The sequence below is a fragment of the Tachyglossus aculeatus genome, chromosome 16, assembly GCF_015852505.1.
Source record: "Tachyglossus aculeatus isolate mTacAcu1 chromosome 16, mTacAcu1.pri, whole genome shotgun sequence".
Classification (NCBI taxonomy): domain Eukaryota; kingdom Metazoa; phylum Chordata; class Mammalia; order Monotremata; family Tachyglossidae; genus Tachyglossus; species Tachyglossus aculeatus.
Window position 1 is genome coordinate 45901407 of NC_052081.1, and position 71549 is coordinate 45972955.

At 46.8% G+C, this 71549-nt stretch overlaps 3 protein-coding genes across 3 annotated transcripts; all 3 read left to right on the top strand.

Annotated features, from left to right (window-relative positions):
- Positions 1 to 2884: 2884 nt before the first annotated feature.
- On the top strand, positions 2885 to 21365 carry LOC119938160 (elongation factor 1-alpha-like). Its single transcript, XM_038757865.1, has 7 exons — positions 2885 to 3028; positions 5253 to 5432; positions 8585 to 8881; positions 12868 to 13018; positions 15653 to 15909; positions 20883 to 21117; positions 21227 to 21365. The coding sequence occupies exons 1-7, from the start codon at positions 2885 to 2887 to the stop codon at positions 21346 to 21348; spliced, it is 1386 nt and encodes a 461-aa protein (XP_038613793.1). The 3' UTR covers positions 21349 to 21365.
- A 195-nt stretch (positions 21366 to 21560) lies between these two features.
- On the top strand, positions 21561 to 37592 carry LOC119938278 (cyclic GMP-AMP synthase-like). Its single transcript, XM_038758054.1, has 8 exons — positions 21561 to 21628; positions 21939 to 22197; positions 22410 to 22645; positions 24245 to 24473; positions 29244 to 29495; positions 32357 to 32453; positions 34529 to 35051; positions 37475 to 37592. Exons 2-7 carry the CDS (start codon positions 21954 to 21956, stop codon positions 34980 to 34982), a joined length of 1512 nt encoding a protein of 503 aa, XP_038613982.1. The 5' UTR covers positions 21561 to 21628; positions 21939 to 21953; the 3' UTR covers positions 34983 to 35051; positions 37475 to 37592.
- A 2441-nt stretch (positions 37593 to 40033) lies between these two features.
- RPL11 (ribosomal protein L11) lies at positions 40034 to 51200 on the top strand. The gene is made up of 6 exons (XM_038758055.1): positions 40034 to 40071; positions 42572 to 42722; positions 46921 to 47027; positions 47566 to 47697; positions 48854 to 48964; positions 51129 to 51200. Exons 1-6 carry the CDS (start codon positions 40066 to 40068, stop codon positions 51156 to 51158), a joined length of 537 nt encoding a protein of 178 aa, XP_038613983.1. The 5' UTR covers positions 40034 to 40065; the 3' UTR covers positions 51159 to 51200.
- The last annotated feature ends 20349 nt before the right edge of the window (positions 51201 to 71549 follow it).

Here is a 71549-nt window from a genome sequence, read left to right on the forward strand (position 1 = left end):
TAAAATGACAAATGTATACATAAGGGCTGTGGAGGGGGAAGAGGGGGTTGATTAATGCTATTGATGACTGAGAAGCCATGAGGCTTAGTGGAAAGCATGGGCTCGGGAGTCGGAGAACATGGGTTCTAATCCTGCCACTTGTCTGCTGTGTGACCTTGGGCAAGTCACTTCAGCGTGACTCAGTGGAAAGAGCCCGGGCTTTGGAGTCAGAGGTCATGGGTTCAAATCCCGGCTCCGCCAGTTGTCAGCTGTGTGACTTTAGTCACTTAACTTCTCTGTGCCTCAGTTCCCTCATCTGGAAAATGGGGATTAAGATTGTGAGCCCACGTGGGACAACCTGATCACCTTGTATTCCCCCCAGCGCTTAGAACAGTGCTTTGCGCATAGTAAACGCTTAACAAATGCCATCATTATTATTATTATTTTCTTTGCCTCAGTTCCCTCATGTGTAAAATGGGGATTAAGACCGTGAGCCCCCAGTGGGACAACCTGCTGACCTCCTATCTACCCCAGCCGTTGTTGGCTTGGGACTGTCTGTGTCGCCGAATTGGACTTTCCAAGCGTTTAGCACAGTGCTCTGCACACGGTAAGCACTCAAGACGACTGAATGAATGAATAAACAGCGCTTGGCACATAGTAAGCGCTTCACAAATGCCATCATTACTATGAATGACGCCCACCTGGAATTGATTTTCCTGTTTGTTTTCCCCCTCTAGCCTAGAAACTCCTAATGGGCAGGGAACATGTGTGCCCCTGCAACCAGTAAGTGCTCTATAAAATATCACTAATTGATTGATTGATTGATTGATTGATTGATTGATTGCACGTTTTTCCCCAGGAGCTGGGGGGGGCGTGGATTGGACCCCCGAGGCTGGTAATTTGCTGTGGAAATGTCAACTGGGTGGAGTCAATAAAAAGAGGATAAAAAGAGGGAGAGCAGATGGGGCTTGGGCTTGCTGATCGTCCTGTGAGCTTGACCACTGAGGTAGCCCCTGGCTAGAAGAGGGGGGGGGGTCCCATGGCAGGGGTCTCCTGTTCTTTGGGGGGGGGGTGGGTGGAGGGAGGAAGTGCTCTTATATGGGGGTCTTACTCCTGGAAAGGAAGCTGTTTTTGTTTAAAAAGCTCCTTGTTTTGCAGGCAGTCAACTGTATTTATTAATCAATCAATCAATTGTATTTATTGAGCGCTTACTGTGTGCAGAGCACTGTACTAAACGCTTGGGAAGTACAAGTTGGCAACATATAGAGACAGTCCCTACCCAACAGTGGGCTCACAGTCTAAAACGGGGAGTCTAAAAGAGGGGGGGAGTCTAAAAGGGGGGGGTAAGTGTTACGTATTTACTGTGTGTAGAGCACTGTACTAAGTGCTTGGGAGAGTAATGATAATAATAATAATGATGGCATTTATTAAGCGCCTACTATGTGCAAAGCATTGTTCTAAGCGCTGGGGAGGTTACAAGGTGATCAGGTTGTCCCACGGCGGGGCTCAGAGTCTTAATCCCCATTTTCCAGATGAGGTAAGTGAGGCCCAGAGAAGTGACTTGAAAGTCACACAGTGGCGGAGGTGAGGCCCAGTGAAGTGACTTGCCCAAAGTCACACAGTGGCGGAGGCGGGATTGGAACCCATGACCTCCGACACCCAAGCCCGGGCTCTTTCTACTGAGCCGCGCTGCTTCTCTATAGGACAGACGCATTCCCTGCCCACAGTGAGGTTACAGTCTAGAGGGGGAGGCAGATGTTAATATAATTGCAGCCCCCCTGCCCACCCCCGCTTTAGCCTTGGCCATTTTATTCCCTTCCCTCCACTGGGATCTCTTTAATTCTTTTTATATGGTGTTTGTTAAATGTTTATTATGTGCCAGGCACTGTACTAGACGCTGGGGTAGTTACAAGTTCGTCAGGTTGGATGCAGTCCGTGTCCCACTTGGGGCTCACGATCTCAAGGCCCATTTTAGAGCTGAGGGAATTGAGGCCCAGTGAAGTGACTGGCCCAAGGTCACACAGTGGGCAAGTGGAGGAGCGAGGATTAGAACCCAGGCTTTGTGGGTTTCCAGGACTGTGCTCTACCCACTAGCCCACACTGCTTCTCTGCTTTCCACCCTCTCCCCGCTTCTTCTTTCATTAATTCATTCAATCGTATTTATTGAGCGCTTACCATAAGAGAAGCAGCGTGGCTCAGTGGCAAGAGCCCGAGCTTTGGAGTCAGTGGTCATGGGTTCAAATCTCGGCTCCGCCAATTGTCAGCTGGGTGACTTTGGGCAAGTCACTTCACTTCTCTGGGCCTCAGTGACCTCATCTGTAAAATGGGGATGAAGACTGTGAGCCCCCCGTGGGACAGCCTGATCACCTGATAACCTCCCCAGTGCTTAGAACAGTGCTTTGCGCATAGTAAGTGCCTACTAAATGCCATTATTATTATTGTTAGCTGTGTGACTTTGGGCAAGTCACTTCACTTCTCTGGGCCTCAGTTCCCTCATCTGTAAAATGGGGATGAAGGCTGTGAGCCCCCCCATTGGGACAACCTGATCACCTTGTAACCTCCCCAGTGCTTAGAGCAGTGCTTTGCATGTAGTAAGCGCTTAATAAATGCCATTATTATTATTATTACTGTGTGCAGAACACTGTACGAAGCGCTTGGAAAGTACAATTCGGCGACAGAATTGTTCCCTTCTGGTTCTCCCAGCCGAGTGGTCCCCAAAGTCCCGTGTGCTAAACTGAGCCGGACTTTTCATTCATTCATTCAATCGTGTGTGTTGAGCGCTTACTGTGTGCAGAGCACTATACTAAGCGCTTGGGAAGTCCAAGTTGGCAACATACAGAGACTGTCCCTACCCAACAGTGGGCTCACAGTCTAGAAGATCCTTTCCTCCCCCGCAGCCCGGGCCATGGGGAAGGAGAAAACCCACATCAACATCGTGGTCATCGGCCACGTGGACTCGGGCAAGTCCACCACCACCGGCCACCTCATCTATAAATGCGGAGGCATCGACAAGCGGACGATCGAGAAGTTTGAGAAGGAGGCAGCCGAGGTGAGCGGTTCCTCCCCTCCCACCGCCCCCTCTCACTCTTCTGTCCGGGCCTGGAAGCAGACGGGGGAGAGTCTAGGAAGAGGCCCTCACAGGCAACGTGAGATTGAATAAGCAGTGTGAGAGTTGTGTGTGTGTGTTGTGGTGTTTGTGTGCGTCTCCCTCTAGATGGGCAAAACCTCCTTGAAATACACCTGGGTGCTGGACAGTTGTGGACTGCGCCTGAGAGCAGTGGGGAGTCTGGGAAGAGCCTCCTTGGGCAATAATAATAATAATAATGGTATTTATTAAGCGCTTACTATGTGCCAAGCACTGTTCTAAGCACTGGGGAGGTTACAAGGTGATCAGGTTGCCCCACGGGGGGCTCACAGTCTAAATCCCCATTTTACAGATGCGGGAAGTGAGGCCTAGGGAGTTGAAGTGACTTGCACAGTGCCTGAGAGCAGCAGGGAGTCTGGGAAGAGCCTCCTTGGGCAATAATAATAATAATAATGATAATAATGGTATTTATTAAGCGCTTACTATGTGCCAGGCACTGTTCTAAGCGCTGGGGAGGTTACAAGGTGATCAGGTTGTCCCACGGGAGGCTCACAGTCTAAATCCCCATTTTACAGATGCGGGAAGTGAGGCCCAGAAGTGACTTGCCCAAAGTCACACATTGCCTGAGAGCAGCGGGGAGTCTGGGAAAAGCCTCCTTGGGCAATAATAATAATAATAATGGTATTTATTAAGCGCTTACTATGTGCAAAGCACTGTTCTAAGCGCTGGGGAGGTTACCAGGTGATCAGGTTGTCCCACGGGGGGCTTGCAGTCTAAATCCCCATTTTACAGATGCGGGAAGTGAGGCCCAGAGAGTTAAAGTGACTTGCCCAAAGTCACACAGTGCTTGAGAGCAGAGGGGAGTTTGGGAAGGGCCTCCTTGGACAATAATAATAATAATAATAATGGTATTTATTAAGCGTTTACTATGTGCAAAGCACTGTTCTAAGCGCTGGGGAGGTTACAAGGTGATCAGGTTGTCCCACGGGGGGCTCACAGTCTTCATCCCCATTTTACAGATGCGGGAAGTGAGGCCCAGAGAGTTGAAGTGACTTGCCCAAAATCACACAGTGCCTGAGAGCAGCGGGGAGTCTGGGAAGAGCCTCCTTGGGCAATAATAATAATAATGGTATTGATTAAGCACTTACTATGTGCAAAGCACTGTTCTAAGCGCTGGGTAGGTTACAAGGTGATCAGGTTGTCCCACGGGGGGTTCACAGCTTTCATCCGCATTTTACAGATGCGGGAACGGAGGCCCGGAGAGTTTGTGACTTGCCCAATGTCACACAGCTGACAAGTGTGTGACACTCCCCCTCCTCCCCCTCCCCCCCCACCTTACCTCCTTCCCCTCCCCACATCACCTGTATATATGTTTGTAGGTATTTATTACTCTATTTTATTTGTACATATTCATTCTATTTATTTTATTTTGTTAATATGTTTAGTTGTCTGTCTCCCCCTTCTAGCCTGTGAGCCTGCTGTCGGGTAGGGACCTTCTCTATATGTTGCCAGCTTGGACTTCCCAAGCGCTTAGTACAGTGCTCTGCACACAGTAAGCGCTCAATAAATATGACTGAATGAATGAAGGAAGTAGCGGAGCTGGGATTTGAACTCATGCCTCCCAAGCCCGGGCTCTTTCCACCGAGCCACGCTGCTTCTTAATGTGAGCTTGAGTTCAGTGCCTGGCATAAACGCCATAAAAAAAAGGAGTGAAAAGGATCCCACTGGAGGGGAGGGAATAAAAAGGGTAGTGTGTATTGTGTCGTGGGGTGTTGTTTGTGTGTCCGTCCTATTTAAAGGACGCCCGGGTGCTGGACAAACTGAAGGCCTGGGACGGGGGACGTGGGGGGAGTCTAGGAAGAGGCCTCCACAGGCAATCATCATCATCATCATCAATCGTATTTATTGAGCTCTTACAATGTGCAGAGCACTGTACTAAGCGCTTGGGAAGTACAAATTGGCAACATATAGAGACAGTCCCTACCCAACAGTGGGCTCACAGTCTAAAAGGGGGAGACAGAGAACAAAACCAAACATACTAACAAAATAAAATAAATAGAATAGATATGTACAAGTAAAATAAATAGAGTAATAAATCTGTACAAACATATATACAGGTGCTGTGGGGAAGGGAAGGAGGTAATGTGTGCGGGGGGTGTGAGTGGCCACCCTGTGTCCGTCCACCCAGATGGGCAAAGGGTCCTTCAAGTACGCCTGGGTGCTGGACAAACTGAAAGCGGAGCGCGAGCGGGGCATCACCATTGACATCTCCCTGTGGAAGTTCGAGACGGTCAAATACTACATCACCATCATAGACGCCCCCGGCCACCGGGACTTCATCAAGAATATGATCACCGGCACCTCCCAGGTAGCCCCTCCCCGCCCTTCCCCCGGACGATGGCATCCGCGTGCCCAGATTGTCCAAATCATCCCAACTTGTACTTCCCAATCAATCAATCGTATTTATTGAGCGCTTACTGTGTGCAGAGCACTGGACTAAGCGCTTGGGAAGCACAAGTTGGCAACATATAGAGACAGTCCCTACCCGACAGTGGGCTCACAGTCTAAAATCAATCAATCATATTTATTGAGCGCTTACTGTGTGCAGAGCACTGTACTAAGCGCTTGGGAAGCCCAAGTTGGCAACACACAGAGACGGTCCCTACCCAACAGTGGGCTCACAGTGTAGAAGGGGGAGACAGACAACAAAACATATTAACAAAATAAATAGAATAGATATGTACTGCACACAGTAAGCACTCAATAAATACGATTGAATGAATGAATCTGGGCCGATGTGGAGTGATCTCGGTAATCAATCAATCGTATTTATTGAGCGCTTACTGTGTGCAGAGCACTGGACTAAGCGCTTGGGAAGCACAAGTTGGCAACACATAGAGACGGTCCCTACCCAACAGTGGGCTCACAGTCTAGAAGGGGGAGACAGAGAACAAAACCAAACGTATTAACAAAATAAAATAGAATAGATATGTACTGCGCACAGTAAGCGCTCAATAAATACGATTGAATGAATGAATCTGGGCCGATGTGGAGTGAGCTCGGTAATCAATCAATCGTATTCATTGAGCGCTTACTGTGTGCAGAGCACTGGACTAAGTGCTTGGGAAGTACAAGTTGGCAACATATAGAGACAGTCCCTACCCAACAGTGGGCTTGAGGGTGAGAGAGCGGGTAATAATAATAATAATAATAATAATAATAATAGCATTTATTAAGTGCTTACTATGTGCACTGTTCTAAGTGCTGAGGAGGTTACAAGATGATCAGGTTGTCCCACGGGGGGCTCACAGTCATAATCCCCATTTTACAGGTGAAGTGACTGAGGCCCGGAGAAGTGAAGTGACTTGCCCCAAGTCACACAGCTGACAGTTGGCAGAGCCGGGATTTGAACCCATGACCTCTGACTTCAAAGCCCGGGCTCCTTCCACTGAGCCACGCTGCTTCCCCAGTCTGTCTGCATCTCTCAGAGGGGGGAATTATAAAGCCCAGAACAGTGGAAGTCAAAAGGACCAGGGAGAATAATAATTAATAATAATAATAATAATAATGGTATTTAAGCACTTACTATGTGTCAGGCACTGTACCAAGTGCTGGAATGGATACGAGCAAATCGGATTGGACACAGTCCCTGTCTCACCTAGGGCTCTCAAGCGCTTAGTACAGTGCTCTGCACACAGTAAGCACTCAATAAGCACGATTGAAGGAATGAATTCCCCATTTTACAGACAAGGTAACAGGCCCAGAGAAGTGAAGTGACTTGCCTAAGGTCACCCAGGTCCTCCTCCTCCTTCAATCAATCAATCAGTCGTATTTATCGAGCGCTTACTGTGTGCAGAGCACTGTACTAAGCGCTTGGGAAGTCCAAGTCGGCAACATCTAGAGACAGTCCCTACCCAACAGTGGGCTCACAGTCTAGAAGGGGGAGACAGACAACAAAACATATTAACAAAATAATATAAATAGAATAAATGTTTACAAATAATATTAATAAATCCGTACAAACCTATATATATAGGTGCTTCATTCATCCATCCATTCAATCATATTCATTGAGCGCTTACTGTGTGCAGAGCACTGTACTAAGCGCTTGGGAAGTCCAAGTCGGCAACATCTAGAGACAGTCCCTACCCAACAGCGGGCTCACAGTCTAAAAGGGGGAGACGGAGAACAAAACCAAACATACTAACAAAATAAAATAAATAGAATCAATGTTTACAAATAAAATTAATAAATCCGTACAAACATATATGCATATATATAGGTGCTTCATTCATCCATCCATTTAATCATATTCATTGAGTGCTTACTGTGTGCAGAGCATTGTACTAAGCGCTTGGGAAGTCCAAGTCGGCAACACATAGAGGCAGTCCCTACCCAACAGCGGGCTCACAGTCTGAGGGGGAGACAGACAACAAAACCAAACATACTAACAAAATAAAATAAATAGAATAGATATTGTGGCTCAGTGGAAAGAGCCCGGGCTTTGGAGTTCCCTTCCCCACAGCACCTGTATATATGTTTGTACATATTTATTACTCTATTTATTTATTTATTTTACTTGTACATATCTATTCTATTTATTTTATTTTGTTAGTATGTTTGGTTTTGTTCTCCGTCTCCCCATTTTAGACTGCGAGCCCACTGTTGGGTAGGGACTGTCTCTAGATGTTGCCAACTTGTACTTCCCAAGCGCTTAGTCCAGTGCTCTGCACACAGTAAGCGCTCAATAAATACGACTGATGATGATGATGAGTCAGAGGTCATGGGTTCAAATCCCGCTCTGCCGCTTGTCAGCTGTGTGACTTTGGGCGAGTCACTTCACTCCTCTGTGCCTCAGTCGCCTCATCTGGAAAATGGGGATTAAGTCTGTGAGCCCCACGTGGGACAACTTCATCATCATCATCAATCGTATTTATTGAGCGCTTACTATGTGCAGAGCACTGTACTAAGCGCTTGGGAAGTACAAATTGGCAACATCTAGAGACAGTCCCTACCCAACAGTGGGCTCACAGTCTAAAAGGGGGAGACAGAGAACAAAACCAAACATACTAACAAAATAAAATAAATAGAATAGATATGTACAAATAAAATAGAGTAAAAAATATGTACAAACATATATACATATATACAGGTGCTGTGGGGAAGGGAAGGAGGTAAGATGGAGGGGGGGGAGGGGGAGAGGACAACTTGACGACCTTGTCTCTGCCCCAGCGCTTAGAACATATGATGGTACATATGATGATGATGCCAGTGCTTGGCACATAGTAAGCGCTTAATAGATGCCATTATCATCATCGTCAATCGTCAATCGTATTTATTGAGCACTTACTATGTGCAGAGCACTGTCATCATCATCATATGTACCAGTAAAATAGAGTAATAAATAGAGTAATAATAATCATCATCATATGTACCAGTAAAATAAATAGAGTAATAAATAGATAGAGTAATAAATAGAGTAATATTCCTCCTCTTTCTTCCTCTTCACCCCGGCCCCAGGCGGACTGCGCCGTGCTGATCGTGGCGGGCGGCGTGGGCGAGTTTGAAGCCGGCATCTCGAAGAACGGGCAGACGCGGGAGCACGCCTTGTTGGCCTACACCTTGGGCGTGAAGCAGCTCATCGTGGGCGTCAACAAGATGGACTCCACCGAGCCCCCCTACAGCGCCCAGCGCTTCCAGGAGATCACCAAGGAAGTGAGCGCCTACATCAAGAAGGTCGGCTACAACCCCGCCGCCGTGGCCTTCGTGCCCATCTCCGGCTGGCACGGGGACAACATGCTGGAGGCCAGCGGCAAAGTAAGGGCGAGGGGCCGCGTGCCTTCGGCCACGGTAACGATGCCATTTGTTGAGAATAATAATGATGATGATGGCATTTATTAAGCGCTCACTAGGTGCAAACCGTGGTTCTAAGCGCTGGGGGGTTATAAGGTGATCGGGTTGTCCCATGGGAGCTCTCAGTTTTAATCCCCATTTTACAGATGAGGGAACTGAGGCCTAGAGAAGTGAAGTGACTTGCCCAAAGTCACCCAGCTGACAAGTGGCGGAGCTGGGATTTGAACCCGTGACCTCTGACTCCAAAGCCCGGGCTCTTTCCACTGAGCCACACTGCTTCTCTAATTATGATTAAGAACTTACCAAGTCAGGACGTGCATTTAGCACAGTGCTCTGCACATAGTAAGTGCTCAATACTCCTGATGGATTGATATAATAATAATAATGATGGCATTTATTAAGCACTTACTATGTGCAAAGCACTGTTCTAAGCGCTGGGGGGGTTATAAGGTGATCAGGTTGTCCCATGGGAGCTCTCAGTTTGAATCCCCGTTTTCCAGATGAGGGAACTGAGGCCCAGAGAAGTGAAGTGACTTGCCCAAAGTCACCCAGCTGACAATTGGCAAAGCTGGGATTTGAACCCGTGACCTCTGACTCCAAAGCCCAGGCTCCTTCCACTGAGCCACACTGCTTCTCTAATTATGATTAAGAACTTACCAAGTCGGGATGCGTCTGCTAGTTTTGTGGTGTGGTACTCTCCCAAGCGCTTAGCACAGTGCTCTGCACATAGTAAGTGCTCAATAAATACTCCTGATGGATTGATATAATAATAATAATGATGATGGCATTTATTAAGTGCTTACTATGTGCAAAGCATGCTTCTAAGCGCAGGGGAGGTTACAAGGTGATCAGGTTGTCCCACGGGAGGCTCAGTCTTCAACCCCATTTTACAAATGAAGGAACTGAGGCCAGAGAAGTGAGGTGACTTGCCCAGCTGACGATTGGCGAAGCTGGGATTTGAACCCATGACCTCTGACTCCAAAGCCCGGGCTCTTTCCACTGGGCCACACTGCTTCTCTAATTATGATTAAGAACTTACCAAGTCGGGACGTGTCTGCTAATTTTGTGGTGTGGTACTCTCCCAAGCACTTAGCACAGTGCTCTGCACATAGTACGTGCTCAATACTCCTGATGGATTGATATAATAATAATAATGATGGCATTTATTAAGTGCTTACTATGTGCAAAGCACTGTTCTAAGTGCTGGGGGGTTATAAGGTGATCAGGTTGTCCCATGGGGGCTCACAGTTTTAATCCCCATTTTACCGATGAGGGAACTGAGGCCCAGAGAAGTGAAGTGACTTGCCCAAAGTCACCCAGCTGACAATTGGCAGAGCTGGGATTTGAACCCATGACCTCTGACTCCAAAGCCCGGGCTCTTTCCACTGAGCCACATTGCTTCTCTAATTATGATTAAGAACTTACCCAGTCGGGACGTATCTGCTAATTTTGTGGTGTGGTACTCTCCCAAGCATTTAGCACAGTGCTCTGCACATAGTAAGTGCTCAATACTCCTAATGGATTGATATAATAATAATAATAATAATAATAATAATAATGATGGCATTTATTAAGCGCTTACCATGTGCAAAGCAATGTTCTAAGCGCTGGGGGGGTTATAAGGTGATCAGGTTGTCCCATGGCGGCTCTCAGTTTTAATTCCCCATTTTACAGATGAGGGAACTGAGGCCCAGAGAAGTGAAGTGACATGCCCAAAGTCACCCAGCTGACAAGCGGCGGAGCTGGGATTTGAACCCGTGACCTCTGACTCCAAAGCCCGGGCTCTTTCCACTTTGCCACACTGCTTCTCTGATTGTCATTAAGAACTTACCAGGTCAATCAATCAATCATATTTATTGAGCACCTACTGTGTGCAGAGCACTGTACTAAGCGCTTGGGAAGTCCAAGTTGGCAACATAGAGAGACGGTCCCTACCCAACGGCGGGCGCTCAGTCTAGAAGGGGGAGACAGACGACAAAACATATTAACGAAATAAAATAAATATGTCCAATCTGTATTGATGTCCGTCTCCCCCGACCTTTAGATTGTGATCTCGTTTTGGGCGGTCAATGACACTGTTGTTGGGCTTTCCCAAGCGCTTAGCACAGCGCTTAGTAAATAGGGCTGAATGAATGCTCTGCACGCAGTAAGCACTCAAATTCAATCATGCAATCGTATTTCGTTCAGAATAGAGGCAGTGTGGCTCAGTGGAAAGAGCCCGGGCTTTGGAGTCAGAGGTCATGGGTTCTTCCTCCTCCCCTTCCCCACAGCACCTGTATATATGTTTGTACGGATTTATTTTATTTGTAAACATTTATTCTATTTATTTTATTTTGTTAATATGTTTTGTTCTGTCTCCCCCTTCTAGACTGTGAGCCCGCCGTCGGGTAGGGACCGTCTCTATATGTTGCCAACTTGTACTTCCCAAGCGCTTAGTCCAGTGCTCTGCACACAGTAAGCGCTCAATAAATACGATTGAATGAATGCTCTGCACACAGTAAGCACTCAAATTCAATCATACAATCGTATTTTGTTCAGAATTAAAGGCAGCGTGGCTCAGTGGAAAGAGCCCGGGCTTTGGAGTCGGAGGTCATGGGTTCAAATCCCGGCTCTGCCAACTGTCAGCTGGGTGACTTGGGGCAAGTCACTTCACTTCTCTGTGCCTTAGTTCTCTCATCTGGAAAATGGGGGTGAAGACTGTGAGCCCCCCGTGGGAGAACCTGATCACCTTGTAACCTCCCTAGCGCTTAGAACAATGCTTGGCATTGGTAGTAAGCGCTTAATAAATGCTATTATTATTATTATTATTATATTTCATTCATTCATATTTATTGAGCACTTACTGTGTGCAGAGCACTGTACTAAGCACTTGGGAAGTACAAGTTGGCAACATCTAGAGACGGTCAATCAATCAATCGTATTTATTGAGCGCTTACTGTGTGCAGAGCACTGGACTAAGCGCTTGGGAAGTCCAAGTTGGCAACATATAGAGACGGTCCCTACCCAACAGTGGGCTTACAGTCTAGAAGGGGGAGACAGACAACAAAACAAAACATATTAACAAAATATAACAAATAGAATAAATATGTACAATCAATTGTATTTATTGAGTGCTTACTGTGTGCAGAGCACTGGACTAAGCGCTTGGGAAGTCCAAGTTGACAACATAGAGAGATGGTCCCTACCCAACAGCGGGCTTACAGTCTAGAAGGGGGAGACAGACAATGAAACAAAACATATTAACAAAATATAACAAATAGAATAAATATGTACAAGTAAAATAGAGTAATAAATACGTACAAACACATATACAGTGCTCACTGTATGCAGAGCATGGCTCTAAGCGCTTGGGAGAGGACAACAGAATGATAAACGGACGCATTCCCTGCCCACAAGGAGTTTACACCGTAGAGATCAATATCATCAATTGTATTTATTCAATCAATTGTACTTATTGAGCGCTTACTATGTGCGGAGCACTGTACTAAGCGCTTGGGAAGTACAAATTGGCGACACATAGAGACAGTCCCTACCCAACAGTGGGCTCACAGTCTAAAAGGGGCAGAGGGAAATCAATCAATCAATCAATCAATCCATCGTATTTATTGAGCGCTTACTGTGTGCAGAGCACTGTACTAAGCGCTTGGGAAGTCCAAGTTGGTAACATAGAGAGACAGTCCCTACCCAGCAGTGGGCTCACAGTCTCAAAAATGATCAATAAATGATTGATCTAAAAAAGATCAATAAATATGATTGATCGGGGCAGGCAGAGGGTGGCATATAAGGCAAGGAAGTGATCGCCTCTCTTGGAAGCTCATTGCAGGGGGTCGCCTTCTCTATGTGTTGCCAACTTGTACTTTCCAAGCGCTTAGTACAGTGCTCTGCACCCACTAAGTGCTCAATAAATACGATTGATTGATTGATTGATTGATTTTCCCTCTGGCCCACAGATGCCGTGGTTTAAGGGCTGGAAGATCACCCGGAAAGAAGGGAACGCAGTGGGCACCACCCTCATGGAAGCCCTGGACGCCATCCTCCCGCCCTCCAGGCCCACGGACAAGCCGCTGCGACTCCCGCTGCAGGACGTCTACAAGATCGGGGGTGAGCGAGGCTATGGGGGGCCCTCCCCGTGAGACCGGTGGGAGGTGAGAAGTGCTCACTACGTGCCAAGCACTGTACTGAACCCTGGGGGAGATACAAGATGAGTGGGCCCATAATAATAATAATGGCATTTATTAAGCGCTTACTATGTGCAAAGCACGGTTCTAAGCGCTGGGGAGGTTACAAGATGATCAGGTTGCCCCACGGGGGGCTCACAGCCTTAATCCCCATTTTACAGATGAGGTAACTGAGGCACAGAGAAGTGACTTGCCCAAAGACACACAGCTGACAGTTGGCGGAGCCGGGATTTGAACCCATGACCTCTGACTCCAAAGCCCGGGCTCTTTCCATTGAGCCACGCTGCTTCTGTAATAATAATAATAATAATAATAATAATAATAATAATGGCATTTAAGCACTTACTATGTGCAAAGCGCTGTTCTAAGTGCTGGGGGGGGTGATCAGGTTGTCCCACGCGGGGCTCACAGTCTTAATCCCCATTTTATAGATAAGGGAACTGAGGCTCAGAGAAGTGACATGCCCAAGGTCTCTCAGCAGGCAGGTGGCGGAGCCGGGATTCAAACCCATGACCTCTGACTCCAAAGCCCGAGCTCTTTCCTCTGAGCCACGCTGCTTCACAGTCCAGTGGGGAGACTAGGGATTGAATCCCCATTTTACAGATGGGGAAACTGGGGCCCAGGGAAATTAAGGGACTTGCCCAAGTTAATAATAATAATAATAATAATAATAATAATAATGAGGATGGCATTTGTTAAGCGCTTACTATGTGCAAAGCACTGTTCTAAGCGCTGGGGAGGTTACAAGGTGATCAGGTTGTCCCACGGGGGGCTCACAGTCTTAAACCCCATTTTACAGATGAGGCAACTGAGGCACAGAGACGTGAAGTGACTTACCCAAAGTCACACAGCTGGCAATTGGCAGAGCCGGGACTTGAACCCATGACCTCTGACTCCAAAGCCCGGGCTCTTTTCCACTGAGCCACGCTGCTTCTCTAGTTCACCCAGAAAGGACTACTGGGGTGGCAGTGGCGTAGTAGAGCGAGCACAGCCCTGGGAGTACGGAAGGACCCGGGTTCTAATCGCGGCTCCGCCGCTTGTCTGCTGTGCGACTTGGGTAAGTCACTTCTCTGTGCCTCAGTTTCCTCATCATAAAACAATCAATCAATCGTATTGAGCACTTACTGTGTGCAGAGCACTATACTAAGTGCTTAGGAAATACAAGTTGGCAACATATAGAGACAGTCCCTACCGAACAGTGGGCTCACAGTCTAAAAGGGGGAGACAGAGAACAAAACCAAACATACTAACAAAATAAATAGAATCATCATCATCATCAATCATATTTACTGAGCGCTTACTGTGTGCAGAACACTGTACTAAGCGCTTAGGAAGTCCAAGTTGGCAACATATAGAGACAGTCTCTACCCAACAGTGGGCTCACAGTCTAAAAGGGGGAGACAGAGACCAAAACCAAACATACTAACAAAATAAAATAAATAGAATCGTCATCATCATCATCAATCGTATTTACTGAGCGCTTACTGTGTGCAGAACACTGTACTAAGCGCTTAGGAAGTCCAAGTTGGCAACATATAGAGACAGTCTCTACCCAACAGTGGGCTCACAGTCTAAAAGGGGGAGACAGAGACCAAAACCAAACATACTAACAAAATAAAATAAATAGAATCATCATCATCATCATCAATCGTATTTATTGAGCACTTACTGTGTGCAGAGCACTGTACTAAGCACTTGGGAAGTCCAAGTTGGCAACATCTAGAGACAGTCCCTACCCAACAGTGGGCTCACAGTCTAAAAGGGGGAGACAGAGAATGAAACCAAACATACTAACAAAATAAAATAAATAGAATCATCATCATCATCATCAATTGTATTTGTTGAGCGCTTACTGTGTGCAGAACACTGTGCTAAGCGCTTAGGAAGTCCAAGTTGGCAACATCTAGAGACAGTCCCTACCCAACAGTGGGCTCACAGTCTAAAAGGGGGAGACAGAGACCAAAACCAAACATACTAACAAAATAAAACAAATAGAATCATCATCATCATCAATCGTATTTATTGAGCGCTTACTGTGTGCAGAGCACTGTACTAAGCACTTGGGAAGCACAAGTTGGCAACATATAGAGACAGTCCCTACCCAACAGTGGGCTCACAGTCTAAAAGGGGGGGACAGAGACCAAAACCAAACGTACTAATAAAATAAATAGAATCATCATCATCAATCGTATTTATTGAGCGCTCACTGTGCAGAGCACTGTACTAAGCACTTTGGAAGTCCAAGTTGGCAACATCTAGAGACAGTCCCTACCCAACAGTGGGCTCACAGTCTAAAAGGGGGAGACAGAGACCAAAACCAACCATACTAACAAAATAAAATAAATAGAATAGACATGTACAAGTAAAATCTGTACAAACGTATATACAGGTGCTGTGGGGAAGGGAAGGAGGTAAGATGGGGCCGTAAACAAGAATTAAGACCGTGAGCCCCGTGTGGTCCAGCTCGATTTACTTGAGTCTGCCCTGGCGCTCAGCAAGCCCTGAATGACCAGAACTATTATCTGAACCCCCTTTTTTTTTTTTCCCTGGAAATCAGGCATCGGCACGGTGCCCGTGGGCCGGGTGGAGACGGGCTTCCTGAAGCCGGGCATGGTGGTGACCTTTGCCCCCTGCAATGTGACCACGGAGGTGAAGTCGGTGGAGATGCATCACGAGGCCTTGGCGGAGGCGCTGCCCGGGGACAACGTGGGCTTCAACGTGAAGAACGTGTCGGTGAAGGACATCCGCCGTGGGAACGTGGCCGGGGACAGCAGGAACGACCCCCCCATGGAGGCGGCCAGCTTCACGGCCCAGGTGACCGGGATTCCCTTTGGGGGGCCTTCCATCCGCCCCTCTGCCAGGAGCCTATTGCCCAAAGGATCCATCCATCAATGGCGATAATAATAATAATAATGGTACTTGTTAAGCACTTGCTATGTGCTAAGCACTGGGGTAGATGCGGGGTAACTAGGTTGTCCCACGTGGGGCTCCCAGTCTTCACCTGTATATATGTATATATGGTTGTACATATTTATTACTCTATTTATTTATTTATTTATTTATTTATTTTACTTGTACATTTCTATCCTACTTATTTTATTTTGTTGGTATGTTTGGTTCTGTTCTCTGTCTCCCCCTTTTAGACTGTGAGCCCACTGTTGGGTAGGGACTGTCTCTGTGTGATGCCAATTTGTACTTCCCAAGCGCTTAGTACAGTGCTCTGCACATAGTAAGCGCTCAATAAATACGATTGATTGATTGATTGATTCACCCCCATTTTACAGATGAGGCACAGAGAAGTTACGTTGCCAGCATGCACTTCCCAAGAGCTTAGTACAATCAATCAATCGTATTTATATAATGTAATAGTAATGATGGCATTTGTTAAGTGCTTACTCTGTGCAAAGCACTGTTCTAAGCGCTGGGGATGAGTGAATGAGTGGATGGATGGGTGTGAGTGAGTGAATGAATGAATGAGTGAGCGAATGAATGAGTGAATCATCATCATCATCAATCGTATTTATTGAGCGCTTACTATGTGCAGAGCACTGTGCTAAGCGCTTGGGAAGTACAAATTGGCAACATATACAGTCCCTACCCAACCGTGGGCTCACAGTCTAAAAGGGGGAGACAGAGAACAAAACCAAACATACTAACAAAATAAAATAAATAGAATAGATATGTACAAATAAAATAAATAAATAGAGTAATAAATCTGTATAAACATATATACATATATACAGGTGCTGTGGGGAAGGGAAGGAGGTAAGATGGGGGGGATGGAGAGGGGGACAGTGCTCTGCACACAGGAAGCGCTCAATAAATACGATTGATTGATTGATTGACGGCTCGGGGGCGTGAGGTCGGTGCTGACTTCGAGACTGTGAGCCCACTGTTGGGTAGGGACCGTCTCTGTGTGTTGCCGGCTTGTGCTTCCCAAGCGCTTAGTCCAGTGCTCTGCACACGGTAAGCGCTCAATAAATGCAATTGATTGATTGATTGTGACTTGCCCAAAGTCACACAGCTTTAAAGTGGCAGGGCCGGGATTAGATCCCGTGACCTCCGACTCCCAAGAGCGGGCTCTTTCCATTAAGCCACGCTGCTTCTCTAGGCACTGTACTTTTAGACTGTGAGCCCACTGTTGGGTAGGGACTGTCTCTATATGTTGCCAATTTGTACTTCCCAAACGCTTAGTACAGTGCTCTGCACATAGTAAGTGCTCAATAAATACGTTGATGTACTAAGCCCTAGGGAGAATACTGTAATAACACAGTAAAGTTGGTAGATAAACTCCCTGCCCACAAGGAGCTTACAGCCTAGAGGCAACTGGGTTTGAGGGTGAGCTCCTTGAGGGTAATAATAATAATAATAATAGCATTTATTAAGTGCTTACTATACTAATACCATTATTATTATTATTATCGCCATTGATCGATGGATCCTTTGGGCAGAGCACTGGACTAAGCACTTGGGAAGTGCAAGTTGGCAACATCTAGAGATGGTCCCGACCCAACAGCGGGCTCACAGTCTAGAGGGGGGAGACAGACAATGGAACAAAACATGTGGACAGGTGTCAAGTCATCAGAATAAATAGAAATAAAGCTACATGCACATCATTAACAAAATAAATACAATAGTAAATATGGACAAGTAAAATAGAGTAAATCTGTACAGATATACAGGTGCTGTGGGGAGGGGAAGGAGACAGACAACAAAACCAAACATGTGGACAGGTAAGTCATCAGAATAAATAGAAATAAAGCCAGAAGCACATCATTAACAAAATAGAATAGTAAATATGTACAAGTAAAATAAATAGAGTAATAAATCTGTACAGATATACAGGTGCTGCAGGGAGGGGAAGGAGACAGGCAACAAAACAAAACGTGGACAGGTGTCAAGTCATCGGAATAAATAGAAATAAAGCTAGAAGCACATCATTAACAAAATAGAATAGTAAATATGTACAAGTAAAATAAATAGAGTAATAAATCTGTACAAACAGATATACAGGTGCTGTGGGGAGGGGAAGGAGACAGGCAAAAACAAAATGTGGACAGGTGTCAAGTCATCGGAATAAATAGAAATAAAGCTAGAAGCACATCATTAACGAAATAGAATAGTAAATATGTATAAGTAAAATAAATAGAGTAATAAATCTGTACAAACAGATATACAGGTGCTGTGGGGAGGGGAAGGAGACAGGCAACAAAACAAAACGTGGACAGGTGTCAAGTCATCGGAATAAATAGAAATAAAGCTAGAAGCACATCATTAACAAAATAGAATAGTAAATATGTACAAGTAAAATAGAGTAATAAATCTGTACAAACAGATATACAGGTGCTGTGGGGAGGGGAAGGAGACAGACAACAAAACAAAACGTGGACAGGTGTCAAGTCATCGGAATAAATAGAAATAAAGCTAGAAGCACATCAACAAAATAGAATAGTAAATATGTACAAGTAAAATAAATAGAGTAATAAATCTGTACAAACAGATATACAGGTGCTGTGGGGAGGGGAAGGAGACAGGCAAAAACAAAATGTGGACAGGTGTCAAGTCATCGGAATAAATAGAAATAAAGCTAGAAGCACATCATTAACGAAATAGAATAGTAAATATGTATAAGTAAAATAAATAGAGTAATAAATCTGTACAAACAGATATACAGGTGCTGTGGGGAGGGGAAGGAGACAGGCAACAAAACAAAACGTGGACAGGTGTCAAGTCATCGGAATAAATAGAAATAAAGCTAGAAGCACATCATTAACAAAATAGAATAGTAAATATGTACAAGTAAAATAGAGTAATAAATCTGTACAAACAGATATACAGGTGCTGTGGGGAGGGGAAGGAGACAGACAACAAAACAAAACGTGGACAGGTGTCAAGTCATCGGAATAAATAGAAATAAAGCTAGAAGCACATCAACAAAATAGAATAGTAAATATGTACAAGTAAAATAAATAGAGTAATAAATCTGTACAAGCAGATATACAGGTGCTGTGGGGAGGGGAAGGAGGTCGGGTGAGGGGGAAGGGGAGGAGGAGATTAAGGGTGGGAACCCCAGGTGGGACAACCTGATTACCTTATATCTACCCCAGCGCTTAGAATAATAATAGTATTTGTTAAGCAGCGTGGTTCAGTATTTATTTATTTTTTTTGGTACATATCTATTCTATTTATTTTATTTTGTTAGTATGTTTGGTTTTGTTCTCTGTCTCCCCCTTTTAGACTGTGAGCCCACTGTTGGGTAGGGACTGTCTGTATATGTTGCCAATTTGTACTTCCCAAGCGCTTAGTACAGTGCTCTGCACATAGTAAGCGCTCAATAAATACGATTGATGATGATTAAGGAAAGAGCCCGGGCTTTGGAGTCAGAGGTCATGGGTTCAAATCCTGACTCCGCCAACTGTCAGCTGTGTGACTTTGGGCAAGTCACTCAACTTCTCTGTGCCTGTTACCTCATCTGTAAAATGGGGATTAAGACTGTGAGCCCCCCTCCATGGGACAACCTGATCACCTTGTGACCTCCTCAGTGCTTAGTACAGTGCTTTGCACATAGTAAGCGCTTAATGAATGACATCATTATTATTATTAGAACAGTGTTTTGCATGTAGTAAGTGGTTAATAAATGCCATCATTATTATTAGAACAGTGCTTTGCACATAGTAAGTGCTTAATAAATGCCATCATCATTATTATTATTATTAGAACAGTGCTTTGCACATAGTAAGTGCTTAATAACTGCCATCAACATTATTATTATTATTAGAACAGTGCTTTGCACATAGTAAGTGCTTAATAAATGCCATCATCATTATTATTATTATTATTATTATAACAGTGCTTTGCACGTAGTAAGTGCTTAATAAATGGATCATTATTATTAGAACAGTGCTTTGCACATAGTAAGTGTTTAATAGCCATCATCATTATTATTATTATTAGAACAGTGCTTTGCATGTAGTAAGGGCTTAATAAATGCCATCATTATTATTATTATTATTAGAACAGTGCTTTGCACATAGTGCTTAATAAATGCCATCATTATTATTATTAGAACAGTGCTTTGCACGTAGTAAGTGCTTAATAAATGCCATCATCATTATTATTATTATTATTAGAACAGTGCTTTGCATGTAGTAAGTGCTTAATAAATGCCATCATCATTATTATTATTATTAGAACAGTGCTTTGCACGTAGTAAGTGCTTAATAAATGCCATCATTATTATTATTAGAACAGTGTTTTGCATGTAGTAAGTGCTTAATAAATGCCATCATCATTATTATTATTATTATTAGAACAGTGCTTTGCATGTAGTAAGGGCTTAATAAATGCCATCATTATTATTATTATTATTATTATTATTAGAACAGTGCTTTGCATGTAGTAAGGGCTTAATAAATGCCATCATCATTATTATTATTAGAACAGTGCTTTGCACGTAGTAAGTGCTTAATAACTGCCATCATTATTATTATTATTAGAACAGTGCTTTGCACGTAGTAAGTGCTTAATAAATGCCATCATCATTATTATTATTAGAACAGTGTTTTGCACATAGTAAGGGCTTAATAAATGCCATTATTATTATTATTATTTAAGCGCTTACTATGTGCAGAGTACTGTTAGAACAGTGCGTGGCACACAGTAAGGGCTTAACAAGTCCAATATAATTGGTATTCCTTCACCTCTCTGAGCGTCCTCCGGTGCAAAGCACCGAAGGAGGCACCTCGGGGGGCTGTCCTGGCCACCCCACCACGTTCCTCCCAACCCAGGTGATCATCCTGAACCACCCGGGCCGCATCGCCGCCGGCTACTCGCCCGTGCTGGACTGCCACACGGCCCACATCGCCTGCAAATTCGCCGAGCTCCGCGAGAAGATCGACCGGCGGTCGGGCAAGAAGCTGGAGGACAACCCGCAGGCCCTCAAGTCCGGCGACGCCGCCATCGTGCAGATGATCCCCGGGAAGCCCATGTGCGTGGAGAGCTTCTCTCAGTACCCACCTTTAGGTGAGGGCAAAGGTCAGAGGGGGACGCCCGGCCGTGGCAGGGCTGGGCCCGGCGAGGGATGGTCCTCCCCGAGCCCCCTTCTCTGGTGTCCCCGGCCTTCCCTCCGTAGGCCGCTTCGCCGTGCGCGACATGAGGCAGACGGTGGCGGTGGGCGTCATCAAGGCCGTGGAGAAGAAGGCCGCCACCGCGGGCAAAGTCACCAAGTCGGCCGTGAAGGCTAGCAAGAAGTGAGCGGGGCGACGTGGGCGCGGGTGGCGGACTCCCACCTGCCACCCACCCACCTCGCCTCAACTGTATAAATGTGAATAAATCTGCAGCCCTCTGGTCACCTGCCCTGCCGTCTGGCCTGTGTCCGGGGGGGATGGGGATCGGTTTTAGGGCAGGCGTGGACCGGTCGGTGATCGGAACCCGCGGGTAGGCGTTGGTGGCCAAGGTTCTGCACTGGCGGTTGGTTGGGAGGGGTCCGCTCTTGGGCACAAGCGGGTCTGCCGGTGAAGACTTCCTGCCCAAGGTGAGCCCCTCCGGCCCTGGCCAAAGGAGGGATTGGGCCCTGACATCTCCCCTTCCCTGAAGCCCAGCTCCAAGCCCTCCAGGAACCTGCGAAGGATGGGTAACAAGGCCCACTTACCTTGGCCCCTATTTGTGGTTGGGACGGGAGAACGGCCAGCTTGGTGGGGGACACAGGGGGTGCCCCTCTAGTCCCACAAGCCTAGGGTGGTACTTGAGCCTGCTGCTCTTCCCCGCTCACCCAGGCTCAGCTGGGAGCCATCGGGGGGTCCCACCACCCTTCCACCCCCCTACCCCTCTCTGGGCTCCATCAGGCAGGGCGCTTCCCGATGCTGGGAGACGGCCCCGCTCTGGGGAACGGCGCCCAGGAGTGCCCAGGGCGCGGCCGACGGGGCAGGAAGTCCCAGAATAGGATGGGCATCCGCGGCCCCCCGTCGAAGGAAGAAGGCGGCATCTTGACCTCCGGTGGGAGCGGAGCCCGGGCCCCTGGACCCCATATCCCCGCTGCGCCCCAGGGTCCGGGCTGTGCCCTGGGCACTGGTGGTCCACCAGCAGACAGCTGCAGCAGGGCAGGTACGTCCACTAGCCAGCCAGCCCCAAAGTGGTTGCCCAGGGTTGGGAGGAGGAGCAATGGGGGGCACTGGGAAGGGACGGGATTCTTCACTCTGCTCCACAGGCAGTCATTGCTTGGGGGGTCTTCCTCAGGACTGGCACCATAGGGGTGGGGGGGCCTCCTGTCAGCCAACAGCCTGGGAGGGTCTCCATCCCTCCTGTTTCCCCCCGAGGCCTCCTGCGCCAAGTCTTCTGGCGGCTGAGGGGAGGTGGGCGGCGGGCAGCCCCCCACCCGGCCGAGGCGGGTGAGGCGGTCAGCTCCTGGACCGGCCGGGACCCCCCGGACCCCGGAGAATTGGTCCTCGGCCTCGTACGCCATCTGGTCAGCTTCCTGAGGTCCTGTCCGACGCGGGCCAGCTTCCACGGCCTGCGGGAGCCCTGGGCCGCCAGCGCCCAGGAGTTGGAGAGGGTGAGTGGAGTTGGGGGGCTGCCCCGGGTGGGCGGGGGGACGTCCCCGCCGGCCCAGACCAAGGATAGAGCGAAGACTTTATCCAAACTGTCACCTCAGGCCTAGAGTATCCCACACCTCCCTCCCTCCCCGCAAACAGCGGGAAAAGAAGTCGACTGTGAGCCCATTGTTGGGTAGGGACCGTCTCTATATGTTGCCAACTTGTACTTCCCAAGCGCTTAGTACAGTGCTCTGCACACAGTAAGCGCTCAATAAATGATTGATTGATTGACCAGCCATTCCCTCGGTATTGCCAAGCTTTCCCTGCCCTCCTCACACGCCACCTCGGCCCCTCCTGGGGCTCATCCACCTTCTACCGGGAGTATTTATGGAGTGCCCGCTGGATGTGGTGCACTGCACTAGTCTCCCCAGGGAAAGAGAATGAAGAACTGACCCATTCCCGATGCAGAGGGAGCTTACACTCTAATGCGGAGGAGGTGGGGGGAGTATAGAAGAGAAGCAGCGTGGCTCAGTGGAAAGAGCCCGGGCTTTGGAGTCAGAGGGCATGGGTTCAAATTCCGGGTCCGCCACTTGTCAGCTGTGTTAGGGCAAGTCACTTCACTTCTCTGGCCCTCAGTTACCTCATCTGTAAAATGGGGATGAAGACTATGAGCCCCACGTGGGCCAACCTGATCGCCTTGTATCCTGCCAGTGCTTAGAACAGTGCTTTGCACATAGTAAGCACTTAAAAAATACCATCATCATTATTATTATTATTATTATTTGGAGTCAGAGGACATGGGTTCAAATCCCAGCTCCGCCAATTGTCAACTGTGTGACTTGGGGCAAGTCACTTCACTTCTCTGGGCCTCAGTTCCCTTATCTGTAAAATGGGGATGAAGACTGTGAGCCCCACGTGGGCCAACCTGATTCCCTTGTATCCCCCCAGCACTTAGAACAGTGCTTTGCACATAGTAAGCACTTAAAAAATACCATTATCATCATTATTATTATTATTTGGAGTCAGAGGGCGTGGGTTCAAATCCCGGCTCCACCAATTGTCAGCTGTGTGACTTTGGGCAAGTCACTTCGCTTCTCTGGGCCTCAGTTCCCTCATCTGTAAAATGGGGATGAAGACTGTGAGCCCCACATGGGCCAACCTGATCCCCTTGTATCCCCCTAGCGCTTAGAACAGTGCTTTGCACATAGTAAGCGCTTAAAAAGTACCATTGTAATCATTATTATTATTATTTGAAGTCAGAGAGCGTGGGTTCAAATCCCGGCTCCACCAATTGTCAGCTGTGTGACTGGGGGCAAGTCACGTCACTTCTATGGGCCTCAGTTCCCTCATCTGTAAAATGGGGATGAAGACTGTGAGCCCCCCGTGGGACAACCCGTTCGCCTTGTAACCTCCCCAGCGCTTAGAACAGTGCTTGGCACATAGTAAGCGCTTAATAAATGCCATTATTATTAGTAAGCGCTCAAATAGGAGTGGATGAGTGAATGACTGTCCCAACACTCGCCGCTTCCCATCCCACCGGCGTGAGCCTTCCCTTCCTCCCCCAGACCCCCGTCCACGGTTGCCGTGACTGACAAGGGGGGTCTCCCCCACCTCCCCAGGTCTTCCGCCCCAACGAGTTCAGCCTTCTCCTGGCCGTCCCGCTGCCGGCGGAGGCGAGCTGCGGCGAGGTGGACGGCTTCGGGGGCCTCTACTACCGCGTGGCCCTGGACCGGCCTTCGCGTTCGTTCCCCTCGGCCTTCCTGCTGGACGACGAGGCGACCGTGTCCCCGGGGAGACTCGTCCAGGAGCTGCGCGCCCTCCTCAAGCTCTACCTCCACTCCTACACCGGTGCGTCGGGAGGATCGTCTCCCTGGGAGGTCGGGGGTGAGGGATGGGGGGGACGCCTCCAGACCCTCAGTCGTTGGGCAAACGAGCTGTCCCTCAATGCCCACGCTCTCATTTTGGAAAAAAAAATGTCCAAGTCTCCTCACCCCTCAAGAACCTCCAGTGGTCACCCATCCACCTCCTCCACATTCAATCGATCAATCGTATTTATTGAGCGCTTACTGTGTGCAGAGCACTGGACTAAGCGCTTGGGAAGTACAAGTTGGCAACATATACAGTCATCAACATCATCAATCGTATTGAGCGCTTACTGTGTGCAGAGCACTGTACTAAGCGCTTGGGAAGTACAAGTTGGCAACATATACAGTCATCATCATCATCAATCGTATTTATTGAGCACTTACTGTGTGCAGAGCACTGTACTAAGCGCTTGGGAAGTCCAAGTTGGCAACATATAGAGACAATCCCTACCCAACAGTGGGCTCACAGTCTAAACGACGACATTCAGTCGTATTTATTGAGCATCAAACAGAAACTCCTCACCGTTGGCTTCAGAGCAGTCCTGCCTCACCTCGCTACTCTCCTACTACAATACAAGAGAAGCAGCGTGGCTCAGTGGAAAGAGCCCGGGCTTGGGAGTCTGAGGATGTGGGTTCTAATCCTGGCTCTGCCACCTGTCTTCTGTTTGACCTTGGACAAGTCACTTAACTTCTCTGTGCCTCAGTGACCTCATCTGTAAAATGGGAATTAAGACGGCGAGCCCCCCGTGGGACAACCTGATTACCTTTTATCTACCACAGTGCTTGGCCCATAGTAAGTGCTTAACAAATCCCATAATTATTATGATCCAGCTCACATACTTCACTCTTCTAATGCCAAATTTCTCACTTTTCTTAGAGAAGAAAATTTCTTAGAGAAGCAGCGTGGCTCAGTGGAAAGAGCTCGGGCTTGGGAGTCAGAGGTCATGGGTTCAAACCCCAGCTCTCTCCATTCATTCAATCGTATTTATTGAGTGCTTACTGTGTGCAGAGCACTGGACTAAGCGCTTGGGAAGTACAAGTTGGCAACATATAGAGACGGTTCCTACCCAACAGCGGGCTCACAGTCTAGAAGGGGGAGACAGACAACAAAACAAAACATATTAACAAAATAAAATAAAGAGATGACTGTCTCTCCATCCAGACTGTAAGTTCGTGTTGGGCAGGGACTGTGTCTGTTGTGTTGTAATAATAATGATGGTATTATTTTTTCATTCATTCAATCATATTTATTGAGCGCTTACTGTGTGCAGAGCACTGGACTAAGCGCTTGGGAAGTCCAAGTTGGCAACATCTAGAGACAGTCCCTACCCAACAGCGGGCTCACAGTCTAAAAGGGGGAGACAGACAACAGAACAAAACATATTAACAAAATAAAATAGATGTCTGTCTCGCCGTCCAGACTGTAAGTTCGTGATGGGCAGGGACTGTGTTGTTGTGTTGTAATAATAATGATGGTGGTATTTTTTCATTTATTCATTCATTCAATTGCATTTATTGAGCACTTACTGTGTACAGAGCGCTGTACTAAGTGCTTGGGAGGTACAAGTTGGCAACATCTAGAGACGGTCCCTACCCAACAGCGGGCTCACAGTCTAGAAGGGGGAGACAGACAACAAAACAAAACATATTAACAAAATCAAATAAATAGAATAGTAAATACGTAAGCACTTACTATGTGCCAAGCACTGTATTACACACTGGGATAGATACAAGGTAATCAGGTTGTCCTACGTGGGGCTCACAGTCTCAATCCCCATTTTACAGATGAGGTCACTGAGACACAGAGAAGTTAAGTGGCTTGCCCAAGGTCACACAGCCGATAAATGGCAGAGCCGGGATTGGAACCCACATCCTCTGACTCCCAAGCCCGGGCTGTTTCCACTAAGCCACGTTGCTTCTCTCCTAAGCGCTTAGTACAACCCACAGTAAGCACTCAATAAACTTAATTGTCTCAGGTAAACGGCTGCCAATCAATCATACTTATTGAACGTGCACTGTACTAAGCGTTTGGGAGAGTGCAATATAACAGACACTTTTCATTCACTCATTCAATCGTATTTATTGAGCGCTTACTGTGTGCAGAGCACTGTACTAAGCGCTTGGGAAGTCCAAGTTGGCAACATATAGAGATGGTCCCTACCCAACAGTGGGTTCACAGTCTAGAAGGAGGAGACAGACAACAAAACAAAACATATTCACAAAATAAAATAAATAGAATATGCACAAATAAAATAAAATTTCAGCGTGGCACAGTGGAAGGAGCCCGGGCTTTGGAATCAGAGGTCATGGGTTCAAATCCCGGCTCTACCAATTGTCAGCTGTGTGACTTTGGGCAAGTCATTTCACTTCTCTGGGCCTCAGTTACCGCATCTGGAAAATGGGGATTAAGACTGTGAGCCCCCCACCATGGGACAACCTGATCACTTTGTAACCTCCCCAGCGCTTAGTACAGTGCTTTGCACATAGTAAGTGCTTAATAAATGCCATGATTATTATTATTATTTTCCTGCCCACAATGAGCTTACAGTCTATAAATTCTTCTCTAGACTGTAAGCTCATAATGGGCAAGAATTGTGCCTGCCAAGTTGTATTGTACTCTCCCAAGTGCTCTGTTCATGCTGTGCCCTCAATAAGCGCTCAATAAGCAGCACTGATTGGAATATTCATTCATTCATTCAATCATATTTATTAAGCGCTTACTGTGTGCAGAGCACTGTACTAAGCACTTGGGAAGTCCAAGTAGGCAACATATAGAGACGGTCCCTGCCCAACAGTGGGCTCACAGTCTAGATGGGGGAGACAGGGATCAAAACAAAACATATTAACAAAATAAAATAAATAGAATAAATATGCACAAATAAAAAAGAATTTCAGTGTGGTGCAGTGGAAGATAAATGCCATCATTATCATTATTATTATTTCCTGCCCACAACGAGCCTACAGTCTATAAATTCTTCTCTAGACTGTAAGCTCATAATGGGCAAGAATTGTGCCTGCCAAGTTGTACTCTCCCAAGCGCTCTGTTCATGCTGTGCCCTCAATAAGCGCTCAATAAGCAGCACTGATTGGAATATTCATTCATTCATTCAATCGTATTGAGTGCTTACTGTGTGCAGAGCACTGTACTAAGCGCTTGGGAAGTACAAGTTGGCAACATATAGAGATGGTCCCTACCCAACAGCGGGCTGTGTTTATTCATTCAATAACTATGACTGAATGAATGAATTAAGCGCTTACTATGTGCAAAGCACTGTTCTAAGCGCTGGGGAGGTTCCAAGGTGATCATGTTGTCCCCCAGGGGGCTCACAGTTTTAATCCCCATTTTCCAGATGAGGGAACTGAGGCCCAGAGAAGTGAAGTGACTTGCCCAAAGTCACCCAGCTGACAAGGGGCAGAGGGGGGATTCGAACCCATGACCTCTGACTCCCAAGCCCGGGCTCTTTCCACTGAGCCACGCTGCTTCTCAGATAGGCAAGAGTTTTTAGACTGTGAGCCCACTGTTGGGTAGGGACTGTCTCTATATATTGCCAATTTGTACTTCCCAAGCGCTTAGTACAGTGCTCTGCACACAGTAAGCGCTCAATAAATACGATTGATGATGATGATGATGATGAGCTGATCGGATAGGCCTACAGGGCTCCTCAGTGAAGTTGACGTGATGGCGACGACCTTGTGGAGGCGAGCCTCCGCCTTCCTCCATTCCCGTCCCATCTAATAAATAGTAATAATTATGCTACTCGTTAAGCGCTTACTATGTGCCAACCACTTTTCTAAGCCCTGGGGGAGAAGCAAGGTAATCAGGTCGGACACCGTCCCTGTCCCACACGGGGCTCGCGCTCTTAAGCATCGCGGCTCAGTGGAAAGAGCCCGGACTTTGGAGTCAGTGGCCATGGGTTCAAATCCTGGCTCCGCCACTCATCAGCTGTGTAACTTGGGGCAAGTCACTTCTCCGCACCTCAGTTACCTCATTTGTAAAACGGGGGTTGACTGCGAGCCCCCCGTGGGACCACCTGATTACCTTGTAATCTCCCCAGCGCTTAGAACAGTGCTTTGCACAGAGTAAGCGCTTAATAAATGCCATCATTATTATTATGTATATATGTTTGTACATATTTATCACTGTATTTATTTTACTTGTACATATCTATTCTATATATTTTATTTTGTTAATATGTTTGGTTTTGTTCTCTGTCTCCCCCTTCTAGACTGTGAGCCCACTGTTGGGTAAGGACCGTCTCTAGATGTTGCCAACTTGGACTTCCCAAGTGCTTAGTACAGTGCTCTGCACACAGTAAGCGCTCCTTCCCTTCCCCACAGCACCTGTATATATGTATATATGTTTGTACGTATTTATTACTCTATTTATTTATTTTACTTGTACATATTCTATTTATTTTATTTTGTTAATCTGTTTTGTTGTCTGTCTCCTCCTTCTAAACTGTGAGCCCGCTGTTGGGTAGGGACCGTCTCTATATGTTGCCAACTTGGACTTCCCAAGCGCTTAGTCCAGTGCTCTGCACACAGTAAGCGCTCAATAAATACAATTGAATGAATAAATATGATTGATTGATTATTAATCCCCATTTTCCAGATGAGGTAACTGAGGCCCAGTGACGTGACTTGCCCAAGGTCACCCGGCAGACACGGGGAGGAGCCGGGATTAGAACCCAGGTCCTTCTGAGTGGCAGGCCCGTGCTCTGGCCACTCAGCCGCCCCGCCGCTTCTCCCACAGCCCCGCTCCCCGGCTGGCAACTGAGGCTGGACAGGAAGAAGCCCAACTGCCCGGCGCTGACCCTGGGCCTGCTGGACCAGCGCCCGGCCCAGGTGTTTTCCCTCCGCCTCATCCCGGCCCTGGACGTGTCGGGATGCGGAGCGGGAAGGCCGGGATGGCCGGCCCTGGAGGAGTGGATGGGGGAACCCTGGCCCCGCCTAAACAAGACTCCCTACCTGGTGGCAAAGCAGGCCCCCGGACGGGAAAACAAAGGTAAAATCTCATTTTTTTTTACACCCCTTAGCTCTCTTCCTCCCTTCAAGGCCCTACTGAGAGCTCACCTCCTCCAGGAGGCCTTCCCGGACTGAGCCCCCTCCTTTTTTTTTTAATTAACATTTATTAAGCGCTTACTATGTGCAAAGCACTGTTCTAAGCGCTGGGGAGGTTACAAGGTGATCAGGTTGTCCTATGGGGGGCTCACAGTCTTCATCCCCATTTGACAGATGAGGGAACTGAGGCCCAGAGAAGTGAAGTGACTTGCCCAAAGTCACACAGCTGGCAATTGGTGGAGCCGGGATTTGAACCCATGACCTCTGACTCCAAAGTCCGGGCTCTTTTCCACTGAGCCACGCTGCTTCTCCTTCCTCTCCCCCTCGTCCCCCTCGCCATCCCCCACATCTTACCTCCTTCCCTTCCCCACAGCACCTGTATATATGTTTGTACATATTTATTACTCCATTTATTTATTTTACTTGTACATATCTATTCTATTTATTTTATTTTGTTAATATGTTTGGTCTTGTTCTCTGTCTTCCCCTTCTAGACTGTGAGCCCACTGTTGGGTAGGGACTGTCTCTATATGTTGCCAACTTGTACTTCCCAAGCGCTTAGTACAGTGCTCTGCGCACAGTAAGCGCTCAATAAGTATGATTGATTGATTCCCAAGTGCTTAGTACAGTGCTCTGCACACAGTAAGCACTCAATAAATACGATTGATTGATTGATTGATTCCCAAGTGCTTAGTACAGTGCTCTGCACACAGTAAGTGCTCAATAAATACAATTGATTGATTGATTCCCAAGTGCTTAGTACAGTGCTCTGCACACAGTAAGCGCTCAATAAATACGATTGATTGATTGATTCCCAAGTGCTTAGTACAGTGCTCTGCACACAGTAAGCGCTCAAATACGATTGATTGATTCCCAAATGCTTAGTACAGTGCTCTGCACACAGTAAGCGCTCAATAAATACGATTGATTGATTCCCAAGTGCTTAGTACGGTACTCTGCACACAGTAAGCGCTCAATAAATACAATTGATTGATTGATTGATTCCCAAGTGCTTAGTACAGTGCTCTGCACACAGTGAGCACTCAATAAATACGATTGATTGATTGTCCAGGGAGGGCCTGAGACCCAGCAGCGGCTGAAGGGAAACCGAGGCATCCCTAATCACTCATTCATTCAATCATATTTACTGAGCGCTTACCGCGTGCAGAGCACTGGACTAAGCGCTTGGGAAGTACAAGTCGGCAACATCTAGAGACGGTCCCTACCCAACAGTGGGCTCACAGCATAGAAGGGGGAGACAGACAACCAAACCAAACATATTAACAAAATAAAAGAAATAGAATAGTAAATACGTAAGCGCTTACTGCGTGCAGAGCACTGGACTAAGCGCTTGGGAAGTCCAAGTCAGCAACATCTAGAGACGGTCCCTCCCCAACAGCGGGCTCCCAGTCTAGAAGGGGGAGACGACAGACAAAACAAAACATATTAACAAAATAAAATAAATAGAATGGTAAATATGTAAGCGCTTACTGTGTGCAGAGCACTGGACTAAGCGCTTGGGAAGTCCAAGTCGGCAATATCTAGAGACGGTCCCTACCCAACAGCGGGCTCCCAGTCGAGAAGGGGGAGACAGAACAAAACAAAACATATTAACAAAATAAAATAAATAGAATAGTAAATACGTAAGCGCTTACTGTGTGCAGAGCACTGGACTAAGCGCTTGGGAAGTCCAAGCCGGCAACATCTAGAGACGGTCCCTCCCCAACAGCAGGCTCACAGTCTAGAAGAGGGAGACGGACAACAAAACAAAACATGTGGACAGGTGTCAAGTCGTCAGAACAAATAGAAGTAAAGCTAGATGCACGTCATCAGAACAAATATATATGTATATATGAATGTATTTAATCATCATCATCAATCGTATTTATTGAGCGCTTACTATGTGCAGAGCACTGTACTAAGTGCTTGGGAAGTACAAATTGGCAACACATAGAGACAGTCCCTACCCAACAGTGGGCTCACAGTCTAAAAGGGGGAGACAGAGAACAAAACCAAACATACCAACAAAATAAAATAAATAGGATAGATATGTACAAGTAAAATAAATAAATAAATAGAGTAATAAATATGTACAAACATATATATATATATACAGGTGCTGTGGGGAAGGGAAGGAGGTAAGATGGGGGGATGGAGAGGGGGACGAGGGGGAGAGGAAGGAAGGGGCTCAGTCTGGGAAGGCCTCCTGGAGGAGGTGAGCTCTCAGCAGGGCCTTGAAGGGAGGAAGAGAGCGAGCTTGGCGGACGGGCAGAGGGAGAGGACGTGGGCCGGGGGTCGATGGCGGGACAGGTGAGCACGAGGCCCGGTGAGGAGATTAGCGGCGGAGGAGCGGAGGGTGCGGGCTGGGCTGGAGAAGGAGAGAAAGGAGGTGAGGTAGGAGGGGGCCAGGGGATGGATGGACAGCCTGGAAGCCCAGGGTGAGGAGTTTCTGCCTGATGCGCAGATTGATTGGGAGCCACTGGAGATTTTTGAGGAGGGGAGTGATTTGCCCAGAGCGTTTCTGGACAAAGATAATCCGGGCAGCAGCATGAAGTATGGATTGAAGTGGAGAGAGACACGAAGATGGGAGATCAGAGAGAAGGCTGGTGCAGTAGTCCAGACAGGATAGGATGAGAGTTTGAACGAGCAGGGTAGCGGTTTGGATGGAGAGGAAAGGGTGGATCTTGGCAATGTTGCGGAGCTGAGACCGGCAGGTTTTGGTGGCGGCTTGGATGTGAGGGGTGAATGAGAGAGCGGAGTCGAGGATGACACCATTTAATGCCATCGTTATTATTTATTACTCAGAGACCTGGCAGATTTCTTTCTTCTACCTGGAAAAGGAAATTCTGAAGAGGCACAACCACTCGCAGACGGGCCGTGAGGCTGCCAGCCCGTGCTGCCAGTAAGTAGAGGAGCCGGGAAGCCTTACCGAAGGCCCTTCTCCTCCAAGAAGCCTTCCCGGATTAAGCCCCATTTTTCCTCATCACCCCAACTTGGACTTCCCAAGCGCTTAGTCCAGTGCCCTGCACACAGTAAGCGCTCAATAAATACGATTGAATGAATGAATGAATGAGCTTGCTCCCTCTGCTCTCCCCACAGCGCTTATGTATACGTCTTTCGCTTTATTTGCATTGATGTCTGCCTCCCCGCCTTCAGACTGCAAGCTCGTTGGGGGCAGGGAATATTCATTCAATCGAATATCAATCCATCAATCAATCGTATTTATTGAGCGCTTACTGTGTGCAGAGCACTGGGCTACCTTTGTAGTATGACCTTTGAATATGTCTGTTTATTATATTGTCCTCTCCCAAGCGCTTAGTACAGTGCTCTGCATTCATTCATTGTCGTATTTATTGAGTGCTTATTGTGTGCAGAGCACTGGACTAAGCGCTTTGCACACAGTAAGTGCTCAGTAAATGAATGAATGAATACTGAGAATGAATACTCATGAATGAATACTGAATGAATGAATGAGAAGCAACGTGACTCAGTGGAAAGAGCCCGGGCTTTGGAGCCAGAGGTCAGGGGTTCAAATCCTGGCTCCGCCAACTGTCAGCTGTGTAACTTTGGGCAACTCACTTCACTTCTCTGGGCCTCGGTGACCTCATCTGGAAAATGGGGGTTAAGACTGTGAGCCCCCCGTGGGACAACCTGATCACCTTGTAACCAATTCACTTAACTTCTCTGAGCCTCAGTCACCTCATCTGTAAAATGGGGACTAAGACTGCGAGCCCCCGTGGGACAGCCTGATCACCTTGTAATCTCCCCAGCGCTTAGAACAGTGCTTTGCACATAGTAAGCGCTTAATAAATGCTATTATAATAATTATTATTATTATTATTACTGTCATGAGCTGGGCTGGCACTTGGTTCTCCCCTCCCCACCTCAGCCCCCACAACTCAGTAGGGGACCCTAAATTACTCTCACCCTCAGAGTTGGGCAGCCCCAACCTAGAATAATAATAATAATAATAATAATGGCATTTAAGTGCTTACTCTGTGCAAAGCACTGTTCTAAGCGCTGGGGGGATATAAGGTGATCAGGTTGTCCCATGGGGGGCTCACAGTCTTCATCCCCATTTTCCAGGTGAGGTGACTGAGGCCCAGAGAAGTGAAATGACTTGCCCAAAGTCACCCAGCCGACAAGTGGCGGAGTCAGGATTCGAACCCATGACCTCTGACTCCCAAGCCTGGGCTCTTTCCACTGAGCCACGCTGCTTCTCCTCCTCTCCGCCCCCCACATCAATCCATGTTAGTAGTTAGTAGTAGTAGTGTTAGTAGTAGTGTTGAAAGGGTGGAAAGAGCCCGGGCTTTGGAGTCAGAGGTCATGGGTTCAAATCCTGGCTCCACCAACTGTCAGCTGTGTGACTTTGGGCAAGTCACTTCACTTCTCCAGGCCTCAGTTCCCTCATCTGTAAAATGGGGATTAAGATTGTGAGCGCCCCGTGGGACAAACAGATCACCTTGTAACCTCCCCAGCGCTCAGAACAGTGCTTGGCATATAGTAAGCGCTTAATAAATGCCATTATTATTATTAGAGAAGCAGCGTGGCTCAGTGGAAAGAGCCCGGGCTTTGGAGTCGGAGGTCATGGGTTCAAATCCCGGCTCCGCCCATTGTCAGCTGGGTGACTTGGGGCAAGTCACTTGACTTCTCTGGGCCTCAGTTCCCTCATCTGTAAAATGGGGATTAAGATTGCGAGCCCCCCCGTGGGACAACCTTGTAACCTCCCCAGCGTTTAGAACAGTGCACATAGTAAGTGCTTCATAAATGCCATTATCATTATTATTATTACAGTCCTTCTAGACTGTGGGCCTACTGTTGGGTCGGGACTGTCTCTACATGTTGCCAACTTGTACTTCCCAAGCGCTTAGTCCGGTGCTCTGTGCACAGTAAGCGCTCAATAAATACGATTGAATGAATGAATGAATAAACACGATTGATTGATTGATTGATCGATTATTATCATCTCCGCCGCAGGAAGGACTGCCTCTGGCTGCTGAGGAGCCTCCTGGAGAGCCTCAAGCAGGCCCACCCGGTGGAGCTGGCCCCGCTGGACGCTTTCCACGCCAAGACCCTGGCTCTCCACCGCTGGCGGCTGGCCGCCACGGGGCCGCCCCTGGCCCCGGCCGCCTGCTTCGCCCGCCTCCTGGGAGACTTCATCGGGCAGGTGGAGCAGGCCAACCTGCCTCACGCCTTCCTCCCGCGCTGCAACCTCTTCGCCCCCAAAAACTTCCCCCCGGCCAAGCTGCGCTTCCTGCTGGAGCGCCTGCGGGCCCAGAGGGAGGCCGGGTTGCGGGGCCTGCGGCCCGTCCCGGCCGGGGCCACGGAGGCGGCTCCCGGACCCGAGCCCGTGGCCGACTGGGGCCTCTTCGGCCTCCTCCTCGTCCTGGTCCTCACCTCCGCCGCCGCGTCCTTCTTCTTGTCCTTGTGAGCCGCCTTGGCCCGAGCCCCAGCCTGGGGACCACCCACCCATCCGCCTGACGCCCCGGACCCAAGGCGGGTAGGTTTTGCGGCCGGGGGTCACTCTGGCTGGGCATTCATTCAATCGTATTTATTGAGTGCTTATTACTATTACTACTACTACTACTTCTTCTTCTTCTTCTTCTTCTTCTTTCTTCTTCTTCTTCTTCTTCTTCTTCTTCTTCTTCTTCCTCTTCTTTTTTTCTTCTTCTTTTCTTCTTCTTCTTCTTCTTCTTTTTTTTCTTCTTCTTCTTATTTTCTTCTTCTTTTCTTCTTTTCTCCTTCTTTTCCTCTTCTTCTTCTTCTTCTTCTTCTTTTCTTCTTCTTCTTTTCTTCTTCTTCTTTTCTTCTTCTTCTTTTCTTCTTCTTCTTTTCTTCTTCTTCTTTTCTTCTTCTTCTTTTCTTCTTTCTTCTTTCTTTTCTTCTTTCTTTTATTCTTTCTTCTTTCTTTTCTTCTTTCTTCTTTCTTTTCTTCTTTCTTCCTCTTCTCCTTCTTCTCCTTCTTCTCCTTCTTCTCCTTCTCCTCCTCCTTCTCCTCCTTCTCCTCCTCCCCCTTCTCCTCCTCCCCCTTCTCCTCCTCCTTCTCCTCCTCCTCCTCCTCCTCCTCCTTCTCCTCCTTCTCCTTCTTCTTCTCCTTCTTCTTCTCCTTCTTCTTCTCCTTCTTCTTCTCCTTCTTCTTCTCCTTCTTCTTCTCCTTCTCCTTCTTCTCCTTCTTCTTCTCCTTCTTCTCCTTCTTCTTCTCCTCCTCCTCCTCTCTTCTTCTTCTTCTTCTTTCTTCTTTCTTTTCTTCTTCTTCTTCTTTCTTCCTCTTCTTCTCCTCCTCCTCCTTCTTCTTCTTCTCCTCCTCCTCCTTCTTCTTCTTCTCCTCCTTCTTTCTTTTCTTCTTCTTTCTTCTTCTTCTTCTTTCTTCTTCTTCTTCTTTCTTCTTCTTCTTCTTTCTTCTTCTTCTTCTTCTCCTCCCTCTCAGTAGGGCCTTGAAGGGAGTAGTAGTAGTAGTACTACTACTACTACTAATAATAATAATGACATTTATTAAGCACTTACTTGGACCTCTGACTCCAAAGCCCGGGCTCTTTCCGTGGAGCCACGCTGCTTCTCCCATTACTACTACTAATAATGATGGCATTGATTAAGCGCTTACTCTGTGCCAAGCACCATTCTAAGCGCTGGGGAGGTTCCAAGGTGATCAGGTTGTCCCATGGGGGGCTCATGGTCTTAATCAATCAATCATTCAGTCATATTTATTGAGCGCTTACTGTGTGCAGAGCACTGTACTAAGCGCTTGGGAAGTACAAGTTGGCAACATCTAGAGATGGTCCCTACCCAACAGTGGGCTCACAGTCTAAAAGGGGGAGACAGAGAACAAAACCAAACATACTAACAAAATAAAATAAATAGAATAGATATGCACAAATAAAATAAATGGAGTAATAAATATGTACAAACATATATACAGATGCTGTGGGGAAGGGAAGGAGGTAAGATGGGAAGGATGGAGAGGGGGACGAGGGGGAGAGGAAGGAAAGGGCTCAGTCTGGGAAGGCCTCCTGGAGGAGGTGAGCTCTCAATAGGGCCTTGAAGGGAGTAGTAGTAGTACTACTACTACTGCTAATAATAATAATAATAATGACATTTATTAAGCACTTACTTGGACCTCTGACTCCAAAGCCTGGGCTCTTTCCACGGAGCCACGCAGCTTCTCACATTACTACTACTAATAATGATGGCATTGATTAAGTGTTTACTATGTGCCAAGCACCATTCTAAGCGCTGGGGAGGTTCCAAGGTGATCAGGTTGTCCCACGGTGGGGCTCATGGTCTTAATCAATCAATTGTATTTATTGAGCGCTTTCTGTGTGCAGAGCACTGGACTAAGCGCTTGGGAAGTACAAGTTGGCAACATATAGAGACAGTCACCGAGGCACAGAGAAGTGAATAATAATAATGGCATTTATTAAGCACTTACTATGTGCCAAGCACCATTCTAAGCGCTGGGGAGGTTCCAATCAATCAATCAATCAATCAATTGTATTTATTGAGCGCTTACTGTGTGCAGAGCACTGTACTAAGCGCTTGGGAAGTACAAGTCGGCAACACATAGAGACAGTCCCTACCCAACAGTGGGCTCACAGTCTAGAAGGGGGAGACAGAGAACAAAACAAAAAATATTGACAAAATAAAATAAATAGAATAAATATGTACAAGTAAAATAGAGTAATAAATCTGTACAAACATATATACAGGTGCTGTGGGGAGGGGAAGGAGGTAAGGCGGGGGGGAGGGGAAGGAGGGGATTCATTCATTCAATAGTAGTTATTGAGCACTTACTGTGTGCAGAGCACTGTACTAAGCGCTTGGGAAGTCCAAGTTGCTACATATAGTCTGGGAAGGCCTCCTGGAGGAGGTGAGCTCTCAGTAGTGCTTTGAAGGGAGAAAGACTTGAACTTGTTGTCTTCCCTACAGACCCAAGCCACCCCCGGATGATCGCAGATGACGCATGGCAGCTTCCTCGGCCTTCCTCACCGTGACTCGTGCTGCCATTTGCGTTTTGGAAACGAGAAAAATAAAACAGAATGATAAAGTTGCCGCCCATCTGTGAGATTTGGCAGCAAAAAAAAAAATGGTTGTGTCGGAGGAACCTTTTTCAGAGGTTCTTCTTCACCACAAAAAGATGGAGAAGCAGTGTGGCTCAGTGGAAAGAGCCCAGGCTTTGGAGTCAGCGGTTGTGGGCTCCAATCCCGGCTCCACCAATTAATAATAAGAATAATAATAATAATAATGGCATTTATTAAGCGCTTACTATGTGCAAAGCACTGTTCTAAGCGCTGGGGCAGGTTACAAGGTGATCAGGTTGTCCCTCAGGGGGCTCACAGTCTTCATCCCCATTTGACAGATGAGGTAACTGAGGCACAGAGAAGTTAAGTGACTTGCCCAAAGTCACACAGCTGACAATTGGCAGAGCCGGGATTTGAACTCATGACCTCTGACTCCAAAGCCCGGGCTCTTTTCACTGAGCTACGCTGCTTCTCCAATTGTCGGCTGGGTGACTTTGGGCAAGTCGCTTCACTTCTCTGGGCCTCAGTTCCCTCATCTGGAAAATGGGGATGAAGACTGGGAGCCTCCCTGTAGGACAACCTGATCACCTTGTAACCTCCCCAGTGCTTAGAACAGCGCTTTGCACAGAGTAAGCGCTTAATGACTGTGAGCCCCTTGTTGGGTAGGGACTGTTATTATTATTATTATTATTATTATTATTATTATTATTATTATTATTATTCTCTGTGCCTCAGTGACCTCATCTGTAAAATGGGGATGAAAACTGTGAGGCCCTCGTGGGACAGCCTGATTACCTTGTATCTACCCCAGCGCTTAGAAGAGTGCAGTGCTCTGCACACAGTAAGCACTCGATAAATATGATTGAATGAATGAATAATAATAATGTAATAGTAATGATGGCATTTATTAAGTGCTTACTACGTGCAAAGCACTGTTCTAAGCGCTGGGGATGAGTGAATGAATGAGTGAATGGATGGATGGGTGTGAGAGTGAATGAATGAATGAGTGAGCGAATGAATGAGTGAATCATCATCATCATCATCATCAATCGTATTTATTGAGCGCTTACTATGTGCAGAGCACTGTACTAAGCGCTTGGGAAGTACAAATTGGCAACATAAAGAGACAGTCCCTACCCAACAGCGGGCTCACAGTCTAAAAGGGGGAGACAGAGAACAAAACCAAACATACTAACAAAATAAAATAAATAGAATAGCTATGTACAAGTAAAATAAATAAATAAATAAATAGAGTAATAAATATGTACAAACATATATACATCTATACAGGTGCTGTGGGGAAGGGAAGGAGGTAAGATGAGGGGATGGAGAGGGGGACGAGGGAGAGAGGAAGGAAGGGGCTCAGTCTGGGAAGGCCAATGAATGAATGGGTGGGTGGATGAGTGAATGAATGAATGAGTGAGTGGATGGATGAGTGAGTGAATGAATGAGTGTGAGTGAGCGAATGAATGAATGAAAGAAGAATGAATGAATGAATGAAAGGAGAATGAATGAATGAAGAATGAATGAGTGAGTGAATCACGGTATCCATACCGTGGCTCAGTGGAAAGAGCCCGGGCTTTGGAGTCAGCGGTCGTGAGTTCAAATCCCGGCTCCGCCAATTGTCAGCTGTGTGACTTTGGTCAAGTCACTTAACTTCTCTGTGCCTCAGTTAACTCATCTGTAAAATGGGGATGAAGACTGTGAGCCCCCCGGGGGACAACCTGATCACCTTGTCACCTCCCCAGCGCTTAGAACGGTGCTTTGCACATAGTTAAGCGCTTAATAAATGCCATTATTATTGTTATTATATAAGCGCTTAGTACAGTGCTCTGCACATAGTAAGCGCTCAATAAATACGATTGATGATATATATGTTATATATGTATATATGATGTATATATGTATATATGTTTGTACATATTTTTTACTCTATTTATTAATTTTATTTGTACATATCTATTCTATTTATTTTATTTTGTTAGTATGTTTGGTTTTGTTCTCTGTCTCCCCCTTTTAGACTGTGAGCCCACTGTTGGGTAGGGACTGTCTCTATGTGTTGCCAATTTGTACTTCCCAAGCGCTTAGTACAGTGCTCTGCACATAGTAAGCGCTCAATAAATACGATTGATGATGATGATGATGTGAGTGAGTGAATGAGTGGGTGGGTGGATGAATGAATGGGTGGGTGGATGGATGAGTGAATGAGTGAGTGAGCGAATGAATGAATGAATGAATGAATGAATGCCCACTTAAGGTGGCGGGGGGAAAGGACAGTTCCCCCTCCCGGAGGCCTCGAAGTTCCTCCCGCCGTGAAAAGTCCCCTGGCGTGGGGCAGGCATCCGGCAGGGGGCGCACGACTGCGGCTCCCGCCGCCTCTCTGGGCCGCCCGGCCGCCCTTCCCGTCTCTATGGTTCCGGCGGGGGGGGGCAGCGTCCCTCAGAGCCGCCCCATAAGGCCCCGCGCGCCGCGCGCCGCGTTCTCTTCCGGTCCTCCACCATGGCGGTGAGTAGCTGCGGCCTCCCGCGTCTCCATCCGCCTCCATCCGCCCCCATCCGCCCCCATCCCGGCCCCGCACCGCGCGGGCGAGGGCCGCCGGAGGGACCTGACAGGACGGGGGGCCGTGGCGGCCCATTTAATAATAATAATTCATTCCATCGTATTGATTGAGCGCTTACTGGGTGCAGAGCACTGTGCTATGCGCTTGGGAAGTCCAATAATAATAATAATAATGTTGGTATTAAGTGCTTACTATGTGCCAAGCACTGTTCTAAGCACTGGGGAGGTTACAAGGTGATCAGGTTGTCCCACGGGGGGCTCACAGTCTTAATCCCCATTTTACAGATGAGGGAACTCAGGCACAGGGAAGTGAAGTGACTTGCCCGAAGTCACACAGCAGACATGTGGGGGATTCGAACCCATGACCTCTGACTCCAAAGCCCGGGCTCTTTCCACTGCGCAAGTTGGCAACACCTGGAGACGGTCCCTACCCAACAGCGGGCTCACAGTCTAATAATAATAATGGTATTTGTTAAGCGCTTACTATGTGCCAAGCACTGTTCTAAGCGCTGGGGGGGATCAGGTTGTCCACGTGGGGCTCACAGTCATCATCCCCATTTTCTAGATGAGGGAACTGAGGCCCAGTGAATAATAATAATAACGGCATTTATTAAGCGCTTACAATGTGCAAAGCACTGTTTTAAGCGCTGGGGAGGTTACAAGGTGATCAGGTTGTCCCACGGGGAGCTCACAGTCTTCATCCCCATTTTACAGTCCCCCTCTCCATCCCCCCCATCTTACCTCCTTCCCTTCTCCACAACACATGTATATATGTTTGTGCATGTTTATTCCTCTACTTATTTATTTTACTTGTACCTATCTATTCTATTTATTTTATTTTGTTAGCATGTTTGGTTTTGTTCTCCGTCTCCCCCTTTTAGACTGTGAGCCCACTGTTGGGTAGGGACCATCTCTAGATGTTGCCAACTTGGACTTCCCAAGCCAGCGCAAGTACAAGTCGAAGTGACTTGCCCAAAGTCACACAGGTGGCAAGAGGCAGAGCCGGGATTAGAGCCCACGACTTAATAATGGCATGTATTAAGCGCTTACTCTGTGCCAAGCACTGTTCTAAGCACTGGGGAGGTTACAAGGTGATCAGGTTGTCCCACGGGGAGCTCACAGTCCCCCTCTCCATCCCCCCCCATCTTACCTCCTTCCCTTCCCCACAACGCATGTATATATGTTTGTACGTATTTATTCCTCTACTTATTTATTTTACTTGTACATATCTATTCTATTCATTTTATTTTGTTAGTATGTTTGGTTTTGTTCTCCGTCTCCCCCTTTTAGACTGAGCCCGCTGTTGGGTAGGGACCGTCTCTAGATCATCGTCAATCGTATTTATTGAGCGCTTACTATGTGCAGAGCACTGTACTAAGCGCTTGGGAAGTACAGATTGGCAACATGTAGAGACAGTCCCTACCCAACAGTGGGCTCACAGTCTAAATGTTGCCAACTTGGACTTCCCAAGCCAGCGCAAGTACAAGTCGAAGTGACTTGCCCAAAGTCACACAGGTGGCAAGAGGCAGAGCCGGGATTAGAGCCCACGACTTAATAATGGCATGTATTAAGCGCTTACTCTGTGCCAAGCACTGTTCTAAGCACTGGGGAGGTTACAAGGTGATCAGATTGTCCCACGGGGAGCTCACAGTCCCCCTCTCCATCCCCCCTCATCTTACCTCCTTCCCTTCCCCACAACTCATGTATATATGTTTGTACATATTTATTCCTCTGCTTATTTATTTTACTTGTACCTATCTATTCTATTTATTTTATTTTGTTGGCATGTTTGGTTTTGTTCTCCGTCTCCCCCTTTTAGACTGTGAGCCCGCTGTTGGGTAGGGACCGTCTCTATGTGTTTCCAACTTGGATTTCCCAAGCCAGCGCAAGTACAAGTCGAAGTGACTTGCCCAAAGTCACACAGGTGGCAAGAGGCAGAGCCGGGATTAAGACTGTGTTTTAGACTGTGAGCCCACTGTTGGGTAGGGACTGTCTCTATATGTTGCCACTTTGTACTTCCCAAGCGCTTAGTACAGTGCTCTGCACATAGTAAGCGCTCAATAAATACGATTGATGATGATGATTAGAGCCCACGACTTAATAATGGCATGTATTAAGCGCTTACTCTGTGCCAAGCACTGTTCTAAGCACTGGGGAGGTTCCAAGGTGATCAGGTTGTCCCACGGAGGGTGGGGGGGCTCCCAGTCTTCATCCCCATTTTCCAGATGAGGGAACTGAGGCCCAGAGAAGTGAAGTGACTCGCCCAAAGTCACCCAGCTGACAGTTGGTGGAGCCGGGATTGGAACGGGTGACTTCTGACTCTCAAGCCCGGGCTCTTTCCACCGAGCCACGCTGCTTCTCGGCGTGGTGGTGGGCAGGGCACCCGTCTTGGCCGGTGGGGTGGGGTGACCCTACTGACCCCACGTATGCTTCTCCTCCCTCCCAGCAAGATCAAGGGGAGAAGGAGAACCCCATGCGGGAACTCCGCATCCGCAAGCTGTGCCTCAACATCTGCGTTGGGGAGAGCGGGGACAGGCTGACCCGGGCCGCCAAAGTGCTGGAGCAGCTCACCGGACAGACCCCCGTCTTCTCCAAAGGTGAGCACGCACACACACACACACACACACACACACACACACACACACACACCCACCCCCCCCCCGGACACTGAGAGGCCCATTAGGCGCTTACTATGTGTCTTCTAGACTGTGAGCCCACTGCTGGGTAGGGACTGTCTCTAGATGTTGCCAGCTTGTACTTCCCAAGCGCTTAGTACCGTGCTCTGCATCATCATCATCAATCGTATTTATTGAGCGCTTACTGTGTGCTCTGCACACAGTAAGCGCTCAATAAATGCGATTGATTGGTTGATTGCTACGTGCCAGCCACCAGTCTGAGCGCGGGGGGAGACATAAGGCAATCGGGTAGGATGCAGGCCCTGCCCCACATTCATAATAATAATAATAATGATGATGATGGTATTTATTAAGCGCTTACTATGTGCAAAGCACTGTTCTAAGCGCTGGGGAGGTTACAAGGTGATGAGGTTGTGCCACGGGGGGCTCACAGTCTTAATCCCCATTTTACAGGCGAGGTAACTGAGGCCCAGAGAAGTGACAGGCTAGAAGAATCTTCTAGGCTGTGAGCCCACTCTTCTAGACTGTGAGCCCACTGTTGGGTGGGGACTGTCTCTATATGTTGCCAACTTGTACTTCCCAAGCGCTTAGTACAGTGCTCCGCACACAGTAAGCGCTCAATAAATACGATTAATTGATTGACTTGCCCAAAATCACCCAGCTGACAAGTGGCGGAGCCGGGATACAGAGAAGTGAAGTGACTTGCCCAAAGTCACCCAGCTGACAAGTGGCGGAGCCGGGATTAGAACCCATGACCTCTGACTCCAAAGCCCGGGCTCTTTCCACTGAGCCATGCTCCTTCTCGTTCATCCCTTCATTCATTCCGTCATATTTATTGAGCGCTTACCGTGTGCAGAGCACTGGACTAGGCGCTTGGAAGCTCATGGGTTCAAATCCTGGCTCCACCAATTGTCAGCTGGGTGACTTTGGGCAAGTCACTTCGCTTCTCTGGGCCTCAGTTACCTCATCTGTAAGATGGGGATTGACTGTGAACCCCCCTGTGGGACAACCTGATCACCTTGTAACCTCCCCAGCGCTTAGAACAGTGCTTTGCACATAGTAAGCGCTTAATAAATGCCATCGTTATTATTACAATTCGGCAGCAGGTAAAGACAGTCCCTATCCCGCAGTGGGTCACAGTCTCGAAGGGGGAGACAGACAACAAAACAAGTAGACCGGCATCGATAGCATCACAATAGATACTAGAATTATAGATGTCTACACACGGGGCTCACAGCCTTAATTAATAATAATGGCATTTATTAAGCGCTTACTATGTGCAAAGCACTGTTCTAAGCGCTGGGGAGGTTACAGGGTGATCAGGTTGCCCCGCGTGGGGCTCACAGTCTATTTTGTTAGTGTGTTTGGTTTTGTTCTCTGTCTCCCCTTTCTAGACTGTGAGCCCACTGTTGGGTAGGGACTGTCTATATGTTGCCAACTTGTACTTCCCAAGTGCTTAGTACAGTGTTCTGCACACAGTAAGCGCTCAATAAATACGATTGATTGATTGATTGATTAAAATTGCCATTCTGCAGATGAGGGAATGGAGGCCCAGTGAAGTAACATGCCCAAGGTCAAACGGCAGACAGGTGGTGGAGCTGGTGACTTGTTGTCTGTCTCCCCCCACCCCCGCTAGACTGTGGGCCCGTTGTGGGGTAGGGATTGTCTCTATAATTGTATTTTCCAAGCGCTCAGTACAGTGCTCTGCACACAGTAAGCGCTCAATAAATACGATTGATTGGTTGATTGACTTGCCCAAAATCACACAGCTATCAAGTGGCGGAGCCGGGATACAGAGAAGTGAAGTGACTTGCCTAAAGTCACTAAGATTTAGTCACTAAGTGACTAAAGTCACTTGCCTAAGATTGATTGATGATGCTCTGCACACAGTAAGTGCTCAATAAACACGTCTGAATTTACCCAGGCCCTGGCTTTAGCCACACTAGGCCACACTGCTTCTCAGGGACAGCCAGGAATAGTAATAATAATAATAATGACAATATTTGTTAAGCACTTACTATGTGCCAAGCACTGTTTAGGAAGTCCTGGGCTTTAGAGCCGCCAGACCGGGCGTCAGGAGGGCTCGTGATTTTTTTTCCCCCAAAACCAGTGAGCCCTTGGCTAGTGCAGCGTGGTGGCCGTGGGCTAGCTGTGGGCAAAGGGAGTTGGAGTAATATGGCAACCCCTGGCATTTACATGTGGTTTGTGCTCATCCATAGCATGTGCACATGTATGTTCAGTCACTTGTAGACTGTGAGCCCACTGTTGGGTAGGGACTGTCTCTATATGTTGCCAACTTGTACTTCCCAAGCGCTTAGTACAGTGCTCTGCACACAATAAGCGCTCAATAAATACGATTGATGACTTGTTCGGATTCCACCGGTTCTGTCTGTGTCCCTTATTAGAAGGTAAACTTTTTTGCGGGCAGGGAACAGGCCTTTGTGCCTGTTTTAATACAGTCGGTTAACCCAGTGAGAGCTCCAAAAATGCAGCTGTGACTGTGTAATTGTGGTATTTGTTAAGCGCCCAATGTGCCAGTCAGTCACTGGCATTTATTGAGCGCTTACTGTGTGCGGGGCACTGTACTAAGCACTTGGGAAAGTACAGTACAACAGTTGATAGGGATCCCTCAAGGAGCTTGCGGTCTACAGGAGACCGACATTGCAGTAGGTTAGTGGTAGGGGAAATACGGCCTCAATTATGTGCCAACTAGTGAGTGGGTTGTATTTATTGAGCACTTGCTGTGTGCAGAGCACTGTACTGGAGTCGATATAAGACAATCAAGTCAGACACATTCCCTGTCCCACATGGGGCTCACAGTGTAAAGAGGGGGGAGAGCAGGTATTGAATCCCCATTTTACAGATGAGGCCCAGAGAATCAATCAATCATTTATTGAGCGCTTACTATGTGCAGAGCACTGTACTAAGCGCTTGGGAAGTACAAATTGGCAACATATAGAGACAGTCCCTACCCAACAGTGGGCTCACAGTCTAAAAGGGGGAGACAGAGAACAAAATCAAACGTACTAACAAAATAAAATAAATAGAATAGATATGTACAAGTTAAATAGAGTAATAAATATGTACAAACATATACATATATACAGGTGCTGTGGGGAAGGGAAGGAGGTAAGATGGGGGGGATGGAGAGGGGGAGAGGAAGGAAGGGGCTCCGTCTGGGAAGGCCAGACCTACCCAAGGTCAACAGCAGGCTAGTGACAGTCGGGATTCGAACCCAGGCCCGCGCTGGTATTTGAAGCTGCAAATGCAAAGTCTGACTGTCCAAACCATGGGCCTGAAGCCTCCTGGTTCCCTGAGCCCGAGGCTTTGGTTTGGGGAAATTGGTTCACCCCAACTCCTTTAACCACTACCGTCGGTTAAAAATAAGAATGGCTTCCAACACAGTGCCCCCATCTTCTAGACTGTGAGCCCGCTGTTGGGTAGGGACTGTCTCTATATGTTGCCAATTTGTGCTTCCCAAGCGCTTAGTCCAGTGCTCTGCACACAGTAAGCGCTCAATAAATACGATTGAATGAATGAATGGAAGTTTGAAAAGCGACGTTGGCGTGGGGGTCAGTCAGATGGAGCGCTAACTCAGTCAACATCGGGATTGAGTGCCCCACGGGGAGATTGATCAGTGATATTGATTGCCCACTGTGTAGAAAACTAGTGTATGCTACAGTGTATTAGACTCCCCCGTCATGGTGAAATTTCTCTTTGGGGAAATGTTGCCAACTTGTACTTCCCAAGTGCTTAGTACAGTGCTCTGCACACAGTAAGCGCTCAATAAATACGATTGATTGATTTGGGGGTGCTAACTGCAGTATTAGCTGCCTTCTCCAAGCATTGGACTAGATACGAAGCAGGCAGCCTCAACAGGCCAAGTGAGAGCGAGTTGATGGGAAAATCGGTCTATTGGTGGGGTTTATTGGGTGCTTAATGTGTGCAGTGCACTGTACTGAGTGCTTGGGAGAGTATGGTACAGCAAAATTAGGTGTGTCCCCTGCCCTTACCGAGCGTACAGTCTAGAGGAATGCCATTGATCGTAAGGGGGCCGTGGCACTGGGGGAGTTGAGTTCACAGGCCGAGTGGAGGTCAAACATTTGGGACGAGGGGTGACGTTTTGGGGCCCAAGGTACTCAGCAGTGGTTCCTTGCAGCTCGCTACACCGTCCGATCCTTCGGCATCCGGAGGAATGAGAAGATCGCCGTACACTGCACGGTCCGGGGGGCCAAGGCTGAGGAGATCCTGGAGAAGGGGCTCAAGGTGAGGATTCCCAAACCCGAATCCAGCTCTCCCCGTCCGTGCCTGCCCCTCAGTCGGGATGTTCCTGAGGAGGACCGTGAGATATCCGGGCTTAAAGCGTCTCGGGGGTTGGGGTGACCGTCCTCCCCGCCTCCTCGTAGAGCCGAGCTCTGAGCCCGCTGTTGGGTAGGGACCGTCTCTGTGTGTTGCCAACTTGTGCTTCCCAAGCGCTTAGTACAGTGCTCTGCACACAGTAAGCGCTCAATAAATACGATTGATCCATCGTCGGCAGCTAGGTCCGCGTGGCACGGCGCCTTTCTCCAGTGCGGGCTGGATAGGGGAGCCAGGGCAGGGCACTCTTGGCCAGGATTCATTCATTCAGCCGTATTTATTGAGCGCTTACTCTGTGCGGGGCACTGGACTAAGCGCTTAGGAAATACAAGTTGGCAACATAGAGATGGTCCCTACCTAATAACGGGCTCACAGTCTAGAAGGGGAAGACAGACCACAAAACCAAGCATGTTTTAAGGAGTGTAACGCGGGTGTCATGCTCTTTCAGGTGCGAGAATACGAACTGAGGAAAAACAACTTCTCCGACACGGGCAACTTCGGCTTTGGGATCCAGGAGCACATCGACCTGGGCATCAAATACGACCCGAGCATTGGCATCTACGGCCTGGACTTCTACGTGGTGCGTCCGCCTGGTCTTCGTGGCTAGCGGGGGGCCACCGTCTTGGGCGGTCCTGTCGGGGAGGAGTGGGGCTCTGGAGCCGGGCCGCTTCCGTCCAGAAGTGGCAAGCAACGTCCGATCGATTAGCCTTATTTATTGAGCGCTTACTGTGTGCAGTGCGCTGTATAAAGCACTCGAGGAAGGGTTGTAAGGCGAGTGCCGGAGTCGGCAAGGAGTGGGGTCCCGTCTTAGAGTTGTATGGGTGGGGACCAATACAGGGAGGTTGATCCACTGACCTGAGGAGCGCTCCTTCGGGGGAGGTTATAATAATTCATTCATTCAATCGTATTTATTGAGCGCTTACTGTGTGCAGAGCACTGGACTAAGCGCTTGGAAAGTACAAGTCGGCAACAAATAGAGACGGTCCCTACCCAACAGCGGGCTCACAGTCTAGAAGGGGGAGACAGACAACAAAACATATTAACAAAATGAATAGGATAAATATGTACAAACATATATACGTATACGAGCGTAAGGCATAGAGAATCATCATTATGGTCTCTGCCGGGCACTGTACTAAGCGCTGGTTATCCTTGGAGGCCATGCCATGCTGACTGCCCCGGGCCCAAGGACGGTCTAGCGGGGGCCCAGTTGTTCAGCACGGCACGCGCCCTTCTCTGAGCATCTATGTTGATCGTCCCTCTGATCTGGGAGAATGATGACGATGTTTGTTAAGCGCTCACTGTGGGTCGAGCACTGTTCTAAGCGCTGGGGTGGTAGTAATTTATTTTATTTGTACATATTCTATTTATTTTGTTAATATGTTTTGTTCTCTGTCTCCCCCTCCTAGACTGTGAGCCCACTGTTGGGTAGGGACCCTCTCTAGATGTTTCCCACTTGTACTCCCAAGCGCTTAGTCCAGTGCCCTGCACTCAATAAATTAGGGACCGTCTCTATACGTTGCCGACTTGTACTTCCCAAGCTCTTAGTGCAGTGCCCTGCACTCAATAAATTAGGGACCGTCTCTATATGTTGCCGACTTGTACTTCCCAGGCGCTTAGTACAGTGCTGTGCACGCAGTAATTGCTCAATAAATACGATTGAATGAATGAATCCGATAGGACCTAGTATCTAGTCCGGCACAGAGCGACAGCGCCGTCGTTGGGTTCCCTCGCAGGTCCTGGGCCGGCCGGGCTTCAGCATCGCGGACAAGAAACGCAGGACGGGCTGCATCGGGGCCAAACACAGAATCGGCAAGGAGGAGGCCATGCGCTGGTTTCAGCAGAAGGTAAGGCCCCGCTTCCCTCCCCTCCCCTCATTCACTCATTCATTCATTCAATTGTATTTATTGAGCGCTTACTGTGTGCAGAGCACTGGACTAAGCGCTTGGGAAGTACAAGTTGGCAACCCGACTCCGTCCGCGGGTGGAGTCCTGGGAGGGGTGAGGGCGGTGGAAGCCCTCTTTCTCCCTTCAAAGCCCTACCGAGAGCTCACCTCCTCCAGGAGGCCTTCCCAGACTGAGCCCCCTCCTTCCTCTCCCTCCCCATCCCTCCCACCTTACCTCCTTCCCCTCCCCACGGCACCTGTATATATGTTCGTACAGATTGATTAATCTATTTATTTTACTTGGACGTATTTATTCCATTTATTTTGTTTTGTTTTGTTGTCCGTCTCCCCCTTCTAGACTGTATACATTCGTACAGATTTATTACTCTATTTTCCTTGGACATATTTATTCCATTTCTTTTATTTTGTTAACATGTTTTGTTTTGTTGTCCATCTCCCCCTTCTAGACTGTATACATTCGTACAGATTTATTACTCTATTTTACTTGGACATATTTATTCCATTTATTTAATTTTGTTAATATGTTTTGTTTTGTTGTCCGTCTCCCCCTTCTAGACTGTATACGTTCGTACAGATTTATTACTCTATTTCACTTGGACATATTTATTCCATTTATTTTATTTTGTTAACATGTTTTGTTTCGTTGTCCGTCCCCCCCTTCTAGACTGTATACATTCGTACAGACTTATTACTCTATTTTACTTGGACATATTTATTTCATTTATTTTATTTTGTTAACATGTTTTGTTTTGTTGTCCGTCTCCCCCTTCTAGACTGTATACATTCGTACAGACTTATTACTCTATTTTACTTGGACATATTTACTCCATTTATTTTATTTTGTTAATATGTTTTGTTTTGTTGTCCGTCTCCCCCTTCTAGACTGTATACATTCGTACAGACTTATTACTCTATTTTACTTGGACATATTTATTCCATTTATTTTATTTTGTTAATATGTTTTGTTTTGTTGTCCGTCTCCCCCTTCAAGACTGTATACATTCGTACAGACTTATTACTCTATTTTACTTGGACATATTTATTCCATTTATTTTATTTTGTTAATATGTTTTGTTTTGTTGGCCGTCTCCCCCTTCTAGACTGTGAGCCCACTGTTGGGTAGGGACCGTCTCTCTTTGTTTTCCACTTGGACTTCCCAAGCGCTTAGTACAGTGCTCTGCACACAGTAAGCGCTCAATAAATACGATTGAATGAATGGAAGCGCTCTTCCTCCCTTCAAAGCCCTACGGAGAGCTCACCTCCTCCAGGAGGCCTTCCCACACTGATCCTCCCCCTCCCCATCCCCCCTGCTTTACCTCCTTCCCCTCCTCGCAGCACATGTATATATGTTTGTGCATGCATGTATCATCATCATCATCATCAATCGTACTTATTGAGCGCTTACTATGTGCAGAGCACTGTACTAAGTGCTTGGGAAGTACAAATTGGCAACATCTAGAGACGGTCCCTACCCAACAGTGGGCTCACAGTCTAAAAGGGGGAGACAGAGAACAAAACCAAACATATTAACAAAATAATTATTATTCTATTTATTTTACTTGTACATATCTATTCTATTTTGTTAGTATGTTTTGTTAATATCAATCAATCAATCGTATTTATTGAGCGCTTACTGTGTAGGGAGCACTGGACTAAGCGCTTGGGAAGTCCAAGTCGGCAACATCTAGAGACAGTCCCTACCCAACAGCGGGCTCACAGGCTAGAAGGGGGAGACAGAGAACAAGACCAAACATACTAACAAAATAAAATAAATAGGATAGATATGTACAAGTAAAATAAATAAGAGTAATAAATATGTACAAACATATCTACATATATACAGGTGCTGTGGGGAAGGGAAGGAGGTAAGATGGGGGGGATGGAGAGGGGGTCGAGGGGGAGAGGAAGGAAGGGACTCAGTCTGGGAAGGCCTCCTGGAGGAGGTGAGCTCTCAGCAGGGCCTTGAAGGGAAATGTATGTATGTTTGTAAGCGTTCAATAAATACGATTGAATGAGTGAATGAATGCATGGAAGCCGCAGCGGCTGGCAGGGGCCCGGACCCCCTCTGTCCGCCCCGTCCTGAGCCCCGCGTCTTTCTCTTCCAGTACGACGGAATCATCCTGCCCGGAAAATGAGTTCCAGCCGCCCCCCGTCAATAAAATCTGTTCTGTGACATCCCTTCTGTGTCTTCTCTTCCGGAGTGCTTTGGGATCCTTAGTCGGAGGGTTGGGGTGGGGGGTGCAGGCGGGCCAGACCCTGGGGCTACAACTCGACTGCACAGAAAAACCGCGTGGCTCGGTGGAAAGAGTCCGGACTTGGATGTCAGAGGTCACGGGTTCTAATCCCTGCCCCGCCACTTGTCAGCCTGGTGACTCGGGGCAAGTCACACTTCTCTGGGCCTCAGTTCTCTCATCTGGAAAATGGGGGTTGAGACGTGGGGCAACCTGATAAGAGAAGCAGCGTGGCTCAGTGGAAAGAGCCCGGGCTTTGGAGTCAGGTCATGGGTTCTAATCTGGCTCCGCCAGTTGTCAGCTGTGTGACTTCGGGCAAGTCACTTCAATTCTCTGGACCTCAGTTCCCTCATCTGTAAAATGGGGATGAAGACAGCCCCCCCATGGGACAACCTGATCACTTTGTAACCTCCCCAGCGCTTAGAACAGTGCTTTGCAAATAGTAAGTGCTTAATAAATGCCATTATGATTGTTATTAGAGAAGCAGCGTCCCCCAGTGGAAAGCCCGTGCTTTGGAGTCAGAGGTCACGGGTTCAAATTCCGGCTCCGCCACTTGTCAGCTGTGTTACTTTGGGCAACTCACTTCTCTGGGCCTCAGTGATCTCATCTGTAAAATGGGGATTAAGACTGAACCCCCTGTGGGACGACCTGATTGCCTTGTAGCCTCTCCAGCGCTTAGAACAGTGCTTTGCACATAGTAAGTGCTTAATAAATGCCATTATTATTACCCCAGCGCTTAGAACAGTGTTTGGCACATAGTAAGTGCTTAACAGATACCATCATTATTGCAGGAGCAGGGTGGGCTGATAATAATACTAATAATGATAGTATTTAAGCACTACTATACGCCAGGCACTGTATTTAGCACTAGGTTGGATACAAGCAAATTGGGCTGGTCACAGTCCCACATGGGGCTCACAGTCTTAATCCCCATTTTATGGATGAGACAACTGAAGCCCAGAGAAGTGAAGGGACTTTTGGTCACAGAGCCAGGATTAGAACCCAGGTTCTTCTCACTCCCCGTCCCTCCTTACCTACTTCTTCGGGTGTCTGGCCTCGGTCGGGACTTTTTTAAGCCGTGTAAACCCTGCCTTAAAATCATTTCGTGTAAACCCTGCCTTAAAATCATTTCTAATCCCTGCTGCTGCGTATAATAATGATGGTATTTGTTAAGCGCTTACTCTGTGCAAAGCACTGTACTAAGCGCTATGACGGCTCTGGGCTCGGGTCTACGGTGCGATGGTTGTCTCTGTCCTTCCATCTTCACGTTTCATTTTGTCCAAGCTCCTCAGGCCCTGTGCCAACTCTTAACCGTTGACTTATTTTCTAGAACAGTGCTTTGCACATAGTAAGCGCTTAATAAATGCTATCATTATTATTATTATTACAGTGCTCTTCTGCACACAGTAAGCGCTCAATAAATACAATTGATTGATTGAAATGGCAGTCGACTCGCTTCTTGGCTGAGACCGGATTGTTGTTGGATTGCTGAGGAGGTTTGCTCTGGAGGTTTAATCCGGAAGCAGAGGCTCCGGTTAATAATCATAATAATAATGATGGTATTTAAGTGCTTACTATGTGCCAAGCGCTGGGGTTGTTAAAAGCGCCTGGAAAGAAGACTGTGAGCCTATTAATTAATTTATTTATTTTACTTGTACATATCTATTGTATTTATTTTATTTTGTTAGTAGGTTTGGTTTTGTTCTCTGTCTCCACCTTTTAGACTGTGAGCCCACTGTTGGGTAGGGACTGTCTCTAGATGTTGCCAACTTGGACTTCCCAGGCGCTTAGTACAGTGCTCTGCACACAGTAAGTGCTCAATAAATACGATTGTTGCTGGGTAAGGACCGTCTCTATATGTTGCCGACTTGTACTTCCCAAGCGCTTAGTACAGTGCTCTGCACACAGTAAGCACTCAATAATCACGATCGAATGAATAAAAGGTAATCAAGTTGTCCCACGTGCGGCTCAGTCTTTATCTCCATTTTCCAGATGAGGTAACTGAGGCACGGAGAGGTTGTGACTTGCCCAAAGTCACGCAGCTGATAAGTGGCGGAGCTGGGATTAGAACCCACGACCTCTGACTCCCAATCCCGGGCTCTTTCCACTAAGCCACACTGCTTCTCCAGCAATCAATCAATCGTATTTATTGAGCGCTTACTGTGTGCAGAGCACTGTACTAAGCGCTTGGGAAGTACAAGTTGGCAACATATAGAGACGGTCCCTACCCAACAGTGGGCTCACGGATCTCCCCTTTGTGTCTTCCTCGGGCTCTCTTCATCATTCATTCATTCAATCGTATTTATTGAGCGCTTACTGTGTGCAGAGCACTGTACTAAGCGCTTGGGAAGTACAAGCTGGCAACATATAGAGACGGTCCCTACCCAACAGTGGGCTCACGGATCTCCCCTCTGTGTCTTCCTCAGCCTCTCTTCATCATTCATTCATTCAGTCGTATTTATTGAGCGCTTACTGTGTGCAGAGCGCTGTACTGAGCGTCTGGAAAGCACAATTCAGCAACAAATAGAGACAATCCCCGTCCACAACGGGCTTGTTCACTTCTTCACTTGTTCTAGACTGTGAGCCCACTGTTGGGTAGGGACCGTCTCTCTATGTTGCCAACTTGTACTTCCCAAGCGCTTAGTACAGTGCTCTGCACACAGTAAGCGCTCAATAAATACGATTGATTGATTCTTCATGGGGCTGCAAAGCCAGGTGGTTGCCTCTTCTCTAAATTCCTCAGGTCCGCCCGATCCTGGAGAGAGAAATTCCCGCTTCGGTGTGTCCTCGCTGCCGTCGCAAAGGAAAACCATTCTCCTTCCCTTAAGCGCTTAGCCCAGTGCAAGCGCTTAGTACAGTGCTCCGCACCCAGTAAGCGCTCAATAAATACGATGGATTGATTGATGGATTCCCTTGATCCTGATGTTCGCAGGAAGCAGAACGTATCAGTGGTTTTGAAAAGAAATTGGATAGAATAATAATAATAATAATAATAATGGCATTTATTAAGCGCTTACTATGTGCAGAGCACTGTTCTAAGCGCTGGAATCACGGATGAGGGATCCATAGGGGGTCACGGGATGTGGAGGGAAAAGTTATGGGTGTCAACTGTATTTATTGAACTCTCTGCGTACTGTGAGCCCACCGTTGGGTAGGGACTGTATATGTTGCCAACTTGTACTTCCCAAGCGCTTAGTACAGTGCTCTGCACACAGTAAGCGCCCAATAAATACAATTGATGATGGTGATGTACTGAGCGCTTGATCTCCAACGATCGGTCGGTAGCACTGAGGTTTTTCTGGGTGCCAGCCATTCGGCGGAATACAAGAGTTGATAGGCACCGTCCCTGGTCACAGTGAGTTTACAATAATAATGGCATTTATTAAGCGCTTACTATGTGCAAAGCGCTGTTCTAAGCGCTGGAGAGGTTACAAGGTGATCAGGTTGTCCCACCGGGAGCTCACAGTCCCCATTTTACAGATGAGGGAACTGAGGCCCAGAGAAGTGAAGTGACTTGTACAAGGTCACACAGCAGACATGCGGTGGAGCCTGGGCTCAGTGGAAAGAGCCCGGGCTTGGGAGCCAGAGGTCATGGGTTCGAATCCCAGCTCCGCCACATGTCAGCTGGGTGACTTTGGGCAAGTCACTTCACTTCTCTGGGCCTCAGTTACCTCATCTGTAAAATGGGGATTAAGACTGAGCCCCCAGTGGGACAATCTGATCACCTTGTAACCTCCCCAGCGCTTAGAACAGTAAGCGCTTAACAAATACCATTATTATTATAATAATAATGTGCAAAGCACTGTTCTAAGCGCTGGAGAGGTCACAAGGTGATCAGGTTGTCCCACCGGGGGCTCACAGTCCCCATTTTCCAGATGAGGGAACTGAGGCCCAGAGAAGTGAAGTGACTTGTCCAAGGTCACACAGCAGACACGTGGTGGAGCCTGGGATTAGAACCCAGGCAGCGTGGCTCAGTGGAAAGAGCCTGGGCTGGGGAGCCAGAGGTCATGGGTTCAAATCCCGGCTCCGCCACATGTCAGCTGGGTGACTTTAGGCAAGTCACTTCACTTCTCTGGGCCTCAGTTACCTCATCTGGAAAATGGGGATTAAGACTCTGAGCCCCCAGTGGGACAATCTGATCACCTTGTAACCTCCCCAGCGCTTAGAACAGTGCTTTGCACATAGTAAGCGCTTAACAAATACCATTATTAATATAATAGTAATGTGCAAAGCACTGTTCGAAGCGCTGGAGAGGTTACAAGGTGATCAGGTTGTCCCACGGGGGGCTCACAGTCCCCATTTTCCAGATGAAGGAACTGAGGCCCAGAGAAGTGAAGTGACTTGTCCAAGGTCACACAGCAGATACGCGGTGGAGCCTGGGATTAGAACCCAGGCAGCGTGGCTCAGTGGAAAGAGCCCGGGCTTTGGAGTCAGAGGTCAGGGGTTCAAATCCCGGCTCCACCAGTTGTCAGCTGGGTGACTTTGGGCAAGTCACTTCACTTCTCTGGGCCTCAGTTACCTCATCTGTAAAATGGGGATTAAGACTCTGAGCCCCCAGTGGGACAATCTGATCACCTTGTAACCTCCCCAGCGTTTAGAACAGTAAGCGCTTAACAAATACCATTATTATTATTATAATAATGTGCAAAGCACTGTTCTAAGCGCTGGAGAGGTTACAAGGTGATCAGGTTGTCCCACCGGGGGCTCACAGTCCCCATTTTCCAGATGAGGGAACTGAGGCCCAGAGAAGTGAAGTGACTTGTCCAAGGTCACACAGCAGACACGTGGTGGAGCCTGGGATTAGAACCCAGGCAGTGTGGCTCAGTGGAAAGAGCCCGGGCTTTGGAGTCAGAGGTCAGGGGTTCAAATCCCGGCTCCACCAGTTGTCAGCTGGGGGACTTTGGGCAAGTCACTTCACTTCTCTGGGCCTCAGTTACCTCATCTGGAAAATGGAGATTAAGACTGTGAGCCCCCCGTGGGACAACCTGATCACCTTGTAACCTCCCCAGCGCTTAGAACAGTGCAAAGCACATAGTAAGCGCTTAATAAATTTCATCATCATCATCAACCCTTAACCCTCTGAGTCCCAGGCCCGGGCTCTATCCATTCCACAATGTTAATTGACATGAGGATCCAACCCAGACCCCCATCTAATTAATTTAGATTAACCTCAGCGCTCGAACAATGTTTGATACATAGTGCTTAACAAACACTATTAAAAAAAAAATCCTGATCACGCTGCCGTGCACACATCTATCTGACGATCTGCACCTGTGGTGGATTATCATTATTATTATTATTATTATTATTTTATTATTATTATCATTATTAATGGCATTTGTTAAGCACTTACTATGTGCAAAGCACTGTTCTAAGCGCTGGGGGGGATATACAAGGTGATTAATAATGATGGTATTTATGTATATATGTTTGTACATATTTATTACTCTATTTATCTTACTTGTACATATCTATTCTATTTATTTTATTTTGTTAGTATGTTTGGTTTTGTTGTCTGTCTCCCCCTTCTAGACTGTGAGCCCGCTGTTGGGTAGGGACTGTCTCTATATGTTGCCGACTTGTACTTCCCAAGCGCTTAGTACAGTGCTCCGCACACAGTAAGCGCTCAATAAATATGATTGATTGATTAAGCGCTTACTATGTGAGAAGCAGCGTGGCTCAGTGGAAAGAGCCCGGGCTTTGGAGTCAGAGGTCTTGGATTCAAATCCAGTTTCTGCCAATTGTCAGCTGTGTGACTTTGGGCAAGTCACTTCTCTGTGCCTCAGTTACCTCATCTGTAAAATGGGGATTAAGACTGTGAGCGCCCCCGGGGGACAACCTGATCACCTTGTAACCTCCCCAGCGCTTAGAACAGTGCTTTGCACATAGTAAGCGCTTAATAAATGCCATTATTATTCTTATTCTCTGGGTCTCAGTTACCTGAGGTGTAAAATGGATATTAATAATAATGTTGACATTTGTTAAACGCTTACTATGTGCAAAGCACTGCTCTAAGCGCTTGGGGGGATACAAAGTGATCAGGTTGTCCCACCTGGGGCTCACAGTCTTAATCCCCATTTTACAGATGAGGTAACAGGCCCAGAGAAGTGAAGTGACTCGCCCAAAGTCACACAGCTGACAATTGGTGAAGGCGGGATTTGAACCCATGACCTCTGTCTCCAAAGCCCGGGCTCTTTTCACTGATCTATGCTGCTACTCAAGACTGTGAGCCCCCCGGGGGACAACCTGATCACCTTGTAAACTCCCCAGCGCTTAGAACAGTGCTTTGCACATAGTAAGCGCTTAATAAATGCCATCATCATTATTATTATTATTGTTATATTATGTGCCAAGCAGGATGGGGCCTCGCTTTTCTTAGACGTTTTTGAAGCGCTTAATAAATGCCATTATTATTATATTATTATTATTTCCCTGACCTGGAGTTGTTGCAGAAGAGAGAGGGGAAAGTGTGAATTCTGCATGGACGTGATCATCCCTAAGGCTACAAGGTCTCTTAAGGGAATAATAATGGTATTTATTAGGCGCTTCCCAGGTGCCAAAGGAGTTCAAAGGATTGTTCAATCTTTCAGGGCAGAAAGGTGTGAACACTTCTACGTCAGCGTAATCAGTCGACCCTCCTCCTGTTAACTAGAATTAACTAGAGTTAACTAGGTGTTAATTAGAGGCAGCATGGCATAGTGGAATGAGCATTGGCTTGAGAGGCAGAGGTCGTGGGTTCGAATCTTCTAGACTGTGAGCCCACTGTTGGGTAGGGACTGTCTCTATATGTTGCCAACTTGTACTTTCCAAGCGCTTAGTCCAATGCTCTGCACACAGTAAGCGCTCAATAAAGACGATTGATTGATTGAATCCTGCCTCTGCCACTTAGCTGTGTGACTTTGGGTAAGTCGCTTCACCTGTATATATGTTTGTACATATTTATTACTCTATTTATTTATTTATTTTACTTGTGCATACCTATTCTATTTATTTTATTTTGTTAGTATGTTTGGTTTTGTTCTCCGTCTCCCCCTTCTAGACTGTGAGCCCACTGTTGGGTAGGGACTGTCTCTAGATGCTGCCAACTTGGACTTCCCAAGCGCTTAGTACAGTGCTCTGCACACAGTAAGCGCTCAATAAATACGATTGATTGATTGATTCACTTCTCCGTGCCTCAGTTCCCTCATCTGTAAAATGGGGCTGAAGACTGTGAGCCCGTTTGCACATAGTAAGCGCTTCCCCCTCCTTCCTCCCCCTCCTTATCCCCTTCCCCTCCCCACAGCACCTGTATATATATATATATATGTTTGTACATATTTATTACTCTATTTTACTTGTACATATTTATTCTATTTATTAATATGTTTTGTTTTGTTCTCTGTCTCCCCCTTCTAGACTGTGACCCCTCTGTTGGGTAGGGACCGTCTCTAAATGTTGACGACTTGTACATCCCAAGTGCTTGAATGAATGAATGAACAAATACCATCATTATTACTATTATTTTGATACTATTCATTCATTCAATCGTATTGAGCGATTACTGTGTGCAGAGCACTGTACTAAGCGCTTGGAAAGTACAAGTTGGTAACATATAGAGACGGTCCCTACGCAACATTGGGCTCACAGTCTAGAAGGGGGAGACAGAGAACAAAACAAAACATATTAACAAAATAAAATAAATAGAATAAATATCTACTTGTTTGGTTTTGTTGCCTGTCTCCCCAGTAGACTGTGAAATTATTACAGAATTATTATTAGTAATAATAATGATGGTATTTAAGCGCTTAGTATGTGCCAAGCACTGTTCTAATCAATCAATCAATCGTATTTATTGAGCGCTTACTGTGTGCAGAGCACTGTACTAAGCGCTTGGGAAGTACAAGTTGGCAACATATAGAGACGGTCCCTACCCAACAGTGGGCTCACAGTCTAAAAGGGGAGACAGAGAACAAAACCAAACATACTAACAAAATAAAATAAATAGAATAGATATTGATATTTTGATATTTTGATTATTTGTTCTAAGCGCTGGGGTTTGTTCAAAGCGCTTGGAAAGAAGACTGTGAGCCCGTTGTTGGGTAGGGACCGTCTCTAGATGTTGCCGACTTGTACTTCCCAAGCGCTTAGTACAGTGCTCTGCACACAGTAATCGCTCACAATCTTAATCCCCATTTTACAGATGAGGTAACTGAGGCACAGAGAAGCGAAGTGACTTCACTATATGTGAATATATATAGGTATATATGTTTGTACGTATTTATTACTCTATTTTATTTGTACATATTTATTCTATTTATTTTATTTTGTTAATATGTTTTATTTTGTTCTCTGTCTCCCCCTTCTAGACTGTGAGCCCACTGTTGGGTAGGGACTGTCTCTAGATGTTGCCAACTTGTACTTCCCAAGCGCTTAGTACACTGCTCTGCACACAGTAAGTGCTCAATAAATACGATTGATCGATTGACCGTCTCTAGACATTGCCAACTTGTACTTCCTAAGCACTTAGTACAGTGCTCTGCACACAATAAGCGCTTAATAAATGCGATTGAATGAATGAATGAATGAATGAATGAAAGTGACTTGCCCAAAGTCACACAGCTGGCAAGTGGCGGAGCCGGGATTTGAACGCATGACCTCTGACTCCAAAGCCCGGGCTCTTTCCACTGAGCCACACTGCTTCGCTGTCCCTATGTGGGACAAGGACTGGGCCTGGCTTGGTAATAATAATAATGATAATAATAATAATAATAATAACGATGGCATTTATTAAGTGTTTACTATGTGCAAAGCACTGTTCTAAGCACTGGGGAGGTTACAGGGTGGTCAGGTTGTCCCACGGGGGGCTCACAGTCTTAATCCCCATTTTCCAGATGATGATGATGATGATGGCATTTATTAAGCGCTTACTATGTGCAAAGCACTGTTCTAAGCACTGGGGAGGTCACAAGGAGATCAGGTTGTCCCACGGGGGGGCTCACAGTCTTAATCCCCATTTTACAGATGAGGGAACTGAGGCACAGAGAAGTTAAGTGACTTGCCCAAAGTCACACAGCTGACAATTGGCAGAGCCGGGATTCGAACCCATGACCCCTGACTCCAAAGCCCGGGCTCTTTCCACGGGGCCACGCTGCTTCTCTAACTGAGGCCCAGAGAAGTGAAGTGACTTGCCCGAAGTCACCCAGCTGACAATTGGTGGAGCCGGGATTGGAACCCTCGACCTCTGACTCCAAAGCCCGGGCTCTTTCATTCATTCATTCATTCAGTCGTACTTATTGAGCGCTTACTGTGTGCAGAGCACTGGACTCAGCGTTTGGGAAGTGAGCCATGCTGCTTCCTTGTAGGAGGGGAAGGTGTGTAGTACTATGTATATAGTATATGTTGCCAATTTGTACTTCCCAAGCGCTCAGTACAGTGCTCTGCACACAGTAAGCGCTCAATAAGTACGATTGATTGATTGTGAGGTTCTGGTTTCGGGAGGTTGGAGTCCTCGAGGGCCGCCCGCCATGGTGGCTTCTTTCGGGGGTGAGGAGGCCCCGGGGGAGATGCCCTCAACCGTGTCCGTTCCCCCCGGGTGGGCATCCTGTCTATAGTACCCGCCAGCCCCATTTCCTCTTGGGCGCCTTCGAGGGACAGGCCCGCCCAAAAGCAGGCCTCAGAAACCACCCAAAGAAAGTAAAAAAAGACACCCCCCCCGCCCAAACTTGCGCTTACTGTGTGCAGAGCACTGTACTAAGCACTTGAAAAGTAGATTGTGAGCCCACTGTTGAGTAGGGACCGTCTCTATATGTTGCCAACTTGTACTTCCCAAGCGCTTAGTACAGTGCTCTGCACACAGTAAGCGCTCAATAAATACGATTGATTGATTGAAAGTAGGGAAGCAGCGTGGCTCACTGGAAAGCGCACAGGCTTTGAGTCGCATCTACCATTTATTCGATTTATTTTAATTTGAATTTGTCAGCTGGGTGACTTTGGGTGAGTCAATCAATCAATCGTATTTATTGAGCGCTGACTGTGTGCAGAGCACTGGACTAAGCAAAGCCCTTTTAGACTGTGAGCCCACTGTTGGGTAGGGACCGTCTCTATATGTTGCCAACTTGGACTTCCCAAGCGCTTAGTACAGTACTCTGCACACAGTATGCGCTCAATAAATACGATTTGATTGATTGATTGGGAAGTAGATGTTGGCAACATATACTATATACATAGTACTATATACTACATATACTATAGTATATATACTATATATGTATATATGTACACATATACTGTATACAACCTGTATATATATGTTTGCACATATTTATTACTCTATTTTACTCGTCCATATTTATTCTATTTATTTTATTTTGAATTTGTCAGCTGGGTGACTTTGGAAAAGTCACTTAACTTCTCTGGGCCTCAGTTCCCTCATCTGTCAAATGGGGATGACGACTTGGAGCCCCCCGTGGGACAACCTGTATATATATATTTGTACATATTTATTACTCTATTCATTTTACTCGTATGTATTTATTCTATTTATTTTATTTTGAATTTGTCAGCTGGGTGACTTTGGGCAAGTCACTTCACTTCCCTGGGCCTCAGTTCCCTCATCTGTCAAATGGGGATGAAGACTGGGAGCCCCCTGTGGGACAACCTGTATATATGTTTGTACATATTTATACTCTATTTATTTATTTTACTTGTACATATTTATTCTCTTTATTTTATTTTGTTAATATGTTTGGTTTTGTCATCTGTCTCCCCCTTCTAGACTGTGAGCCCGCTGTTGGGTAGGGACCGTCTCTAGATGTTGCCGACTTGTACTTCCCAAGCGCTTAGTACAGTGCTCTGCACACAGTAAGCGCTCAATAAATACGATTGTATGACAATGAATGTGAGCCCACTGTTGGGCAGGGACCGTCTCTATATGTCGCCAACTTGTACTTCCCAAGCGCTTAGTCTGGTGCTCTGCACACAGTGAGCGCTCAATAAATATGATTGAATGAATGAATGAACCTGATCACCTTCTAACCTTCCCAGCGCTTAAAACAGTGCTTTGCACATAGTAGGCACTTAATAAATGCCATTCAAAAAAAGCCAGTGTGACTTTGGGTCACTTCACTTCTCTGTGCCTCAGTGACCTCATCTGTAAAATGGGGATGAAGACTGTGAGCCCCTTGTGGGACAACCTGATCACCTTGTAACCTCCCCAGCGCTTAGAACAGTGCTTTGCACATAGTAAGTGCTTAATAAATGCCATCATTATTATTATTATTATTATTATTATTATTTAAAAAAAACCCTGCCCCTCCCCCTGGAGTGTTTGTTTGCTTGTTTGTTTTTTTACACTGGTGTGTACAATTCATAGGATGTTTAATAATAATAATAATAATAATAATAATAATAATAATAATAATAATAATAATGGCATTTGTTAAGCGCTTACTATGTGCAAAACACTGTTCTAAGCGCTGGGGGGGATACAAGGTGATCAGGTTGTCCCGCATAGGGCTCACAGTCATAATCCCCATTTTACAGATGAGGTAACTGAGGCTCAGAGAAGTGAAGTGACTTGCCCAAGGTCACACAGCAGACATGTGGCGGAGCGGGGATTCGAACCCATGACCTCCGACTCCAAAGCCCGGGCTCTTTCCACTGCTTCTCCATTTGTTACTCATTGACTAGGTAGAGGTGATCTGTCTACAAGACTTTCTCCAAACAATGAAATTCCCCAATGCCCTGCCATGGGACAAGGAAGATTCAGACGCTGGTGGTATCAAATATTTCTTTCTGCATCAGCTATTTAAGAGACACCTATAAGACCAGGTTGAAAATACGATTGAGACTTTTTCCTCTTGGCTGGGTCATCACAACACTATGTTAGGAAATACTTGGACAGTGTTAGCCATCGGAAAGCATTTAGTACATATTTACTACTCTGTTTATTTTGTTAATGACGTACATCTAGCTTTAATTCTATTTGTTCTGACGATTTTGACCCGTCTCCATGTTTTGTTGTCTGTCTCCCCTTTCTAGACTGTGAGCCCACTGTTGGGTAGGGACCGTCTCTAGATGTTGCCAACTTGGACTTCCCAAGCGCTTAGTCCAGTGCTCTGCACACAGGAAGCGCTCAATAAATACAATTGAATTGTGCGCTGGCCATGTGGGACAACCTGATTACCTTGTATCTCCCCGAGCGCTTAGAACAGTGCTTGGCACATAGTAAGCGCTTAACAAATACCATCAGCATTATTATTATTATTATTAAAATGGGGATGAAGACTGTGAGCCCCATGAGGGACAGGGAGGCATCCAACACGACGATTTTATATCTTCTCCGGCATCTGGCACGTAGTAAGCGCTTAACATAATACGATAATTTATTATTATTATTATTATTATTATTAGGGGGCAGTGACTGAACATGGAGGCTCCTTTAACCTCCTTTTCCCTTTTGAGCCAAGATCAGCAGGCCTGGGGCTTTTTTTATGAGTTGCACTTAACATAATACGATAATTTATTATTATTATTATTATTAAAATGGGGATGAAGACTGTGAGCCCCACGAGAGACAGGGAGGCATCCAACACGACGATTTTATATCTTCTCCGGCATCTGGCACATAGTAAGTGCTTAACATAATATGATATTATTATTATTATTATTACTATTATTATCAGGGGGCGGTGACTGAACATGGAGGCTCCTTTAACCTCCTTTTCCCTTTTGAGCTAAGATCAGCAGGCCTGGGACTTTTTTTATGTTGTCTTGAGTTGCACTTAACATAATACGATAATTTATTACTATTATTAATATTATTAAAATGGGGATGAAGACTGTGAGCCCCACGAGGGACAGGGAGGCATCCGACACGACGATTTTATATCTTCTCCGGCATCTGGCACGTAGTAAGCACTTAACATAATACGATAATTTATTATTATTATTATTACTATTATTATTAGGGGGCGGTGACTGAACATGGAGACTCCTTTAACCTCCTTTTCTCTTTTGAGCCAAGATCAGCAGGCCTGGGGCTTTTTAATGTTGTCCTGAGTTGCACTTAACATAATACGATAATTTATTATTATTATTATTATTATTATTAAAATGGGGATGAAGACTGTAAGCCCCACGAGCGACAGGGAGGCATCCAACACGACGATTTTATATCTTCTCCGGCATCTGGCACATAGTAAGTGCTTAACATAATACGATCATTTATTATTATTATTATTATTATTAGGGGGCAGTGACTGAACATGGAGGCTCCTTTAACCTCCTTTTCCCTTTTGAGCCAAGATCAGCAGGCCTGGGGCTTTTTTATGTTGTCCTGAGTTGCACTTAACATAATACGATAATTTATTATTATTATTATTATTATTATTATTATTAAAATGAGGATGAAGACTGTGAGCCCCACGAGGGGCAGGGAGGCATCCAACACGACGATTTTATATCTTCTCTGGCATCTGGCACGTAGTAAGCGGTTAACATAATATGATAATTTATTATTATTAGTAGTAGTAGTACTATTATTATTAGGGGGCGGTGACTGAACATGGAGGCTCTTTTAACCTCCTTTTCCCTTTTGAGCCAAGCTCAGCAGGTCTGGGGTATTTTTATGTTGTCCTGAGTTGCACTTAACATAATACGATAATTTATTATTATTATTAAAATGGGGATGAAGACCGTGAGCCCACGAGGGACAGGGAGGCAACCAACACGACGATTTTATATCTTCTCCGGCGTCTGGCACGTAGTAAGCGCTTAACATAATACGATCATTTATTATTATTATTATTATTAGGGGGCAGTGACTGAACATGGAGGCTCCTTTAACCTCCTTTTCCCTTTTGAGCCAAGATCAGCAGGCCTGGGGCTTTTTTATGTTGTCCTGAGTTGCACTTAACATAATATGATAATTTATTATTATTATTATTATTATTATTAAAATGGGGATGAAGACTGTAAGCCCACGAGGGACAGGGAGGCATCCAACACGACAATTTTATATCTTCTCCGGCGTCTGGCACATAGTAAGTGCTTAACATAATAAGATCATTTATTATTATTATTATTATTATTATATTATTATTATTATTCTTAGGGGGTGGTGACTGAACACGGAGGCTCCTTTAACCTCCTTTTCCCTTTTGAGCCAAGCTCAGCAGGCCTGGGGCTTTTTTATGTTGTCCTGAGTTGCACTTAACATAATACGATAATTTATTATTATTATTATTATTAAAATGGGGATGAAGACTGTGAGTCCCACGAGGGACAGGGAGGCATCCAACACGACGATTTTATATCTTCTCCGGCGTGTGGCACGTAGTAAGCGCTTAACATAATACGATCATTTATTATTATTATTATTATTATTAGGGGGCAGTGACTGAACATGGAGGCTCCTTTAACCTCCTTTTCCCTTTTGAGCCAAGCTCAGCAGGCCTGGGGCTTTTTGTGTTGTCCTGAGTTGCACTTTACATAATACGATAATTTATTATTATTATTATTAAAATGGGGATGAAGACTGTGAGCCCCACGAGGGATAGGGAGGCATCCAACACGACGATTTTATATCTTCTCTGGCGTCTGGCACGTAGTAAGCGCTTAACATAATATGATAATTTATTATTATTATTATTATTATTATTATTATTATTATTATTATTATTATTATTATTGTTAGGGGGCAGTGACCAAACATGGAGGCTCCTTTAACCTCCTTTTCCCTTTTGAGCCAAGCTCAGCAGGCCTGGGGCTTTTTGTGTTGTCCTGAGTTGCACTTAACATAATACGATAATTTATTATTATTATTATTATTATTATTATTATTATTATTATTATTATTATCATTAGGGGGCGGTGACTGAACATGGAGGCTCCTTTAACCTCCTTTTCCCTTTTGAGCCAAGCTCAGCAGGCCTGGGGCTTTTTTATGTTGTCCTGAATAGAGGCTTCGTGGACCAAATGGGATCCTGAACTGTCCTGCCCCTTCTCAGCTCTTCTGGACTTCCCTGCTGGGTGATCTTGGACAAATCACTCAACCTCTCTGTTCCTCCTCTGTAAAAAGGGGGGTCAAAATACCCTCTCTCCCTCCCTTTTAGACTGTGAGTCCCGCGTGGGGCAGGGACGGCGATTGATCAGATTATTTTGTATCAACCCCAATGTTTAAAGCAGTGCTGGGCACATCACAGGCGCTTCATAAATACAATCAATCAACACTTGAGTGCTTTACTCTGTAGAGGGGGGACTGAACTAAACGCGGGGGAGTGCAATCAGTAGTCAAGAACGCTGCCTTCAAGGAACTTGCAATTTCAGCGGGGAAGACGGACAATTTCAGGTAGGGGAAAGCAACAGGTTTGAAGCAACGTCGGGGAGGAGGCAGGTGGGGTGAGTAATATTCACTCATTCATCCATTCAGTCGTATTTATTGAGCGCTTACTGTGTGCGGAGCACTGTACTAAGCGCTTGGGAAGTACAAGTGGGCAACATATAGAGACGGTCCCTACCCGACAGCGGGCTCACGGTCTAGAAGGGGGAGACAGACAACAAAACATATTAACAAAATAAAATAAATAGAATGAATATGTACGTGTAAAACAGCAATAAATACATACAAACATATATATATATATATGTATGTATGTATATGTATATACAGGTGCTGTGGGGAGGGGAAGAAAGGTGGTCCCACGGGGGGCTGTCTTAAACCCCATTTTACAGATGAGGGAACTGAGCCCCAGAGAATCAATCAATCAATCAATCGTATTTATTGAGCGCTTACTGTGTGCAGAGCACTGTACTAAGCGCTTGGGAAGTACAAGTTGGCAACATATAGAGACAGTCCCTACCCAACAGTGGGCTCACGGTCTAAAAGGGGGAGACGGAGAACAAAACCAAACATCCTAACAAAATAAAATAAATAGAATAGATATGTACAAGTAAAATAAATAAATAAATAGAGTAATAAATCTGTACAAACATCTATACAGGTGCTATGGGGAAGGGAAGGAGGTAAGATGGGGGGGATGGAGAGGGGATGGAGAGAAGTGAAGTGACTTTCCCAAAGTCACACAGCAGACAAATGGCGGTCAGGATTAGAACCCATGACCACTGACTTCCAAGCCCGGGCTCTTTCCACTGAGCCACGCTGCTTTGCACGTAGTAAGCACTTAATAAATGCCATTATTATTATTATTATTATTGTTATTGTTATTATTATTATTATTATGCAAAGTGACAGAATCGTTCCTCTTTCCTTCCCCCCATCAAACCCCGCAACTCCTTGGCCATCCTCCTCCCTCAGACCGGCCGAGGGCCGCCAGCGAGAGTAATAATAATAATTAAGAATGATGGTATTTTTTAAGAGTTTACTATGCGCCAAGCACTGTTCTAAGCGCTGGGGTGGATAGACGGTAAGCAGGTTGTCCCACGGGGGGGCTCACAGTCTTCATCCCCATTTTACAGATGAGGGAACTGAGGCACAGAGAAGCTAAGTGACTTGCCCAAGGTCACCCAGCTAAGTGGCGGTGCAGGATTAGAACCCACGACCATTTGCCACTATACCACGTTGCTTCTCATAACATTTAGGGGGGGCGGATTCGAGGCCATAGGTGACTCAGTAGCGGGAAAATAGGGTGGGGAGATGAGAAATCAGTCAGGGAAGGCCTCCTGGAGATTAAAGAGAAGCAGCGCGATTTAATAATGGTGGCATTTGTTAAGCGCTTACTACGTGCAAGGCACTGTTCTAAGCGCTGGATTTAGTGACAAGAGCCCGGGCTTGGGAGTCGGAGGAAGTGAGTTCGAATCCTGACTCCGCCACTTAATGTTGGTATTTGTTAAGCGCTTATTATGTGCCAAGCACTGTTCTAAGCACTGGGGGGGGATACAAGGTCATCAAGGTTGTCCCACGTGGGGCTCACAGTCTTCATCCCCATTTTCCAGATGAGGGAACTGAGGCCCAGAGAAGTGAAGTGACTTGCCCAAAGTCACCCAGCTGACAAGTGGCGGAGCCGGGATTGGAACCCATGACCTCTGACTCCAAAGCCCGGGCTCTTTCCACTGAGCCACACTTAGCTGTGTGACTTTGGGCAAGTCGCTTAACTTCTCTGTGCCTCAGTGACCTCATCTGGAAAATGTGGGTGAAGGCTGTGAGCCCCACGTGGGACAACCTGATCACCTTGTAACTACCCCAGCGCTTAGAAAAGTGTTTGATGATGGAATTTGTTAAGCGCTTACTATGTGCAAAGCACTGTTCTAAGCGCTGGGGGGGGGGGGATACAAGGTGATCAGGTTGTCCCACATGGGGCTCCCAGTCTTCATCCCCATTTTACAGATGAGGGAACTGAGGCACAGAGAAGTGAAGTGACTTGCCCAAGGTCACACAACTGACAAGTGGAAGAGCCAGGATTAGAACCCATGACCTCTGACTTCCAAGCCCGGGCTCTTTCCACTGAGCCACATAGTAAGCGCTTAACGAATACCAAAATCATTATTATTACTATTATTAAAGAGAGGCAGAGTGGTTTAGTGGAAAGAGCCCGGGTTTGGGAGTCAGAAGTCACGGGTTCAAATCCCGGCTCCACCACTTGTCAGCTGTGTGACTTTGGGCAAGTCACTTCACTTCTCTGTGCCTCAGTTCCCTCATCTGGAAAATGAGGATTGACTGTGAGCCCCCTGTGGGACAACCTGATCACCTTGTATCCTCCCCAACGCTTAGAACAGTGCTTTGCACATAGTAAGCGCTTAATAAATGCCATTATTATTACCCATTAATCCAATCGTATTTATAGAATAGTAGAAGCAGCGTGGTTTAGTGGAAAGAGCCCGGGCTTGGGAGTCAGAGGTCGTGGGTTCTAATCCTGACTCTGCCATTCATTCAGAGAAGCAGCGTGGCTCAGTGGAAACAGCCCGGGCTTTGGAGTCAGAGGTCATGGGTTCAAATTCCGGCTCCGCCAACTGTCAGCTGGGTGACTTTGGGCAAGTCACTTCACTGCTCTGTGCCTCAGTTCCCTCATCTGGAAAATGGGGATGAAAACTGTGAGCCCCCGTGGCACAACCTGATCACCTTGTAACCTCCCCAGCGCTTAGAACAGTGCTTTGCACATAGTAAGCGCTTAATAAATGCCATCATCATTATTATTATTTTTATTATTCATTCAATCGTATTTCTGGAGCGCTTACTGTGTGCAGAGCACTGTACTAAGCGCTTGGAAAGTACAATTCGGCAACAGACAACGGGCTCACTGTGTGACTTTGGGCGAGCCGCTGAACTTCTCTGGGCCTCAGTTCCCTCATCTGGAAAATGGGGATGAAAACTGTGAGCCCCCGTGGCACAACCTGATCACCTTGTAACCTCCCCAGCGCTTAGAACAGTGCTTTGCACATAGTAAGCGCTTAATAAATGCCATTATTATTATTATTATTATTCATTCAATCGTATTTATGGAGCACTTACTGTGTGCAGAGCACTGTACCAAGCGCTTGGAAAGTACAATTCGGTAACAGACAACGGGCTCACTGTGTGACTTTGGGCGAGCCGCTGAACTTCTCTGGGCCTCAGTTCCCTCATCTGGAAAATGGGGATTAAAACTGTGAACCCCCCGTGGCTGATCACCTTGTAACCTCCCCAGCGCTTAGAACAGTGCTTGGCACATAGTAAGCGCTTGACAAATACCATCATTATCATTAAAAGTGATAAGGAGGCGTGAAAGGGAAAAAGGACCCAGGTTGGAGGGAGGAAAAGGACTCTTCAAATCGACTTTCGGAGCGGGAGGGGAGCGAAGATTAATTAGATCAAGCGCTTAGTCCAGTGCTCTGCACACAGTAAGCGCTCAGTAAGTATGATTGAATGAATTAGAGGGGTTTATCTATTTTGATGCTATTGATGCCTGTCCACTGGTTTGGTTTTGTTGTCCGTCTCCCCGTTTCTAGACTGTGAGCCCGTTGTTGGGCCTCTCTTTGTTGCTGAATTGGACGTTCCAAGCGCTTAGTACAGTGCTCTGTACATAGTAAGCGGTCAATAAATACGATTGATTGATTGATTGATTTAGACTGTGAGCCCACTGTTGGGTAGGGACTGTCTCTAGATGTTGCCAATTTGTACTTCCCAAGCGCTTAGTACAGTGCTCTGCACATAGTAAGCGCTCAACAAAAACGATTGATTGATTGATTGCTCTGCGCGCTCAATAAATACCATTAAAGGAATGCAAGACTCGTGTGGAGAGAGTTTAAAGCTGATGGTCAGGAGTTTCTGGTCTGAATTTCATCAGGGGGAATCGTTCGGGGGCCCCTTCCGTTAAATGGCGCAATTGTGTACTTCCCAAGCGCTTAGTACAGTGCTCTGCACACGGTAAGCGCTCAATAAATACGATTGAATGAATGAATGAGTCTCCGCGGGCAACCAATTGGTCTTTTACCGTTATGTTTTCCCCGGGCGGAATTCAGTCATTCAGTGGTATTGATTAGATGCCTACTGTGTGCAGAGCACTGTACTGAGCGCTAAGGAGAGGGAGCATGAGGAGCAGTGTGGCGTAGTGGAGAAAGCCCGGGCTTGGGAGTCAGAGGATGTGGGTTCTAATCCCGGCTCCGCCACTCATCTGCTGGGTGCCCTTGGGCAAGCCACTTCACTTCTCCGGGCCTCAGTTCCCTCATCTGGAAAATGGGGATGAAGACGGTGAGCCCCCGTGGGACAACCTGATCACCTTAATAATAATAATGATGGTACTTGTTAAGCGCTTACTATGTGCAAAGCACTGTTCTAAGCGCTGGGGGGTTACAAGGTGATCAGGTTGTCCCACGGGGGGCTCACAGTCTTCATCCCCATTTTCCAGATGAGGGAACTGAGGCCCAGAGAAGTGAAGTGACTTGCCCAAAGTCACACAGCTGACAACTGGCAGAGCCGGGATTTGAACCCCTGACCTCTGACTCCAAAGCCCGGGCTTTTTCCACTGAGCCACGCTGCTTGTATTTACCCCAGCGCTTAGAACAGTGCTTGGCACGTAGTAAGCGCTTAACAAAACCCATCATTATTATTAGTAGTAGTATCAATAATTCCAGCTCCTCCACTTGTCTGCTGTGTGACCTTGGGCAAGCCAATTAACTTCTCTGGGCCTCAGTGACCTCGTCTGTAAAATGGGGATGAAGACTGTGAGCCCCACGGGGGACAACCTGGTTATCTTGTATCCCCCCCAGCGCTTAGAACAGTGCTTGGCACATAGTGAGCGCTTAACAAATGCCATCATTATCGTTATTATTACATCGGAGTTAGAAGACATGATCTCTGTGGTTTTCACCACAATTCCTTTC

Bases quoted from the DNA above. Each gene is read 5' to 3' on its own strand.
- LOC119938160 (XM_038757865.1), top strand. From the start codon at position 2,885: ATGGGGAAGGAGAAAACCCACATCAACATCGTGGTCATCGGCCACGTG. The intron at 8,882-12,867 runs GTAAGGGCGAGG...TCTGGCCCACAG, and splicing joins TGCTGGAGGCCAGCGGCAAA to ATGCCGTGGTTTAAGGGCTG. The intron at 13,019-15,652 runs GTGAGCGAGGCT...CCTGGAAATCAG, and splicing joins GGACGTCTACAAGATCGGGG to GCATCGGCACGGTGCCCGTG.
- LOC119938278 (XM_038758054.1), top strand. From the start codon at position 21,954: ATGCTGGGAGACGGCCCCGCTCTGGGGAACGGCGCCCAGGAGTGCCCA. The intron at 22,198-22,409 runs GTACGTCCACTA...TTTCCCCCCGAG, and splicing joins AGACAGCTGCAGCAGGGCAG to GCCTCCTGCGCCAAGTCTTC. The intron at 24,474-29,243 runs GTGCGTCGGGAG...CTTCTCCCACAG, and splicing joins CTACCTCCACTCCTACACCG to CCCCGCTCCCCGGCTGGCAA.
- RPL11 (XM_038758055.1), top strand. The intron at 47,698-48,853 runs GTGCGTCCGCCT...GTTCCCTCGCAG, and splicing joins ACGGCCTGGACTTCTACGTG to GTCCTGGGCCGGCCGGGCTT. The intron at 48,965-51,128 runs GTAAGGCCCCGC...TTTCTCTTCCAG, and splicing joins TGCGCTGGTTTCAGCAGAAG to TACGACGGAATCATCCTGCC.